At 44.7% G+C, this 71551-nt stretch overlaps 6 protein-coding genes and 1 pseudogene across 7 annotated transcripts in view; 4 read left to right on the plus strand and 3 right to left on the minus strand.

Annotated features, from left to right (window-relative positions):
• LOC147613482 (uncharacterized) overlaps positions 1-234 on the plus strand; it is a 1580-nt gene extending 1346 nt beyond the window's left edge. Inside the window, exon 1 of the mRNA XM_086781175.1 lies at positions 1-234. This exon is cut by the window's left edge and continues 1346 nt beyond it. The gene's annotated coding sequence lies outside the window, so the exon portion shown is untranslated.
• LOC147613483 (uncharacterized) overlaps positions 1-601 on the plus strand; it is a 1161-nt pseudogene extending 560 nt beyond the window's left edge. The window contains exons 3-4 of the transcript XR_015263151.1: positions 1-48; positions 105-601. The exon at positions 1-48 is cut by the window's left edge and continues 57 nt beyond it. The product of XR_015263151.1 is annotated as an uncharacterized LOC147613483 (transcript). The remainder of the gene's footprint in view (positions 49-104) is intronic.
• A 32-nt stretch (positions 602-633) lies between these two features.
• LOC147613484 (uncharacterized) lies at positions 634-2297 on the minus strand. Its single transcript, XM_086781140.1, is given in 3 exon segments — positions 634-1026; positions 1106-1978; positions 2058-2297. Coding segments are annotated over 3 exon segments (1506 nt in total).
• Positions 2298-11848: 9551 nt separating this feature from the next.
• LOC147613485 (uncharacterized) lies at positions 11849-13448 on the plus strand. Its single transcript, XM_086781250.1, has 3 exons — positions 11849-11890; positions 12671-12954; positions 13222-13448. Exons 2-3 carry the CDS (start codon positions 12691-12693, stop codon positions 13345-13347), a joined length of 390 nt encoding a protein of 129 aa, XP_086637376.1. The 5' UTR covers positions 11849-11890; positions 12671-12690; the 3' UTR covers positions 13348-13448.
• Positions 13449-21047: 7599 nt separating this feature from the next.
• On the minus strand, positions 21048-33216 carry LOC147613486 (uncharacterized). Its single transcript, XM_086781141.1, has 2 exons — positions 32203-33216; positions 21048-22708 (listed from the first exon to the last, which is right to left on the minus strand). Exons 1-2 carry the CDS (start codon positions 33214-33216, stop codon positions 21155-21157), a joined length of 2568 nt encoding a protein of 855 aa, XP_086637267.1. The 3' UTR covers positions 21048-21154.
• A 9710-nt stretch (positions 33217-42926) lies between these two features.
• Positions 42927-45989, minus strand: LOC147613487 (uncharacterized). Its single transcript, XM_086781143.1, has one exon. The coding sequence runs from the start codon at positions 45987-45989 to the stop codon at positions 42927-42929; it is 3063 nt and encodes a 1020-aa protein (XP_086637269.1).
• Positions 45990-57512: 11523 nt separating this feature from the next.
• On the plus strand, positions 57513-58947 carry LOC147613488 (uncharacterized). The gene has a single exon (XM_086781144.1). It carries the CDS (start codon positions 57619-57621, stop codon positions 58945-58947), a length of 1329 nt encoding a protein of 442 aa, XP_086637270.1. The 5' UTR covers positions 57513-57618.
• Positions 58948-71551: the final 12604 nt, after the last annotated feature.

A 71551-nucleotide genomic window follows, 5' to 3' on the forward strand; every position in this document is an offset into this window, starting at 1 on the left:
ATAAATCTATGGCGACAAGACGTTTTCTGTAATGACAAAGCTTGTGAGGTATTCTCTCTCTCTCTCTCTCTCTCTCTCTCTCTCATATTTTTTAATTTTGGCAGGACACTTTCAAACAAAAAGATGACTTTCTTCGAAGACGTGAGCATGATTTCTCGGGAAAAGATGCTGCCCTCTCGCATTATCTCAATCGACTTTCAAACGTCAAGATGTTGGTATACCATAATTCAATGAGTCAAGAGGGCACAGTAGCAAACTTCATTTTCAAGACACTCTCGCGTTTCCTTGGTGGTACACACATCCCTAGAAATGCAGACAAAATTATCTTGGTGGACAAGATCACAGCCTTGGACCGTTTTGGATTGTGCCCTGGGTACCAGGGATCGCGGAGAGCCTACTTCTACACATACACTACTGCAGCGCTTGCCTTAGGTATCGAAAGTCATGAGCAGCTAATAGAATATGGAAAGCATTTGTTGTTGAGATATAAGCAACCCATTGATAAGAAATCTGATCTTAGTCTGACGAATTAAATAAGCATGTATTTTTCAAAACTTGTAGTTGTCTATTACAAACCTTTTGTAGTGGTTTACAAAAATCATGTACTCTCTCTCCATGTCTCTGGAGAGACTCTTAGCATTGTAATACAGTCCTCTTTACCCAACGATAATTTTCATATAGCATATTCTGTCGCCATGTATTTTGTCCTTGTATAGCAGTTGACTTTCTAGATCCTTCAATACATTGGTCTTTTCTTTCTTTTTGCTTTTGAAGCTTTTGCAGTAGCTCAATTGTCCTTGATGCCTTTAATGTCTCTTTTTGGTGCAGTCATTGTAGAATTCATCTATAAAACCATTGGAAAACCTCTTTCAGATTGTTGGCTCGATTGCGTGACCCTCCATGTTGTGTGTGGCGAAAGTAAGCATTCCACGCCATGTAATGTGATTTTTCCAAACCTTGCGTATTCCACATACTCGGATTTCCGTGCTTGTTAATAAAGAATGGCAAGTGGTTATAGAGTATGTGCTGTTAGAACAAGAAATAAAAAGATGCGTTAGCATACGTGTGTACAAAACTGTGTGACGTATTATTTAGACTAACGTACCATGTAATGGGTGATATTTGTATCTGTCCATGCATCTGTGAATGATGTTTTAAACCCGTGCAAATTTTCCTTGAAATCTTTTTTGTCTTGGTTTGACCAAGTATTCTTTTCACACATCTGAAAAAGAGTATCAACAGAATGCCACACATCAGCTTTGGCTTTTCGTGAAGTTGGCTCGTGATCTTTGACAGCAAGATGAAGTTTCCTCCATTGGTTGTATTGAACTGTGCTAGTATGAGTTCTTGTGTACTGCTTCCCTGTCTTGGTGGGTTTGTATTGAATATCATTTGTTGGTTTAGAGATGAATCTTCGTGCTTTTACCCCTCCAATTGATGGCTTCATCGGAATATCCTTTTCTTTAGTGGATTTCTTTGTATCAGTTTGAATGTGGACATTGCCACCATGTAACCCCATATCCGATAAAACTTTCTCTAATGCACTGATTGCATCTCTTCTTTCTACAGTATTTAATATCTTCCAAGAATACCCAATATATAGATAAACAAGCTTTTCAATGACTCTACATAAGGCATGAAGAGTGCATATATGTACATTTGCAAGAGGAATTTTAAAGACAGGTCGGAAATTCTCATCTTTACTGTGGCGGTCAGGTGCTTTCTTCCAATTCTTTGATTTAAGCTCTTTTGAACTCCGCATGCAATAAAGACATGGGGACTTTGCCATAGCGCATTTGCTGCAATTAAAAAGGCACTTCAAAGTCTTCAGATCCCCTGCCATATGCCATTCTACTTTGAAGTTTCCGTGCTTCTCCACAAAGAGAGTTTGACCATTGTTCATTTGTTTGTCGATGATATCTGGAATTGGGGTGTGGTGAAATACCCAATATAGAGTTTCAAAGTTTTCCTGCTTTACCTGTCTCAAGAGGCATCTTTATTATACAATGTAACATGCACGGACATTTCAAAAATGATTAGAGAGCAATTTAAGGTACCTGAAAAGAGCCTAGCCACCAAATATTCATCTTGGATTGAACGCTGAAGTACCTGGTGTCATTTTTTGCACAATTATTTATTGCCCTGTTCATTAGAGTTATTGTGACTCTTTCTAGCTTCCTCTCCTTCAAGATTTCACACTCATCTAGCTTGATAACAAATTGCAGAACACCATTGCATTCCTTCAGAGTGATGTCATAGAATTCTACCATTCTCCTTTGCAATATCTCTAGGTCCATGAATATATTATTGGACTCGTTATAAACAATCTGGTCCTTCTCAGAACCAAACTCATCCAAAATATGGTAAGGTTCACCAAAATACTCAAGTTGTTCTTTATTATTAAGCTCGTCACGACGCTTCCACACTTGTGCATGTGTTGGCAAAAGCTTTTCCTTAATCCCATTGACACCAAGAACTGTGGAGACACTCTTCTGTATAGCTGTGTATCCTCTTCTGCTCACACCTAGGGAGTCCATGGTTTCTTGTATGTCTACTGAAGACATACTATTAGTTGCTATAAATTTCCCAATAATCTCCCCCGATGAACCTTAAACTTTCTATCTTTAATGAGATCCTTTGCCATTTTTGATGTGACCAATGGTTTCAGTTGTCTTGTTGGGTTCAAATTTGGATTTATATTCTCCTTATCAGGTTGAATCGCAGACCTAATCCAATAACAAATTTGCAACAATCAAATTTAAAACCAATTTGTAGTGTATACCTATTTGAACAACTAGTAACAATGCACAAATTGATGATCTGAATGACAAATTTTTATGGTACATCTGAATCCTAAACAAATGAATTTGTAGAGCAGACCTTATTAAATAACAATCCAACCAAGAACAAATAAGAAGTATTCTATGTGCTTCCTTCTTCATATGAAATTATTGCTTTTGTTGAAAAAAAGAATTAACAAGGAACAAGGCAACCATTTACCTGATAGCTTGTATTCTCTTCTTGAGGCCACCTGAACCTGGTCTCAAGGTTTCCACATTCTTCAACCTCCTCTTTTGAAGTCGGGAGCCGAAGCATGTGTCTTTTTTCCTGTATCCAAGTAATTGGTTTTGAAGACCTTTAATTTGTATGGACTGTTCCTCAAGTGTTCCTTGTTGGCCTTTCACTTGATTTGAAAGGCGAAGAATTTCTGCACATTGTAGTTACATGTATTATCTTTGTAGATTTGCCTCATTACAAAGAGAGTTGCAGTAACCTAGCAGCCCTTTTTTCCCATCACCTGTGAACCTCAACAAGCTGGTTGGATTTGAAAAACATGGGTGTGATGAGGTGATTGGGTCAATAGGGTAAATGTTACCATCACACCAGATATCTATATGTTTCAGGCCATCATTCCTAAGATTATCTTGTTGTGTGCTTGAGATATGTGCAGTACCTCTAGCATGCTTAGAGATTGGCTCATACTCAGAGTCCAAATCAATATGCAGGTGATACTTCTTCTTAGTGGGTGTTTGCACTTCAATTTCTGGTGTATTTTCCATACTAAAGCTTAAGGAACAATGTAATTTAAACAGTTGTTGTTTGTCTATATGGAGGAGGGAATGGGGGGAGAGAATGGTTGCGCCTGCATCTGTGAAGAGGGAGGAGAGAGGAAGAGAGGGAAGTTTTCCCTCCGTTATGGGTCCTTTTCATGAGATCTTCTCAAATTTCTAACTACTTGAGTAATCCTAAAAGAGTAAAAGACCACGATCCCCCACCATCCTATAAAATGACCTAGATAGGGACGTTCCTAGGCTTCTCTTTTCCTTTTTATATGCTATTACACATTTTCTTGAGAGAGAAAATATCCAAAAGTTTAATTTCTTAGAAGGCCCTCCAAAAGACCTCCAAAATGTCCTAATGAAACCCACGACTACATCACCTAACCAAGAGACCTCCACACGGTCTCCTCTACCCAGAAGAGATCAAGGTACTTCGAAGCTACCTCAATGAAACACCTATCATTGGGGACCCATCATCAAGGAGCAAAATCCAATGTCACCAAAGACCGCAAACAAGGCCCAACAAACATTACAAATCCGGGCGAATAACAAGCTCGCTAATGCATCAAGACCAACAGCAGCAGGCAGACAAGGGCAAGTGGCAAAGCTGAGTGGCAAAGCTGAATGGTGTCCCTTCATGTGGAGAATCAAGCAACAACCACAATGGTCAACTCAAGACTCATGAATGTAACCTCTGGCTCCAGTTCTTCTCATCTACCCATCAAGAAAAGGGTGTCTTTAATTCAGATCCACCAATGATTTGAGAGTTGGGCGTACCTATGAAGAGTCACTCCTGCGGAGACAACGTCTCAAAAATTCCAGTCATCAAAATGGCGCGTAATTCGGGCAAAAAAAATCGTGGAATGTGGAGCTGATTTGAATAGAGGTTTTCCAACCACTATTGAAGGCTCTCATCAAGTTTCAGGACTTTCGGAGCTCATTCGAGAGCTTCGCCCACGTGTTTACAAGGAAAAAGAAGGCGATTTAGGTCCGAACCAAGATCCGATGTGACAAAATAGTTTAAGGGATGTCCATGAAAATAAATTCAAATCATCTCATCAAATGGAGCATATCTCATTTGGGTTCACGGCAAATTCGAGTGAAGCTGCCAACAGCCACCGCAGCCTTTCGGCTGCTTACCTTCAGGGGAATGACACTAGAAGAGGGAGTACCGAATATGAAAAGTAACCTTATAGACCTCTAGTAAAAATATCCGGGATGCCTAGAATCCAACCTTGGTCTATTCAGAGCTCAATTGCTATGTTGTCCGACGTGACAAAAACAGGTGCTTGAGGGGCTGTTGCATAAAACAGTTTTGCACCTTTTTCACATTTTGCGTATCCCAGGCCTCATCACATGACCAACGGATCAAATGCATAATCTCAAGCATAGTCATAAGAATCCCCATGATTTGGAGCACAATTGGATCACCGACCTCCAACTCCGCTATTTCAGAGCGCTTTTCAAAGAGCGCGGATTCACGTAACGACTTCAATGCCCACACGAAGCATGTCGAAGTTGTTCAATGATCTACATTTTGGAAATATCTTTGAATTAACTCGTCGAATTGAAAAATCACAAATGAACAAACAAGTCAAGTCGTCACAGTTCACACTGTTGGTATAAGTGTCTAGAGTTGGGTATTTCAAACCAAAATGTGCTTGGATCTTAGTCCCTCACATTCTTCAAGTAATATCCTACACTAGACTACATGTTCTTAATGCTTTATCTTTTGAAACTTTGCACCATTTTTCATGATTTACGTATGGACTGGAAAGTTGGACTACTTAAGTGTGTCACTTGCACCGGATGGGAAAGCATAAGTGTCTGAGTCTACTATCTTATGGAGACAGAAGAGTCGGAGAGTCCTACACACACACACACACACACACACACACACACACACTATGACACTGGTGAGGAGAGTGAATAGCCTCGACTTCAAAATCCCTTCTCGGAATGTTAAGAGCTCCTCTAGCAAAAACACTACTCTTTGCGCTACATTCTTTCCGGGAAGTACCCATCATTACTCTTCTCTTGCACAACATGTCCATTTCCATTCCATTTGCAAGAACACATGCTAGGGTGTTCCATCATTAGACACTCTTCTGAGCTCAACCCATGCACGTTGCACACTCATTTCTTGAGGCTTCAACAATACAAGCCCCTTGACCATAACTATAGAGCTCATCAACCATTTAGCATGGTTAGAGCACTATACATTTACCTCGAGTACCCATGCCAATATCCAATCATCAAGCCCATCAAGACACGTGCACACTTCACAATCAATACCCCATCACTTCAGACACACACAAGACACACTTGCACTTCATGAGTCACCAGTTCTGCAAGGACATTACTAACATCACTCACCCATGAACAACACACATCCATCACTTTACTAACCACTCCACCATCATAGTAACATTCTACTAACCCATTGCCACCAGCAGCAGACAGGGGGGAACCATGCCATACTTCAAACACCCTCCCCGATACACTTTCACACACAGTTGTAAGGCAATCCTTGGCACACATATTTTTTACACACTACCACCATTAGACAAAGGGTAGAAATCACTTCACTTTCACACATAGCAAGAGCACTCTTGTGCAAGCAAGTAGAAACTCTCATCCTGTCATCTCCAGCTTTGTAACATACCGTCTCGGTATCTTACTACGCTTGACGGGATGCCCGTACAATTTGTAACCAAGACCCTTATAATTATAAATGGCAGTGTTTCTCTCTCAATTAAAGTGATTTATTGATAATTTTGAAGTTTCAAGCTTTCTAACGCATGTCTCTCCATTCCGATTGAGTTTTGGGGACGTTTTTAGTCTAAAAAAAACGCCTGTTTCGGGAATGAAAGTTTTAAAATGAGGAGTTAGGAAGTGATTTTTCTCATATTCAAAGTCTTATAATCGAAGAGGAGGGTCCCGTTAGCTTTCTAACACACCCATCCACACTCAAACTAGATACCCAGAGTGTCCTAGAGGCATTTAATTCTCTATTTTTCTAAGGTTCCGGGTACGTAATTTAATTAATTAGATACCTAAAGTTATGGATAAAAAGAAAAAAAGAGGTTAATTCCTCGCCCGAGAAATAGAAGTGGCCAGATTAGTTCAAAACTCAGTTAGACCAACCACTAACTACTCTGACTAAAGCAATGGCTAGAGAACTCAGTAGGTATGCATGGGTGAGTGAGGTGAGTTGCAGAAAAAGTAGAGGAGGAGAAGATTTACGAATTCATGCTCCCACCTCTCTCCTACTTTTGCACACACATTCTCTCTCTTCTCCTTGCTCCTATATAAGAGATGGCACCCCACACACAAAGCACAAGTGAATTGGGGTGCATCTAAGAGCCAAACTCTACCCCAGAACTTCCATAGTCTCTCTCTCCTCAGGTGAGCTCTTCTCCTTCTCCGTGTGTGTCACTACCTTCCTCTAGCACAATCTATGTGTAGACGGGAGCGGTAGGGGACATAGTTTTGCAATTTTATGATTCTTTCTTATTAATTCACCAATTAGGGTGAAGATTTTTGATGCAAATCAGATATCTAAGCTCCCCAATTGCATGTCTTAGTACGCTGATTTCTAAAATTAGTGAAATACCACTAATTTTGATAATTTTTTGCTCACAGTAATTATATGACATATGTTATAAAATTATTTTTTTAGCCTATAATTAGTAATTTGATGCTAATTACGTAATCCATGTTTAATTGGTAGATTAAGAGAAATCATCATTTTTGTGCTAAAAATCACCTATTTTAATATGGATAAATAGCAATTTGATTTAATAATTAGTGAGACTTATGTATACTGTTATGCAGACCTTATTTCAGCTTTGTAAATTTTTTGAGAATTTTTTGAGACTATTTCCTAATTTTTAGCTAATTTCTCGCCAGAAAAATGTTGTTTTTAGGCAATTTTTGCTGATTTTATATTTTTTAGACATGTCTTTGATAACAGAAATTTTTTGAAAAAATGATTAGAGCTGTACCTAATTGAGGCCCACCTTTGCGAATTTTTCTATAATTTTTATAGATTTGCAGAAATTATGAAAATTAAAACTCTACCGAAAAACCGCTAATTTCTGGCAGTTTACTACATTGTAGCGAACTCTAGTACTTGCTTATGTCTCTATTGTAAGGGAATTCATATTTAAGATTGCTTTATGAGTGCGCTAATCACTTAGCAACTCGCCAGCGTTCTTTCTGTTTATACTTTAAATTTCAGTTAAGATGCCAGGCGAGTCCCATCTCCAGCGATAACCCCAGCACCAGCAGCAGCACCAGCAACTGTAGCTATGGAGGTTAATGACTGTGAAATCCCCGAAGCAGAAGCGATGTCAGTAGCAGCAAATATTCTTCCAGCACCAGTAGTTGCACCAACGGCGGCAGGATTAAACCAGGTTATTTAAAGTTATTTCTAAGTTGTTTAAATTAGATTAAGCATACTTCCGGAACCATAGCAATCGAGTCAAGGAATTTCCTTAAATGAGAACATATCTTGAAATAGATCAAATGACTCGATCGACGAGACACGATGCATACATATGGTTGCAGCATGTAGAGATAGTGAAAGAATTGTTTCCACAATGATCGTTTGCATCAAAGTTTGTTTGGCAAGTCGTTTAAGTTACAAGTAAAAGAGTTGGAATTGACGTTCGTCCAGGAAGACATTGGGAATAAAGTTCCACCATCCCGGGGAACAAGCTTGGAAGCACCCGGGTTATTGCGAGTAAGCCGAGGTCTTTGCCGGCGATGTGAATGCCGAGGTCATTTTCGGCGACATTAGAGCCGAGGTCTCTTTCCGGCTGTAGTAATAAACCTCCCAGTTCATTTATTCAGGATGGATGAACTCGCCCAGATTTATGCGGGCTGGAGTAATGAAATTGTAGCAGAACAAGGAATTGTTCTTCAAACTTATTAAATTTTATGCTTTATAGGATTGTTTTCTGTAGAACTGTTTTCTCTTGTCTGCATATACTGTTTGAATGGGCTGATTTAACGAACATTGTAACGTAAATAATAAAGGAACCAGTGTTTACGTGTACAAGAGCATGGTAGTAATTAGATAAAGTGCCCTCTCTAAAGGAAAGTGGGAGAGCTGACGCCCAGACGGCGCTTCTCTACGGCTGGGTGGAACTGATTAGTCAAGTACCTTTTCAACAGTATCAATACGTGATCAATCATGTAGATATTCGGTCCGTATCTAAGGAGAAAAGTGTTATACTGGCCCTCTGAAAGCTATGGGGGAGCTGTATAGTGTCTATGAACCAAAGATACGTTTCTCGCAATCCTGTAGCCGTAAGGTACGGTTGAATCCTGAGAATGAATGTTAGAACTCCCTGACAAGCAGTTCAGAGCTTCTAGATCGGCGAGGATGTCCGCTTCCGGCGACGATGCGTTGGAACAGACAAGCTGTGTCACCCTCTTAATCTAGTCCGGGAGACCTCCGAAAATTAGAGTATCGGGGAAAAGGAGCCCTATAAACTTCCATTGCGAGAGTAGAGTCAGGGGCGATACCTCACACGTGGTATCAGAGCCGAAGGTTCTTCTTGGATTGACTGTTCTCTGTTCTATCTTCGATTGGTTGTATTTCTTCTTTCTTGTGACTCTAGACTGAGTAGAGGACTGAACCCGAAAGTTTGTCTAATTCAGGACAAATACGACAAATTTCGTGTCTTCAAGCTCATGTATGAGACTGCTTGCAATTCATATAACTTGGCGTACTGAACTCAAGTGTGTGAAACTCTTGACCGGATGATTGATCCCCTCTGGTATCGGATTAGAGCCAACGGTTGGGAATTTAGAGGACGTATATTCTATATCTACAAGGGCATAACAAGTAGCCTATCCCTAGACTTGCGATGGGTGAGATGGCACGAAGAGCTAAAGGTGGTCAGATGCTTTCAGTTCATTCCAACCGAGTACAGTACAATGGTGGCGGTAAGGGAGAAGCGGATGACCCAGAACCAATGGGTTTACCAAGAGGTACGAAAGATACTTCCTGCCGATCGAATAATCATCTACGATCATCCAAACAGCCTACTGGATAACCCTTGTTCACCACTGGGATTACCGGCATTACCAGGAGTGTATAGATTTCTCCAGGTTTTGGAAAATCCTCCTAGATATACTACGTTAGAGACTAGTCAATATCACGGATATGGCAGATAAATCCGTTAATTTGTGTAATGGTTGCACTTATTTTAGAGACAGCTATTTTTTGACTATGTGTGACATGCTTTTCAAAGAATGGATTGAGTAAGTGTGTGTGGCCAACACTGTATTATGCTGTGGAAATGGAACATTGTATTGATGGTTGAGACACAGAGCCTATATGTGTACTGAGCTGTGATTTCTATGATTGTGGTATTGATGATACTTGGGATGCAAGTTATTGAATTATGGACTGTAGTAATAGGGTTGTGATTGGACATTCAATCTTACGTATAAGTATTGACTGTATGACCCGGATTCCTCCTTACGACATGTTCCGGATCTTTGGATATATGTTCAAGGCGGCACGCGAATCCCCGGATATTCGATTCAGATCGACTATGGCCCTTATTGTAGACCTTCTTTTTGACCCCACACTACATGCTTTACGCTTAAGGCATCCACATTGGTGGCAAGCTGGCGGAAGGCTTGCAAACAGAGACTCACTTCAACACCTTGACGTCAGCCTCAAAAGGCTAAAGCTCCTCGAAAATTTGAAAGTCATAGGAATGTATGTGTTTTCAGGGACTAGTCAGGAAGGACAAGTTGTAACGATAAACGGTGAAAATGTTCCCTAGAACCGTTATGTTTACGATAAAGTTATTCAGATTGTCCCCGCATATCGTATTTTTGTAATGCCATGGGACAGGGAAGGACTCCCTACTCTTCTAGTTGATCTTCGTTATTTACATACCCATGATGGGAAACCTTATTTTGCTAGCTTCAAGACTCGTCAGAGGATTCCTGAAGCTACGACCTTTTTGTAAATTTAAACGCGACAGTTAGCTCGCTAGAATTGACGATATGAATAAAAGGATCTCTTTTTATCTTGTCGAAGTTTTGTCTTTTATATCTGCATGTTTTTTGTTCCAAGTTGGACTCTGAGTGTGAGAATCTGTGCATGTGACCAGATTGACCCGTATGATCGATTTCGGGCATTCAGATATATGTTTAAAGCTGCATGTGAGTCAGACAGTTATGTGTTCAGATACAATATGGCAACTGTTATTGATAAGCTATTCTTTCCTTCATTCTACTTGCGACGTCCCAGAGATACAAGTCAAGTAGCGAGACATAGGAAGAATGACCTCTTATGGAGATGCTATGGGGACCAGCATATATGGGTCACTAGTACCAATGTAATCAACGCAAGCTGACTCTGCTTCCTTGACGTTGAATTAAAAAGGATATGACTCCTAGAAAAGCTAAGGATCATTCGGTTGTTCTCATTCAGGGGAACTCACTTGCCAAACAGTATAATTGTTGATGGAGCACAGATACTCCAGGACCGATACGTCTACGACAAGGTCATCAGGACTATTCCAACTGACCAAGTCTATGTCATGGATCGGGAAAAGCATGGACTTCCTGCTATCACAAGAGATTATCGTGTTTTAGAAACAACAGTAGATCCCCCGTATTTTCGAACCTATAATACCTTCGAGCGTGTTCCCGAGGGAACCACTTTTTGCAACTAAGATATATTGGAAAGGTTTCACGTTTTGTCTTATATACTTGTCTTGACTATCTCAATCAAGTTTCGAATAAGTCTGAGTGAGCAAACGTTCAGTTATTAATTGTGTAAAACCAGGGAAATCGTGATGGACCTCTATACACGGAGGTGTAGGAGAAGAAGTTATTTCTCAAGCAAATGTAGCCTCCCTCGTTCAAAGGAGAGGGTCCTGAAGTGGAGAAGAACACTGCAGTGTGTGAAAATAATGGTATTTTAATGGCTACGGGACATTCAAATAATTCAAAAATACTGAAAAAGGTGGGAAAATGAGGGAAGAGTGGGGGCCAAGGCAAGGATAAGGTCAAAAAAGTCAACTCTGACACGAATAGAGCAAAAAAGGCAAGCAAGGGCAAAAATAGGGCTAGAGGGGCCAAATCGGGAGGAGTGGGGGTCAAACCAAGCCATAAAAAGCACCCTCTCCTCTCAAAATTGCACAAATCTCCTTCTCCCTCCTATTTTTAGCTGAGCACTCTCTCTCTACCCCAAGGGCCTATAAAAGCAGAGCCTCAGTGCCACTCTTTTGCACACTTATGGAGGGGCAAGATTGGAGTTTTGGAGCTCTCACATCATCATCTTCAAGCAGCAGGTAACCTCTGCTTCATCCTCTCCACGATTTCTCTCTCTCTACCTCTCTCTACACACATCTACGTGTAGGAGGGAGCAGTAGGAGCCTATGCTTCTTTCTTCAACATGATTGATTGATCTAATCTCGAGGTTAGGACATAAATACTGATACAAATCAGGGATTTATGGACCTCTACCCTCTTCTTCTATGCTGATTTTATCAGATTATGCTAATTTTTGATGGTTTTCTTGATCTTTATGCCATAAATGATTGATGATTGCAATTAATATGTTTCTTGTGCCTAAAATTAGTTAAATTATGTTTATTTTCAAGGAAAAATACTGGATTTTCTAATCTAATTGATTTATTCATTGATTTTAATATTTTCAGCTTAGTTTTTAATGGCATAATTAGCAAATGACCTCAATAAATTATGAGACTTTATGAGCATGATATTTCTTATGATTTTTAAGTCTGATAATTTTCTTGAAATTTTTCTAAATCATTTAATATTTATTATTGATTTTACGGCTCAAAAAATGGCAGTTTTCAGTCTATTTTATTTTTAGTAAATTATCAGTTCAGCCAAAAATTGAGGAAAAATAAGGAAAAACTGCACCTTAACTAGGGGCATGTGCCTGAATTTTTCATAATTTTTTGAGTAATTTTAGATATTTGGAAAATAGATCTTTGTCTAAAACTGTGCAATTCAGGTGTGCATGTTTCGCATGACGCAACTACCACATTCTAATGCTTTGGATTTCTTGTCACAACTAACTTGATTTGCAACATTCTTGCAAGGACTACCCTACTTTTTAAGGATGCCTCCGAGACGTATTACGAGGGCAAACAGAGGGGCACCAGTAGCTCCAGTTGCACCTGAAGCAGTACCTGAAGTAGTACCTGAAGCGGTGGCAATACCAATGAACAAAGAAGCACCTGTTCAAGTGGTAGCACCGGTAGTGGAAGCGGCACAAGCGGTGGGCGCGGCTCAAGTGGCACAAGCAATTCAAGCAGCACAAGCGGTGCAAGTAGTGCAAGTCGCAGTGCAAGCATCAGTAGCACCAATTCCCGGACTAAACCAGGTTTTTATGGTCATTTCAAGTTGTTTAATTAATTGCATTCCATAATACGATATCGATAGAAAAATAAGCATAGGGATCCTTAAAAGTGATACAAAGACTTAAAATGATTGACTGCGTCGATCAAGAAACACGTGGCATATGTTTGTGTACGTATAAGTTAAGACTGAATGATTAAGTTTGCTTGCAATTTCAAGTTGTGAATTAAAGTATTGAAAAGCGTGATTGTGGAAAGAGAATCCTTATTGATATTGAATTGTTACCATCCAGGCGGATGAGGATCTTAACTCGCCCAGGTCATATTCGGGTTGGAGAACAATTTTGTCACCCAGGACAAGGACTCGTCACCCAGGTTATATGTGGTTTGGACAAAAATGTAGAATTTGTGGATTCTAGAACCTTCGAGATTCTGATGCCAGGAATCCCTCTTCATGGGGAACCTCTTGAGCAATTTTGACTCACCCAGGCTACATTCGGGTTGGAGTATATTGATTGACTCGCCCAGGTCATATTCAGGCTGGACCATGTGAAATTTTGATGGACATACTGAATGGTTTGAGATATTTTGAATAGTTAAGTTGAATTGTTGAATACAATGCTTGACTCTGTGACTGAGGGCTGTCTTAAATAATACTGTTTTGGAATATAAAAGAACCCATTGTTTTACTTGTTCAAACATGTGGTGGTAATTAGTTCACAAAAAAAATACCGTACTGGAACCAATAGGAAAGAGGGTGATTGGTTGCCCTGACGGCACCTTTCTATGACAGGGTGGATCCAATTAGTCGGCCAATGTTTCACGATAGTTAGATAGGCGCATAGATTAGTGTCCTTCATCTTAGGGAATTGCATGATGGTTGTGCTCCTGAAACTATGGAGAAAAAAGCATAATAATCGTGATCCAAGGATGACTCCTCGCGAACTCGCATCCTTAAATGTGCGGTCAATCGCTAGAAGGAGCTTAGTTGTCTCCGAGAGCAATAGTTCTGAGAATGTGTCAACATGAAGTTGATACGGCGAGGATGTTCAATCCACGACGGTGCATGTGATTGTCTTGTTGTGATGTCCTCGAGTTCTTGTCCCGGCAATCCTCCGACAAGAACCTGGGAAAAAGGGACTTATTAGCTTCTGACTGCAAAGTAGAGCTAGGTTAGGATCCTCAACGGTCTTCATCTTCGTTTCTTGATTGGAGGTAAGGTGTCAGTCCGGTGATCTATCAATTCCCTAGTGACTACTACAACTTAGCCTCTTCCCTGGACTTGGCAGCTCGAGTGAACCGCAACCCTAGTCAAGAGAGGGTTCCTCACAAGGCGGTCTCATTTTCGACGTATATTTTGACGATAATGAACTTGCCTAATTTAGCCGTAAACGTCGTAATATGCGTCGAAATAAGCATCGCTATAAAACTGTCGAAAAAAGCGTCGAAATATGTGTCAAGATATTCGTTGGTGCATTTGCAGTTTTAGACACGTATTTCGACAGTTTTTTTGACGGCGGCAAGTATTAATTTTTTTCTGGCATAATGATGTATCCAACTCCAAGAATGTTGCTGGATGCACCATTATGCCAAATGTATAGAGTACCAATGGCAACTATACTTAAATTTGAAGAACGAGAGAAAAACACTGCAAAAGGCATAGTCACTTAACATTTTCGACATTGCACACTACTCAATATAAACAAGTGAACTTTATTGCAAAATGTAGAGTATACATAGCATTTGGAAAGTTACAAGCTCCATAAAAAAGTAATCCAACAAAACATGGATACCCTTGACTCGAGACGACAAGTATAGATTGCCAAAAAACGCTATACAAAAAATGGTATAGATCATTGCCAATCGCCTATTACAAGCTCAAGGACAAGAGAGCTAACAAGAAGGGAATATGCACATAGAGACAAGCTTGCGAATAAGAACACTGCTACTCATCCCCGGGGTTGGGCATTGGTCCCTGTAAAAACCATACAAGGCACACAAATTGGTATGCAACAACCAAGACATGCATGTAATGGTAAAACGCTCTTGCAAATCACATTATCAAGGATTAGTGCACTGACCATATTTACAACATTTCCCCAATTGAGATGTACTCCCTCTTGCTCAAGTTTCTCCAAGAGATAGTACGTCCCTTTTCTAAGAGCAATGTCATCTTCCTCACCTGTAGCCTGACGACCCACCACCTACCCCTACATATATTGACCATGAACTTACAAACATTGGACTAACAAATCATTGCTAACAAATCATCTCTACACTAGGTTACAAATAAACAACAAAAATAATAACACTTACAAAGTATCTATGAAAAGCATCCCATCCGCCACTTCCAAGGTGAGAGCTTCCTACACTCTTTATCCGCGCTCTTGCCACTTCCTCTTGTTGCTTGTACCGGGTTGGATTTGCCTCATGCTTTGCCGTCTCCTATTCCCAATCATGCTCGCTGATATACCAAGCCCCGGGCACCTTCACTGTCCTGCTCACATCTCCCCGCCAATGCTTCATCACATCCACCATGTGGTCTTTTATCCACACGCGGCGGGGGACAACTTCACTTCCTGGAGCTGGCTTATACTCATCATAGATTTGAGTATAAATGCTCTCTTTCTTTGAAGCATCCAACTTCTTCCACGTGATCATGAAATCATCGCGAACACTATGTGACATAGTTCGTAGATGAGGGTTTTCATCTGATCACCTACATTTTCGAGCACTACATTACCATTGACAATGGGGTAAACTTTCTCCCCGGTTGATACAGGGTTAGTGTTGAAGCATTGCGATGGCGGTTGTGGTGCCCGACGGTGCATTCAATGGGCCCGCACTCACACCGAAATAAGCTTGAGCCTGCGCTCTTTGGTCAGGCGTGGCTTGTGAAATAAAATGCATGAATTTGTCGGGTGACATAATCCTGTGGGTGCAACAGGGTGTGATGGAAGGTCTATAAGCAGGTGGACTATTGTCTACCATGGTCTACACCTGGGGGATTCACTACCATGAGTTTTGTATGGTATCACGTGAGTGTAAGGCAGGGGGGTATTGGAAGGGAGGGGATGCAATTTTTATAAGGTATGGTCCATATATCGGGGGATTTTTTCCGTATATAGGGAGTATTTTCCAATTTTTGGTGCACGCAGGTGAGGTCTTCTCATTTCTACTAGTGAATCCCCCGGGGGTCTACATACACACACATTGGACACATGCCCATGTCACATACATGAATAATCTACACACAAACACACCACACAACCAAAATCTAGCGTTTAAGGCACCTACCTTGTTTGATTGGAGGAGATGCAATGCGTAGAAGAGGTGGAGTGGATATGACGAAGACCAAGTGCCATGTTTAAGAAGAAAAACCATTTTAAAAAAGAGATCATTAAAAATCCAACCATTGGATTTGCAATTTTTACTAACCACCACATTCTACTAATGTCTCAATATCTACCCACTCTTTTGATCTACAAGATTGAGGATTTTAAGTGGTAGCTATTGTGGGTACAAAAAGTGGCGTATATTATAACTTTTTAAAGACCTTGAAATATTTAAAGAAAATAGACAAATATCTTAAAATTTTCTTGAAAAATCAAGTTAAGCTCCATATTATGTGAAGATCTAAGGTACACAGTGGGAATCTCAAATGAGTTTATATGTAAAAGATATTAGCATGTTATGGAATCAGTTCAAATTTGGGACAGGGTGTATACATTGACTTTGTACCTAAGAAAATGAGGACTTTTGACTATCTAATGCTTAATCAAATTATGCAACTATATTTCCAACTTTGAATATGATGTTCCAACAAAAGAACTTGAAACGAAATTCCTTCATTTACTAGGAGAGATTAGCCACTAAAGGTAAACAAATGCCTGTTTTTTTAAAGTTTACAGGGTGCCTGAGTGGACAAAACTGGGTACCCTGATCTTGCAACCACCCGTTCTATCATAAACAAAGTAAAACATATTTTTTTTGTCATTTCAAGTCTAATCATGTTAAATATAAATATATGAAACCCAAATAGCATATAAGACATATATAACTTATTTTATGCAAGCTAAAAGAAGGAAATTTTCTTACATTGCCAAAACTGCGCATGCTAGAAATTTTTATTTTTTATATGAGAGAAATTAATTATAGGATTGGGAATAACCTCAAAATTTTTTGTCAATATCAACATATAATAGATAATTCTCCAACAAGGACACCATTGGGGCATCCATAGTCTCATCTACATGGTTTTATGGTGAGAATATTATATTTTCGATAAATTATGCGTATGAAAATTTCAAAATAGGACTTGTTCTATAAGATTTATGCTAATTTGGACACCCAAAAAATATGTTGTTTCTTGGTATTAACCTATAGATTCACTTTGGACCATAACTTTTGACTAAAACATCATCAACTTTTTAAAAAGAGCTTTGAAAGACCAAAATTTGCCTCCCTGTCAGCATTTTTGAAATCATGATTTTTTATTCATAACTTATAGTAGGCATGGAAACTATGCTATAGAGCATGATTTTTCTTTTATGGACGCCAATTTTCACCAACCAATACATATAAATGTTTAAAACTCAACAAATCTAAGAATTCAAAGGTATTTTATGAAAATTTTGAAAAAACAGCTTAAAAATTTGGTGAAATTTTCAATTTAAAACTTATCGCGAATTTCTTAATCCAATCTTTATTTTGGCATAGAAAAAATTTCTTGGTATTTTTCAACTCCTAACCTAACTAGAATATGAGCATCACCTAGAAATCTTCTTATTAGCTACACAAAATAAATACCAAAAGTTGGTTGGTAAACAGGACACTTCAGTGTCCTAGGACACTTAAGCGTCCGATTACAAGACTAGTGTTAATGAAGATATAATAAACTTGAAAAACACCGATGACAAGATGAGCATATCTAGCCTCATTTTGGATACAAATAGCTCAAATGGGATTTTGCATAAAATGCTTTGCTGATTGTGAGGCCATAGAGGAGGTGCTTGAGATCCCTAAGGTGTATAACGGTAATGTAGTCTATGAGCTACCTCCAGTGTCCAATCCTCTCGATTCCAAAATGTCTGGAATAGAGCAATCATATGATGGCCATGTATGGATTAGGCCTGCAGAAACACATGTTAAATTCTCAGGTGTTGTTCGAAAATCTTCTTGCGGGGGTGCATTCGAGTGTGTCAACCCATTATGCGGTAGCCTAGCGACCACGGGCTCAACAAATCAAACTGCTTGGAAAGGTAAATAAGTTTTTGAATTATATCTTTGACTGCTGCTATTTATGATATGTTTTACAAGCCCGTGAATGGGCATGTAGGTAAACTTATTGGAAAGATGTCAAGTGTGGGCTTATCCACGTATGGCGATGGCACTTTGAAGTGTTTCTATTGCAAGTGTCTTGCTGTTCTACGTGCTCATTGTGAAGCCCAAGTGTATTATGTTCTGCCAAAGGATAGTAGATATAGACGACTCATAATACATCAAGTCCACCATGAGCATGAGGTCATGAGCATGAGGTGCAAAGGGGAACTTCTAGAACAACACCCGTGACATTATGAAATTTAGTCCGAGAAATGATAACATCGATGGGAAATGTTGGGCCTCGAAAAATACAAATGGAGTTGGTGAAGAAGCTTGCTTTGGTCAGTCTTCAACGCAACCACGTGACATCTACATACCAAATAGGGCCAGAAGAGCTATCAAGTTTACTTCAACAAATGTACCCCCTAATCCAAGGCCAAAGACAAATATAGAGATGAATTAAAATGTACTACAAGTGCACATTTTTCCTTTTTATAAAACACTAAGATTTTACTATTGGAATGTGTTAGTTTTAAGAGGATCATCAGGGAGTTAAAGAATGAAGGGAGAGGAAGAGGCGATGAGTCTCAAATAATTGACCTCAAACGCCAATTGGCATATGAGTTTATTCATGGTTCACGATTTCCTAGTCAATCAGTGTCCACTATAGAGCATTGTTATGTATTCAAGATGTCCATAAAAGGACCGGCCTCAGGACCTAGTAAACAGGATGAGGCGCAGTGGTGATGGAGATTTGCGTAGAGCATGGGTTTGCTTTGATCATGAAAGGAGAGTGCAAGATTGGACAACAATGGCAGCACACGTGTATGATCCAAGGTAAGTCAAACGGTTCATAGTTGTTACTTTTAGATTTTGGGAATTGGAATGTTTGTTTGAAGTTCTAATGGTGTAATACGTCCATTGTAGTGTACAAGATCTCATGACGATTGCCATGTGTGAGATGAAAGAGGAGGACACTGACGCCCAATGTTTATTTTGGCTTAATTTAAATGATGTCGTTCCACGACATGGTTTTGAGCTTCCGAATTTCTTTGGCTTCATGGCAGATGAAGCTGGTGCAAATTGGCGGGCAGTTCAAACAGTCTATAATAGGGGACCAGATAAAAGTATGGGAGATGGGGAAAGGAGTTGCTTGTTCCATTGGGAACAAAGCTTAGTCATGCATACAGATAAGTATGTTTTTGAGCACTTCAAAGACGAGCATAAACTCTTATGTCGGGCATGGCGATGTGCGCACTCCGAGGAGGAAGCACTAGAGAAATACTACTACATCAGGGCATGGTGGGCAAGTGGAAAGGTGGCAGATGCTAATATACCAGCCATGGATTGTTGGTTACGCTGGTGGCACATCAGCAGATACCCCCATTGGAGACGACAAATAGTTGGTGTAAGTATTTGTGAAAGTAGTATTTTTTATTTAATATTATAATATATGTTCTTTATTCACTCATTGATGGATGGATGAATATGCAGAGTTTGGATGACTATTGTTTTACACCTCAAACAAGCATGTCTGAGACAAAGCATGCAAGTTTGCTAGCAGGTGAGGGATTTAAGGGGGTGATCGGGCTATATGACGCCACTATATCAGACATTGGAAACAACCTTCTACAACAATAAAAGAGACAGGCATATCTAGAGGGTAAGTACATTGGAAATGGACCAGGGATTAAGGAGATGAGAGACAGAGCCGAGTCCCGAAGTTCGGCGACCCTGACTCCCGCAAACGCTAGCCGAGCTGTTGAAAATGCTGTACGTGCAACAAACATGCATGAAGTGCCTAGTTTTTTTGGAGATAATGAAACAATATCCAAAAAAAGACAATCAAAGAGGGTTGTAGTTAAGGAGGAGAATGCATCTCATCGACCAGAATTTGTGAACATGAATGTGCCTAGAAAGTGAAAGGTTGGTGTGCCTACTCCAAGCTTTGAAGGATTGAGGGTATAGGATAGCAGGACAAAGAAAATATGTGTGTGTGTGTGTGTGTGTGTGTGTGTGTGCGCACGCGTGTATGTGTGTGTGGATAGATAAAAGCTAGAGAGAGATGGATAGAGAAAAGCTGGAGAGAGAGAGAGAGAGAGAGAGAGAGAGAGAGAGCTCAAAGAGAGGGGGGGGAATGAGAGAGTGACGAAGGTAGATGGAGAGAGAGGAATGGAGAGAGAGAGAGTGATTAAGAGAGAGAGAGAGAGAGAGAGAGAGAGAGAGAGAGATAGTATAGCAAGAGAGAGGTGGATAGATAAAAGCTACAGAAAGAGAGAGAGAGAGAGAGATGGACAAAGAAAAGCTGGAGAGAGAGAGAGAGAGAGAGAGAGATTTAAAAGAGAGAGGGGGAAATGAGAGAGAGATGGAGTTATAGAGAGAGAGAGAGTTACAGAGAGAGAGAGAGAGATAGGTTGTCCCTGATTAAGAGAGAGGAATGGAGAGAAAGAGAGTGATTGAGAGCGAGATTGTATAGTTAGAGAGGGTGGATAGATAAAAGCTAGAGAGAGAGAGAGAAATAGAGAGAGAGAGAGAGAGATGGATAGAGAAAAGTTAGAGAGAGAGAGAGAGGGGAGGAAATGGGAAAGAGATGGAGTTAGAGAGAGAGAGAGAGAGAGAGAGAGAGAGAGGAACGGAGGGTGATTGAGAGGAGTGGAGAGAGTAACACACACACACACACACACACAAAGAGAGAGAGAGAGAGAGAGAGAGAGAGATAGATAGATAGATAGATAGATAGATAGTCTATTAACGTCCACAGAGACCAAATATGGCCTATGGGACCAAAGGGGTCGTACAAAAGAGTGTCTCCTCTCTCAAGGGAGAGGGTGATGGTTAGTGAGTTAGTGTAGGGACCCGGGGGTCATTAAAACTGGGGGTACATGGTGGCTGGAGAGGATAACCTTAGGAAAAGGGTGAAAAGAGCAAACTGACTAAACAAAGAAAGGGCCTAAGAAGGGGGGTCCGGTGGTGCGGTGGAGGGCTTGGGAGTGTTAAACTCCTGGATGATAGCTCTCCCACCGCGGTAGACCGCCCATTTACCTTGTGTGCGAGCTTCCTTGACTTTCTTGAGCTCCTCCCCCTTGTTTTTGAGTTGCGAAGGGGTGAGCTCTTCCGCGAGCCAAATCTTCGTGCCTTTGAGAAGGCGGGCTTGTTGTAATAGCTTGAGGCGATCATCCTTATTCTTGAAGACGAGGACGGTTTGACCGTCCGGGATGTGAGTATCGGGTGGGTTGATGTCGGTTGGTAGATGTGGTTGTTTGATGGTCTTGTTGAGGAGAGAGAGACATTCGTTGTAGGGGCCCTCGTAAGAGTCCCATTCGGGCGTCCCATTCGGGCGGGAGCCCCCCGAAGGGCATTCTTTTCTCGGAGTTGTCGTTCACGGAGCTCCGTGGTGACACACTTTTGTACCTTGATTGCAATGTCGGTTTCGTTGCCTCGTGTGATCTTGGCTTCGACGTGGTTGAGCTTGCTTTCCACTTCTGTGACTTTGCTAGTGGCGGTGGTGGTGATGACTTGGACTTGGGCCTCAAGCGCGCTAAGGCGGGGAGCGGTTCTCTTCCTCGAGTATAGTGACGGTGGCGATGAGCCGATCCCTCTTTTCTTGCTTGTTGGGAGCCGCCAACATGGTGACGTATGTGAGCTTCTCGAGAGGGGTCCGAGGACCCGTTGTTTTGTGTGGAGTGAGGGGAGTACCTTGTGTTTGCTTTTGGGGTAGAGCCGTTGAGGGCAGCCCCTTCGGGTCGGGTGGTGACGACGAACCGCCGTCAAGCTCCGTTGAAGAGTGGTCCTTTGCAGGCATCGTGATAGTCGATGTATACAATGTTCGGCGTAGGCGCGATGTGTAATGAGAGAATGTATGTGTGTGTGTGTTTGTGATGTGATGTGATGTGTGTGGATGTGTGTGGATGTGTGCAATGTGCTTGAGTGTATGTGTGTGTGTGTATGTGTGTGTGCGGATGTGTGCCATGTGCTTGAGTGTATGTGTGTGTGTGTATAGAACGGAAGCGAGGGTATGGTGATGGAGGTGTGTGAATGGGGACCGAGTGAGATGCAAGCGGACGTGGCTCTGCCGAGGAGGTGTGTGAGTGGGGATGGAGGTGTGTGAATGGAGGCGGAGTGAGATGCAAGTGGGCGTGGCTCTGCCCGAGGAGGGGCGAAGGATGGGGGAGATGGGTGAGCGGAGATGTGTGGGTGATGGCAGAATGGGTGTATGAGGGTGTGGGTGTGAAAAAAAGGGGGGTGGAGATGTGAGAGAAGGCGACGATGAAGGTGTGAGAGAGGGCGAAGATGATGAGGCTCTGCAGAGAACGCTCCCGAGGAGGTGAAGGGCGGACTGAATGAGGCAAAAGGTGGGGTTGATGAAACGTGGTGAAGCTCTGTAGACTGTGGCCTGAGCGCTCCCGAGGAGGTGGGCGGACTGAATGAGGCGAATGGCGAAGCACTATAGTCGGTACACTGTGAAGCTTAAGGCTCAGAGCAGGGAGCATCGAAAGTGGAGACTCGAGCGCAGGGTGTTGCAGCAGGCCTGCTGTTCATTGGCAAGGTGGTGGCGAAGGCTATGGAGAGCTAACCCCCCCGCTGGGTGCCACCATCGTGCCCAGGGGGAGACAGGGGAGCGATGGAGAGCTTCTGCGCTGAGAGAGAGAGAGAGAGAGAGAGAGAGAGAGAGAGAGGTTGAGTCCTAATACCAAAAGTGGGTGGCCAAGCTCGCTCCAATTTAGTTTGGAGGGACAATGGGAGATTGGTGGCGGGGGGTAGAGCAATTTCTAGCGAGTGCTTTTTTGGAATCGGCGAGCAGATTCCTAAAAGATTCCTCTCTCTCTCTCTCTCTCTCTCTCTCTCTTTCATGTCACCCCCCTCTCTCTCTATCTTGCTCATGATCACCTCCTCCTCCTTTCTCTCTCACTCCCACTCTCTTTGTCTCTCTCCTCTTGTTTTTCTCGTGATCTCTCTCATTCCTCTCTCTCTCTCTCTCTCTAGTTCTTCTTCCCTATTATTACATCTCATGTGATCGTCCCTTGTTATTTCATCTCCCGTAAATCTTCCTTCCTTTTTTAATGAGAGAGAGAGAGAGAGAGAGAGAGAGAGAAATTTTTGACTTAGAGAGAGAGGGGGGGGTTGTTTGTGTGTGTGTGTGTGTGTGTGTGTGAGAGAGAGAGAGAGAGAGAGAGGGAGAGAGAGGGAGAGGGAGATTTTTAGTTAGAGAGAGAGAGAGAGTTTTCTTGAGAGAGAGAGAGAGAGAGAGACAGAAATTTTTATTTATTTTTTAATGGTAAAATTTAAAATTTAAAAAAAAAACTTTTGAAAAAAAAATTTGAGAAATAGGGGGGGAAGAAAGAGAGAGAGAGAGGGAGGGGGCAGGGTTGTTTTTATGTGTCTATGTGTGTGTGTGTGTGTGAGAGAGAGAGAGAGAGAGAGAGAGAGAGGGGGGGGGGGTTGATTTTATGTGTGTATGTGTGTGTGTGTGTGTGTGTGAGAGAGAGAGAGAGAGAGAGAGAGAGAATTTTCAATTAGAGAGCGAAGTTTCAGAGAGAGAGAGAGAGATTTGTTTTTTTTTTTGCGTCAAAAAAATTTCCACAGAGAGAGAGAGAGAGAGAGAGAGAGAGAGAGAGAGAAAGAGATTGAGATTTTTTAGAGAGAGAGTGAGAGAGCTTTAGCTCTAGAGAGTTTAATGAGAGAGAGAGAGAGAGAGAGAGAGAGAGTTGTTTTTTTAATTTTTTGCGTGAGATTTTTTAGAGAGAGAGAGTGGGAGAGCTCTATCTCTAGAGAGTTTTTAATGAGATAGAGAGAGAGAGAGAGAGAGAGAGAGAGAGAGAGAGAGATTTACTTTTTGCATCAAATTTTTTTTTAGAGAGAGAGAGATTTCTAGAGAGAGAGAGAGAGAGAGAGAGAGAGAGAGAGATTTCAATTAGAGAGAGAAGTTTGAGAGAGAGAGAGAGAGAGAGAGAGAGAGATTTTTTAGAGAGAGAGAGTGAGAGAACTCTATCTCTAGAGAGTTTTTAGAGAGAGAGAGAGAGAGATTTGAATTAGAGAGAGAGAGAGGGGGGTTTGTTTTTATGTGTGTGTGTGTGTGTGTGTGAGAGAGAGAGAGAGAGAGAGAGAGAGAAAATTTTAGCATTGTAGGAGCAATCCCAAGAGACCAAAACGATATATCTGACGGGAGGATTTGAACACAACGTGTTCAAATGCCTCCAAGAACAAAATGAATCTACCACACTTGGGTGATAGAAAGGTTGGAGAGAGAGAGAGAGAGAGAGAGAGATTTGTTTATTTTCTTTGCGTCTAAAAAATTTCCACAGAGAGAGAAAGAAAGAGATTGAGATTTTTTAGAGAGAGAGAGTGAGAGAGCTCTATCTCTAGAGAGTTTAATGACACAGAGAGAGAGAGAGAGAGAGAGAGAGAGAGAGAGAGAGAGAGTTCTATTTTTTTAATCTTTTGCGTGAGATTTTTTAGAGAGAGAGAGAGAGGGAGAGCTCTATCTCTAGAGAGTTTTTAATGAGAGAGAGAGAGAGAGAGAGATTTGTTTTTTTAATTTTTTGCGTCAAATTGTTTTTAGAGAGAGAGATTTTTAGAGTGAGAGAGAGAGAGAGAGAGAGAGAGAGAGGGGATTTTTATGAGAGAGAGGCTCGCTGGAAATTGGAGAACAAAAGTGAATAACAATACAAATCCCACATCTAAGAGAGCTTAAGACAACTGATGTGGTCCAAGAAAACCTTCATTACGCATTACATATGTAAAGAAAAAAGGGAAGGTATGGATGAGATTGCAACATATTTAGCAAGGGAAGTAAATAAGTCTAAGAGAGCATAAAGCTACAGCTGCTTTGATGTCCCTTGATACAAAGGGAGACTCCAAAACTTGGACAACATGCAGACACATTTGATGACAATGATTTGTTATATTTGTAGCAAATATCACCGCCTTTCTCCGATCTTCGTGAGATATTTCATGGTATCCGAGACGTCTACTACATGCATACAAGGCAAATTGTGCATGATTCACACCGCACCACTGCAAAATATACATGTAAAAAAATTAGATAAGTACACCTTCAAATATGCAAAAGAACTGAAAATATATCTCGCCATAGCGCTATGGTCAATGAGGAGGCCAAGGTTTTTGAGATATCAAAAGTGAGAGCACATATACCGTCTCCGAACAAGATCATTTTGTGAAAGGGTGGCCTCCTCTTCTTCAGAAATGGTGGGGATCTCTAAATCCAAAAGGTATTTGGCAAGTTGAGAGACTGTGATGGTAGACATCGATTATATAGAGCAATAAGAGAATGATATTGAAATAGAGGGAGATCAATATATATAGAGGGAGATTTCTATTTATAGAACTTGTAATATGTGGTGCATGCATGCGAAGGATTTTCATGCAAATATTTAGAGAGAGAATGTGTATTGATTTGAGGAGAGAGAATCTTTCATTATTCCTTCAAGAGAGAGGTAGTAGGGAAGGATGGAATCTTTTGAGGATTTGCTCCTGCCGATTCCCAAAAAGCTAGAAATTACTCGCTATTCACAATAGTTGGTGGCCAAGCTCGCTTCAAGCTCGCTTGATGAAGCTCGCTCTAAATACTTACTCGATCTTGACCACATGGCAGTTCAGAGGATCCGTGTAAATCTTAGTCCCAAGTGATTTCTCACCCGAAAAGACAAGACGGATGTCAAATGGGTTTGAACTTAAGGTTTGCCTCTCCATTTCTTCAAAAGGATTCTTGCTTGAGAACCCATCACCATCTAGGTCAATAAGAGAATCCATGGATTGAGATTTCTCACTTCCCGATGTGATATGAATCTCACTGTCACTCGAGGAGGATTGCTCCTCTCGGATTGCACTTAGTTGTGGGCGTGGGAGAGTTCTGCTCTCTTATGATGAAATATTCGTGCTTGCAATGCTCATGGGCTCTATAGTCATGCCGGACCTAAGATGCATATGAGATTTGTGCCTGTTGGAATGCAATGTGTTTTGACTTAGGTCTTATGTTCCTTAATGTGTTGATGTCACCTTTCTCTTAGTATGCACTTGGTTGCTTTATGGGCTTGTGTGTTCCTTGGGTGGGTGCTTTCATTCGTTTTGAAAGTGCTTCAAGGTTTTAGTGCTTAGGCGTATTTGCACTTGCTTCCTTGTGCGTGGTGCTTTATGTTCCTTGGTTTGGCGTGACGACTCGTAGGTTCGTCCAAGAGCAATATGTGCAATGGAATTGTGCCTTCCAAGTCTCACCTTGTTCGTATGCCTTCATGCTTGGTTGCAAGAACACGTGCCTAGGTGATGAGGACTTTTGTTTGGTTTTGTGCTCTCGCTTGCGTTTATATTCCTTGTTCCTTTTACGCTTCTTGTCGACCTTTGAGGGTTTCTTTTAAGGCGCTTTTTGTTGATCTTTTGGTTCGTTTAAGAGCGGTGTTTATGTGGATGCAAGTGCATGTGTGTAAATGCCCGTTTGCAAGGTCGGTCTTGCCTGCTCTTTGGAGTTAGTTGAGCAACGTAAAGCTATTTTAAGCGTTGTCAATCTTGTTTTGGTTGTAACTTGAGCTCCAAGTGTCCGTTTGAGGAGCTCTTTACACCGTTTGAATCAGCAAAGTCTGTACTATCCAAATATGCTCAGATAGTGAGATTTCCACACTCTGTTTGGACCATCGACAGTCAAAAGACTGAAACTTATGTCAAAGCAGGGCCTAGGTGTGCACAACACTGCCCTATGCTCAAACTCTGGATTGCACCCTTGAGCAAGCTGCAAGAGCATACCATCAACAGTCACATGTCGATGGAGCATCCAAAGAGAAAATTTGGTCTTAAACAAGCTCTGTATCAAGTTTATCTGAGGCTCAGGTATGTCCCCACCCTTCCCGCACTTGTTTAAAACCTTTGAAATGTAGATTTTGCTCTAGAAATGCTCTTTTTTGTGCTTTTTATGTGTCTTCTGGTGTTTTTGGTATTTTTGTGCTAAAAATGTAATTGAATGCTCCTATTTGGGATAAATGCAAGTGCCCAAATCCTAGTCACTAGTGTACATGAGTGGTTGGCATGCAAATGCACAAATATGCCCAAAAGTGTCTAGTCATGCCTTTTTGTGAGCTTGGCTCTATGTATGCTTGAAGGGTCACTTGACCTTTAGGGCTAGATATGGCCAAGATATGTTTGTGTGTGACATCATCTATGATGTCACTGTGAGATTCTACTTCGTCAGTGATGTATGTGTGTGGAAGACAAGGCTACCACTAGCCTATAAATTGAGGTACTTTGCTATCAACATCAATCTATTGCAGCCGATGCCTCGACTCTCGCTCCTTGCATTTCAGTTTCCTTCATGCTCTCTCACTCGTGTCTCCGACTTCCACCCGTGGCACTCGCATATCTCCCCTTAAGGGAGAAATCATCCAATCTGTGGGTGTCATGTAGACTAGCATGTAGCATCCTCTCTCTATCCCCCTACTGTCTGGCCAACTTTGTCTTCAAGGAATTCAACCATGTTGAAATCCCCTCCAACAATCCAAGTATTTGCATGAGGTAGTGAGTCTCTGAGCCGTCTCCATAGCTCTCGTCTCTGATCTAGGCATGAGCATAGATGTTGAGAATACCAATGGTAGACTGTAGTATTCTCAAACTGTAGAATGACGAAGGCCACGCAGCTCTCCCACCAGTGTACCCTCACCATCGATGTCTCTAGGCTCCAAACTGTCCTGCTCGGCCCTCTAATTAGAGAACTACAACTGTCAATCCTCTCCTGAGATAACTCGTGCTCCTGTGTAAGGACAACGTCCAGGGCTGATCCATGGGAAATCAATTGGAGGCTGTCCCAAAGAAATCAATCGGAGGCTGTCCCTAAGAATCTGTGCTCTGCTCCTTCCTCTCTTGAACCCGTTAAGGCCTTACATTCCAAGAAATGATAGATAAACTGGATGTGTGGAAAGAGTGCCCAAGGCATCAACGTGAATATCCATGACAGTCGTGTCCACCCAAATAGCATATCGGATAGTGGACCAAATCTGACTCAACTGAAATACAAAAGCCAGATCCAGAGCTGTGCAAGCATTGCTCGATGTAAGGTCCGGCATCAAACCAAGTGCCATGCGATCCAAGGGTAGCACCACAACGAAGAGAAAAAGAAGGCATCTACCCTTTGCCCCTGGCTAGAACATGTGCTCACAAGTATGGATCTATGAACAGACGATGCCATGAAGAAGGGTAGACTAAGTCATACACTATTTCTGACGGGCTATCTCCAACTCAATCACCTCTGTCATACACTATTCCTGACAGGCTATCTCCAATTCAATCACCTCTGTCATCCATATCTGCTGCCCAGACGATTGTAATGAAGAAGAATACAATTGAATACCCAATCTGGAGTCAGCTCTCGATCCAAGGTACTGCCCCGAATCCCTCACCCATCTACAAAAAATGGGAACAAGCATAAGTCTGTGATACTCCCCCACAATGGCAGAAGGAATGAATACCCAAAAGTGGGGTGGGATGTCCCTATCCATCCGTCTGGGTCTACTTGTCGGCGTGACCTCCGCTCTAGGGAACGCCTCCTCGCCGAGGGCCAAAGGATCCTGTAAAGTCACTGTATGGGAAGTATAAGGACCACCTCTCCTAGAATGTGTAAATAGTCCATGGAGTGGTCCCTACGAAAGTATCCTGCCCCTCTCGAGAAGTGCCCACTGTGAACGTGTCATCCTTCCATAGTGATTCCCCTCCCTCATTCCTATTTGGTGTGACTACCTGAGCATATGATCCGTGGCTAAGTGTACCAGACCCATACCCTTGGCCCGAGGACCCCTGGCCCGGAGAAGATGAAGACTGCTGTAGAGGCTCATGATCCTGACTGTGCAATCTTCTGACAGGTGTCCTGAAATGCTCGCTCTGCTCAAGCCCCTGTGATGGCTTATGCCGCAGGGGGGTGGGTTGTAGGAGCTATTGTCCATAGAAGGCTGGAGGACAATAGGAACTGTGTCCATAGAAGGCTGGGGGACATTAGGAGTTGTGTCTAGGGAACTTATGTATCCTGAATCTCTCCCTCAGCTGTAGGTACAACCATCTGTGTATCCTCACTCTCTCGTCAGTGCAATGAAGTCCTGGCGAGTGGTCTCCATAAAAGTCTGTCTCCGCCTGCAGATCTCATGCGTCTCTGTGTCTGTCTCCATGTACGTCTCCATCAAACAGGGATGAACTGAGGCTCTCTATCCTCTACTGCAACCTCCAAGATCTCTCCGACTGGTTGTGTCTCCAATGTCTCTATCAATAGCGGCGGGATCTCTGAAGAAGGCTATGTATGTCACTAAGGGAGTCTCTGAAGAAGGTTGTGTAACTCCGGGCGGAGTCTCTGAGGCGAGGTGAGGCTCTGGAGGTCCCATGCATCTATGTGCCTGCTTCTTCCTATGTCTCCGCCGAACAGGGATGAACTAAGCCTCTCTGTCCTCTATTGCAACCTCAGGATCTCTGAGATATGTGTCCCTGGTAGTATCTCTGCAGAAGGTTGTCTGTATGGGTGGAATCTCTGAGGCGGGCTGAGGCTCTGAGATGTGAGCCCTCTGACCTTGCTCGATCATGAGTCATGAGTCATGTGTCCTCTGCTAGGACAATCTCAGATGAAATGGCCTCTTTTCCTGCAAAAGAGCCACTGATCTAGCGGGCCCTCATCCTCGACCCTCTGCTCAACCTCCGATCCATCAACTCTCTGATATCTAATAACTGTGGGCAGTGGCTATGAGAACGGAAATAGTGCAGTGACCTGTGCCCCGGCAGTACCAACCCCAACTAAAGCCTGAGTGTAGTGACTCCAGATGTGATCACCGTATCCGCATGGCTAGCTCTACCGCCCTGGTGGATGAACTAACCTCCGATGAGAAACCTGGGAAGAGAACCCAAAAAGAAATCATCATGGGTCCTGATACCGTCAGAACAAATCCTCTGCTCCACAGCCAAATATACATAATATGCTCCTGATAAACCACTGGACTGATAGAGAGTACCCACTTAGCCTGGTCTGCTGAATGTAAATCGGGAGTAAAATATCAACTGCCCAGAAGTCTGAAATTCGTGGATACCCCCAACTGCCCGAATCTGTTGACCCCTACCCGGAAGGAATCCAAAAAGTTGTGTCCTTTGCATGTTCTCCTCAATCGTAGTGATGAGGACATCAAGCTCTGGTGGAAAAGTAACTCTGACTTTGACTTCCTCTGAAGAAATGACGGACTAGGGAATGGAACAGGGGAACGCCCAGGAAAATGGGGAGCCCTGTTAGGGGTGACCCATTTTCCTGAGTAGGAAAAAGAGACCATCTTTCATTCACTTCCATCATGGTCTTGGGGAGGCAAATATTCCAGCCTTGAAAATGACAACCAAAAAATATGAGCTTGACACATCAACATTTTCAGAATGAAAGTGACAACCAAAAAATTATGAGCTTGACACATCAGGTTTCGTTGGAATCCATTCCATTCCAAAAAATAAGGAGGGCCTTTTCCATGGTCATGATTTGCTTTCTGTTGACTCTGGACCATGACGGGAGTGGCATTGTTGCCCTACATTGTCACGGAATACACCGAACAGAGAGTTCTATGAGGAGCTTGGCTGAATGCAAATTTAGTCACCCCAAACCTCCCTTTCTAGACCCAATCAATCGGCATAAGCATCCACCCGAGTGTTCATAAAACTTTCATATGCATATAAAACTTTCATATGCACATGTATTGCACCCCGGCAAGAAATTATCAATTCTGTTTGCATCAATACAGCCCGCACCCACCATGCATCTTTGAATGCAAATTTTGAAGAACTATCAACTGATTGCATCAATACAGTCCGCCCATATCATGCATCTTACCACCTGTGATATCCTCAAGAACCTTGTTTCTGGAGCCTCGAACCATCAAAGTTTCGAGCCATGAACCATCCTCCAGCTCAGAACAGCAGCAAAAGTCGCCCTGCTTCAAGGGGCTGAATCAATTCTAGATGTCAAGGAGACAAGAACACGACCATAATGGTCCCCAAAGTGGTAGCCTAGTGGTAAGGATTTGGGACGAGGTTGCAATCGATGCGCCAAGTTCGTAGGTGTGATATGTGTGAATTGCCCCGACGGTGTGGTCTAAAAGAAATAATAATAATAATAATAAAAGGGAACACGACATAACGTATATCAAAAATACTCGGATAAGTGGAAGAATAAATCCAAGGACGCTGGACCTCTGGAGGATAAGTACTCTTCAAAGGATCCTTCCTTGACATATTACATCAACCTCTAGTTCACGTGTTGTGAATTCAAGCATTGTATGGCATCCCACTTCTCTGATATGAATGTATCAATAAGTTCTGCACTTAACTTTTAGGAATGATTATAGCACTCTTGAAATTATCTTGTATGAACATGTAAACAGAAAAGAAATCACATCAATAGAAGACAAGTTCTGCACAACCCTGCTTTGGTCTGTGCACATCAAATGCCTATTTTTTCTTTAATTAACCAAAGAAAAGTAGAAAACAGATTGGAAACACTAAAACCAAATACACATCAATGAAAAGAAATCATGTAAAATAGTAACAGGCCTTGTACTTCTATTGCATATGCATGCATCTTTATTGAACTGTTGACGAATATGTGCACGATCAAAATCAAGGTCCTGGCTTAGCTACACAAATTTGAGTATCAAAATTATATCACAAGAGAAAATAAACACTAAACCTTGAACCTGAAGACATATATGCAAAATCAATTGGCAACAAATGCAAATAAGAGAACCATTCAACTCAAGTAAAATCCATTTTTCATAATTTTCCAAGTGAGACAAAAGGAGCTTTAGAAATCCATAACCATGTTTCTACTATCTCACACTCACAAGTGGATGGAGGCATGACCTTGCCTACTTGTGACGCAGATACTGTAGCAATGTTGTTTGATTACATTATCCCTCATTTTGGGTGGTTATGGGATTTCAAAATACCCTGAAATTTCTGGGTGAGCTGCAGGATACTACAACTCTCATAGCTGGCCCTCCACCACCCAACATATTTGCATTGTGAAAATGGGTTCGTATGATGCTTGCGAAGGTCATAGCATCATCAGAAGTAGCACAAACAAATACACCATCAAATCGTGCTCCTTGAGGTCCTGCAGGGTCATTCAACTGTATAGGGATGGTGTTTGACAACAAAGGAAGTGGATTCCCTGCATTCAAAAGGGCTTGAAACTGATTTAACAAGGGAGCAAGCAATCCGGCTACCGTAATGTTAGCTAATACAGGAGGCACCAACTCAATTACCACGAGGGGGGGATCGAGCATATGCTCTATAACAGGGTACCTCACCAACCACCTATTCCACTTTCGATCAAAGGTTGGTAGATCACTGTCCATAGTGCCTAGGGATGTGCAATCCATAAGTGGTTTCTTGGCAAGAAAGTAAATCAACGGTAAAAATTGAGAAAATCTGGGATTGTTGCAATGCAACAAATCACCCATGTGGGCCTTTTGGTCAAGCCAGGTGCCATATCCTGTGCCCTCCATCCTCTGCATACAAGGCTGGTGATAATGTTCTGCAACCTGGTTCATCAAGGTACTATAAAGCTTGAGCACATGAATTGTAGATGCTTGAACTTCGTCCTCGGCATCATCTCTCACTCCCCCTAAAGCGTTTTGAATGGACAAATGAATTTTATCCACACTTGTGATCTTCTTCAAAACAAAGTTGCCCTTCCGAAGCTCTGAATCCTCGAGCAACTGTTGAGCCTGCTCGTACAAAACGTCAGGTTCATAGCCTAGCTTCTTCATAAGGAAATCTCCCAAATATACCAACGCATAGTGAAATCCTCCTGTAACACTTGTATTTACGAGATGCTCCAAAATGTTGAGTGTCAATCGACCACTTGTTAGCCCTTCGATGTAATCTATCACGTCCTCTTCCGTGGTTACAGATGGTAATCCACTGCCTCCATGAGGTATGAGCCTCCACTCAGCCATCTACACAGCTCTTCTGCCAACAGAAGTTTACCTGCACAACCAGCACACTTTTCAAACAAACGTGCTAGTTGAACAAAATTAGAGTGCAACTAATGTGGTAGAGCTACCTTCAGTCAGGCTGCCACTTCGACTCAATTCGTATCGCCTGCACAACCAAACAAATGAGCACACTTTTCAGACGTAGTGGTTGAAGATATCCTCTAACACACGCACTCCACACACCCAAGAGCCTCTCTACTATTATGTTCCTTCTTCATACAATATGCTCAGCTCACCAGACAGTCCCTTGTCTCCAACTTTCAGCTATATCTTCGACAATTAGCTCTTAACATACCCCAGCATCTACAATCTCGTTGGTGTGACATTGCATCCTAAGTGTTGGTGATCATGCAGACATACCCCAACATCTATCTACAATCTCGTTTGTGGCACATTACACACTCGGTTGTTGGAATCAGTAGTCCAGCACTACAGTCGGGCTCACTAGCAGACTCAAATGTTGAGGCTACCCAGATTGACAAATGCAACTCAAAGGCAACATCTAGCTCCTATAAGAGGACTTTGAGATCCCTCGTATAAGAAGGTCTAGAGCTAGACTACTGATAAAAGGCATGCCAACCAGAAAAACCTAAGTACTCAACTTGGTGGACAGTGTGAGGAGTTCCAAGTATTATCGAGAATCAAGGGCCGCCAAACACATGCCAACAAACTCTTTGCACTAGAGGCAATATAAAGACTCCAAGAAGCATGATCACCACACACACAGCTTAGACACTTACAAAAGAAACATAAAAGCTCTCTAGATTTTGAAAGAGAAAAATTGGATTTTTCCAAATAGGAGCCAAAAGCACCCTTACCTCTTATTAGCGCCGTGATAGAGCACTCTGTTCTACTGTAGGAATCGATGTGGTAGGGCTACCTTCAGCCAAATTGCCAATTCAACTCAGAAACGAGCACACTTTTCAAACATGGTCCAAAAGTGCTAGTTGAACAAAATCAGAGTGCAACTAATGTGGTAGAGCTACCTTCAGCCAAGCTGCCACTTTGACTCAATTGGTATCACCTGCACAACCAAAGAAATGAGCACACATTTCAGACATGGTGGTTGAAAAAAATCAGAATGTAATTAATGGATTGAACAACACATGTCCACTCTTCAGTCTAGGTTCACGTGACATAATGCTTTGATGCAAGATCAATGATCCCCCTTGACAAGCAAAACTTACTCCAAAATTGATGTACCCTTAAGCGCATTGATTCTGGCATCTTAGTCCTCGGCTTTCCTTGCCTATGAAAAGTAGAGTTCTAAAACACAACTTATGATATTGAACGAATAGGAGTCTTCAATTTGAATAAGGCACCTCATTCTTTATATACAGCTTTGCACAACCACACACACATCAAAGCTCCTCACCATTACCCCTCTCCTTGCTTCTTCTACCCTCCCCACCCCAACCCCCCAACCCCAGCATTCTACATTTCACCCCCTCTCCCTCACCCACCTCGACCCTCACCTTGCTTGCAGCATGTTCCTTCATGATGTAGCAAAATATTTTGCCAGCAGCAAGATGTTTCGACCTTGCCTCTTTCATGGATGCTCCTGTGGGGAAAGAACTCCCTTTTCCCTCATATTTCCCTACATCATGAGCTTCAAGGAGCAAGGCATAGCATACCTTGGGGCCAGGGGGGTAGGGCCTGTCTCGTTGCACATCAGTGCCCGGGTCGCAAGCAGCCTTGGCTGGGCGAAGCTGAAAACTGCTCTCTGTCTCTCTCAATCGCAAAGGCAGTTCTCTCTCTCTCTCAATCGCACACTACTGCACATTTCGCGCCCGGCATTTTGCTTTCGATAGGGTTTTGAAAAATGGATAGTACCACTTAGACATTTTCCCACTATAATTCCCACATTGACAACATCATGAGCTTCTGCAATCGAGGCGGAGGATGCCTACCTAGGTGCAGTGGCTGCCGGCCCCGAAGGAGGGGACCGGCAGCCCCCTGCGCCCCACTGCCCCTAGCAAGGTATGCGGAACCTTGGCTGCAGAAGCTCATGATGTTGAACACTGTAGGGAAACATAAGGGAAACAGAAGTTTTAGGCTGGCTTCACATGCATCCGGCGCCCAAGGCTGTTGTCATAACCCTTGGGCGGTCAAAAATGAAACTATGTCCGGGTGCCCCTCTCACACACAGGCACTCGGACACATTTTCACGTTTTAGAACGCAGCACAGCGTGAGAGAAAACCGTGGCGGAAAAAATTTTGTAGTTCCCCACACACACACACATACACAAGTGCACGCACACACACGCACACACGTCTTTCTGCATTCACATCAGCTACAATTTGATCTACACACATTTGTTTGGTTTGGCACCCATTTTCCCAAGTGAGTGCTTCATGCAATTTCTGCTTGCTCATGAAGGTATGGAGCATTGTTTTTGTAACATCTATTATGCCTTGTTTGCTTTTGAAATTCCCTGCATAGTCTGGCTTGAGGAGCATGCAGAGAGATGCCTTTGCCTCTCATAATAATGGCACTTGCATGAAGAATGATGCCACCCACCACAAGACATTGCGTACATCGCTGAATTGACACCATAAGACATGCATAATAACATCACCGGCGCGCAGAATAACATCATGAACATGCAAAACTAGAATGACTATAATTCCCACTTTCCCACTATAATTCCCACATTGACAAGATCATGAGCTTCTGTGTAACATGCACCAACCACTGTTGTACTACTTGGTCGGCACACGCCCACTTGTGCGGAACTTGAGGAAACTGAGCACAAGAAACACCACTACAGATAGTGCTTATTATGCGTGCGGTGTATTCACTTCAAAACAATGAGGAGAGATGAGAGAAACGAGACTGAGATGGGCAACGGATACCGTGAGATACCCTTATGCTTATCTGTTGTTTTTACACTGTTTTGGGCAGAAATTACCCGGTTACGAACTGTTTTGGCCGTATCTGGCCACCCGGAGGTCAGAATGACGAACCGTCTGCGCAGGCACGCTGCAGGGGATGTTGGCGACGCGCAGAACAGCTTTCCGGAATTTGCGGCGGAAAATCCGGCGCGTTTTCCGGGCCGTACCTGCTGCTCCGACTGCTGCTGCTGTTGTACCGCGTGCTTGCTGTGTTGTTGTTGGGCTGAGTTGGAAAGGCTGAAGTTGCTTTTCCTCTCGCTGGATGCATGGAAAAAGAAGAGGGAATAAGGTTCTTTAAATACCCCTATAAGGAAATCAGCCGACTCCCATTTGTTTGTCCTCTTCTTTTAATGGTTTAAAAACCATTCACTTTTGACTTTAAATTGACCAAAAATGCCCCCTTCGCTACTGCGCCCGTCCGACCTCAGAATTGAGATCTGAAACTTGCGTCTAGCTCGTCCCGTTCCGTAGCTCACTCGGAGACTCTCCGTAGCAGCATACGACAACTGCGGGATTTTGCTAAAAATGCATGCGGGCAACTGCGGGTACTGCGGGTAACTGTTGTACATGCGGTGTCACCATGCTCCAATAGGTGGTGCAACCTTCTGACAAGTCTGGCATCTCTGCACATACTCGTACACATCCCTCCTCATGCGTGGCCAATGGAACTGGCGCTCTAGCTTCTCCAAAGTACTGTTGATGCCCCGATGACCCCCAACAAGAGAATCGTGAGCATCGTGCAATGCGGCTGCTCTAAATGAAGATGTAAGACATAGGCGACCTTTGTAAAGTAGCCAACCATCTTGAATGCTGTAATGGCCGGGCTCACCAGCCAATGCAAGGCTGTAAGGTGTACCGAACTCCGCAGAATCACGATACTCCTCCATGTTGTCCAACTCCACTCCATTAAGCTCAATGACTGTGATGGGTTGAACTGTCTGCGATGTGCCGGACTTCCGGCTGAGAGCATCTGCTACAGGATTGTGTTTGCCTGGTAGATACTCGTGTGAAGAATGGCAGCGGAAGTGAAAACGCTAAGGAGAAGAGAGAGAGGAGCGAGAGAAAGTACTCAATACTTAATCAAGATGAAAACGCTGATACAAAAGGAGAGACCTCGCGTGGGTGTTGCCCGTGAGTGAGGACTCTTGACCACGACTGAAGTGAGTGAAATGACAAGAGGGCGTGGCCTTTTATACCCACCCAAAGTGTTAGTCCAACACTTTGGGAAATAATAAAATTGGCCCACGACTGGAATTTAAGAAATAAATTCCCTCCAGCATGAGAAAAATAGCGAACTGACTCAATAAAATTGGGTGGCCATCCCACAACCAAGGGCCATAATATGACACACTCTGGGACTGACTCTGACCTTTAACACCCCCTCTCAGATCCAGGATGTGGAATCAATCCTAGGCATCTGGAGTGAGCCTGCACCAAACTCTGCTGAAGAGCCTTCGTGAAGAGATCCGCCAAGTTTTCCTCCGTCTTGCAGTAGACCAAAGCAATAGTGCCATCCAAGAGCTTCTCCCGAACAAAGTGATACTGTATCTCAATGTGCTTGGTCCGAGCATGAAACACTGGGTTCCGCGCAATGGCCAAGCAGCTCTGGTTATCGCAATGAATCACTGAACTATCCCGCTGTGGAAAACCAAGTTCCCCTAGCAACCGACGAAGCCAAACAATCTCACAAGTGCCTGAACAGGCTGCCCTGTACTCAGCTTTGGTGGACGACAAAGCAACTGTGGGCTGCTTCTTACTGCTCCAAGAAATCGCTCCTGATCCAAGCGAAAAGCAGTAACCTGTCGTAGATCTTCTAGAATCAAGGTCCCCTGCCCAATCTGAATCCGTCCATCCTCTCAAGGTCACATCATCACCGGCTTGCCCAGCTGCATACCAAATGCCACGCTCCGGGGTTGCCTTCAAGTACCGCAAAATCCGCAGTGCGGCCTGCCAATGAGTTTTCTTAGGCTGACTCATGAAACCTGCAAGGAGTCCTACCGCGAAGCAAATGTCCAACCTGGTGTTCAGCAACCAGATTAGGGATCCAACCAGCTTCCGGTACAAAGAAGCATTCACCAACTCTGACTCATCATGAGCTGAAAGCTTCACATTCGGATCCATTGGAGTTGAAATGGGCCTACAATCCTGCATATCAAAAGCTGTGAGCAGCTCCTGAACATAGCGCTTTTGGGAGATGAAGGTCCCCCTCTGATTCTGCCAAATCTCCAATCCTAGAAAGAAGTGGAGCAGACCCATGTCTGTCATTTCAAACTCCTGCTGTAATGACTCCTTAGTCCTCTGTATGTGATCCACATTCCCACCTGTAATGATGAGGTCATCCACATAGAGCACAATGACCGTCGCAAGGCCATGCTCTCGGTGAATGTACAAGTTCGGGTCTGCAGCTGACCTGTGAAATCCTTTGCGTTGAAAGAACGTATCGATCTTCTCATTCCAAGCTCTAGGAGCCTACTTAAGACCATACAGAGCTTTCTTCAACCTGTAAACCATACCCTTTGACTTTGCATTCTGGAACCCTGGAGGCTGCTCAACATAGACCTCTTCTTTAAGATCACCATTCAAGAAAGCAGACTTTACATCCATCTGATATACCGGCCACCGTTTCTTGCTAGCAACAGCAAGAGTAGTCCTGATTGTCGCCATCCGAGCTGTAGGAGCAAAAGTATCATCGTAGTCGACTCCAGGATGCTGAGCATAACCCTTGGCTACAAGTCTAGCCTTATGCTTGTCCAATGAACCATCACTCCGATACTTGGTCTTGAAGACCCACTTTACCCCAATAACCTTCCGTTTTGCTGGACGGGGAACCAGATCCCAGGTGCCATTCCGCTCAATGGCTTCAATCTCCTGTTCCATGGCCTTCTTCCAAACATCCTGTTTCAAGGCCTGTCCTACATCAGTAGGCTCTCTGTCCTGTATAGCTCGGGTCATCAACCCATAGTTGACATGCAAGTATTCACCAACTGCACCTCTGTCCCGAAGTCGATGGGAACGTCTAGGGCCATCTGTCACCTCCCAATCTGAAGGAATGCCCTCAATACCTGATTCTTGTACTGTTTGACGAGCCCAAAGGGGAGGAGGCCGAGCCGGCATATCCTCCGCTAATCCATCACCATCATCTGGAAGTGTATCAACATCCTCAGCATCTTCCTCAAAGATCTCAGCTGGCTCCTGTACGGGCTCCGGCTCCGGCCTAGGTGGAGTAGGCGCTGCCGGTCTACGATGCTGAGCTGGCAACCAACTGTCAATCCGATCTCCGAGAACCAGAGGATCCGCAGCCGGGGTAGGCTGTATCAGAACCCCCTCTGGAACACTAGTCTCATCAAACATGATGTCTCTGCTGAAGACGATCTCCTCTGTAGTAGGATCAAACAACCTGTAGCCTGTAGACTCTGAGTTGTATCCCACAAAGATCCGTCGCTTGGATTTCGCATCCATCTTCCCCCTCTGAGCCTTTGGCACATGTGCAAAAGCATCGCAACCAAAAGTGCGGAAATAAGAAACATCCGGTTTCTTACCAAATAAGGCCTCATAGGGAGTCTTCCCGGGTACTGCTGCCGTAGGAGACCGATTGAGAATGTGTACTGAAGTAGAAACCGCCTCAACCCAAAGCTTCGGTGGAAGATTCTTGTGCTCCAGCATTGTCCTCGCCATCTCCACAACAGTCCTGTTCTTCCTCTCCACAACACCATTCTCCGATGGTGTGCCTGTATTTGCAAATTCCCTCTGAATGCCCTGTTCTGCGCACAACCTGGCCATAGCTCCGGAAGTGAATTCCCCACCTTTATCAGCTCTGACTGTCTTTACTACGTGTCCAGACTGCTTTTGAACAGCAGTCAACCATCCTCTGAAACTAGGAAAAGCCTCACCTTTGTGTTTCAAGAAGAAAACCCATGTTAACCTGCTGAAATCATCCACAATGAGCATAAAATACTCACTGCCACCAAGAGAAGCCTCCTGCATAGGTCCACACAAATCCATGTGTACCAGCTCCAACGGCTGGGTCGCCCTTCTGGATGCCTTTTTCGGAAAAGGCTCCCGATGCTGCTTACCCTTGATACAAGAACTGCAAATGTTCTGTTGCACCCCAACATCTGGTAGGCCTGTCACCATCCGTGCCGCCTGTCGCAGATACTGAAAGTTGAGATGCCCAAACCGAGCATGCCATAAGTTACTGATGGTTGACTGAGGTAAGTAGAGAGATAATGCACGGGCTTCATGTAGCTTGTACACACCATGCTCCACATCGCCTTCACAGACCAACTCCCTGGAATTCTGGTCCCGTATCCAAAAATGATCCTCGGAAAATTCGACTAGGAGCCCAAGTGCACATAGCTCCCTAACCGAAAGCAAATGAAATCCGAGATCCGGAACATAAAGAATCTGGGAAGTAAAAGTCCCACCTTTCCCATCCGGGATGAGACTGAGATCGCCGACTGCATGAACTGGAACTGTAGACTTGTCGCCAATGCACACCTTACCAGATGTCGCTCGGAGGTTTGTTAGACCCTCTTTTGATGGAGACATGTGCTTAGTAGCACCACTATCCACAATCCAATCTCTGGCTGGGGAAGCTGAAAGAACCGCCTCATCGCTGGAGGATGCCTCATTCTCGAGGAGGTCGAGATGTACCCATGCTCCAAGACGAGCAACTGTACCTGTCTCCGTAGCTTCTTGCTTCGCCTTGCCCTTGTTCGGACAATTCCTACTGATATGGCCTGGTGTGCCGCAATCATAGCACGACACGTCCTTCTTGGAAGCCTGTTGCTTCTCACCATCCTTAGGCTGCTGTTTGGACTGGGCCTTGCCTTTGCCCTTCTTCTTCTGATTCTGAGGCTGATTCTGATTCCGGGCAGCCTTTCCTGTCAAAGCTTTAGGACCACCTTTGCCATCGGAGTCCTGCCGAAATCTGTCCTCCTGATCTAACACCATAGGGACCAGCTCCTCCCAAGTTAGATCCGTCATCCTACCCGAAGTGATCAAAGAAGAATAAAAAGCACTGTAGGTATCAGGTAGATGAGACAACAATGTAATTGCCATGTCCTCTGTGGCGATCTGCTTCCCTGCGGCAAGCACATCCTGCTGCATCTGCTGAAGCTTGTTGATATGGTCCTTCATCGAAGGTGACTGAGCTGGTGAGAGCGTCCGCATCTGGACCTCAATTGACATCCGCTTCATCGGAGTCATCCGGGCGAAGAGGGTACCCAAGCGCAGCCATATGTCCCTGGCGCCTTGGAGAGTCTTTATATGTTCAATGACTGAGGGCTTGCAACTGAGAAAGATGAAGGACCGAATCCTTGCATTCAGCCGATCCCACTGATCAGCCTCCTTCTCCTTATGTGTTCGCAGTAGCCCAGAAGATACAAAGAGTAAACCCCCACTCGTAGAAGAACCGCCACCCTCCTTGGATGGGCGTGGATAGGGTCCTGCAACCATCGGCAGTAGATCATGGGTCTCCAGCACTGACTCCATCAGCACCTTCCATGTGCCGTAGTTGCCTTGTCCTTCTAGCTGTCGATCGGCTGGAAGCTGAGGAAGAACCGGAATCTTCCTCTCCAGCCACTCCTCCATGTATGAATCGTCGTGTACATCATCATCAGATACTACAGCCTTTCCTCTGCTCTTGGGCGTTATGACGTCCTGCTCAGCCATTGCTGCAACACCAACAGTCAATCAAGAACAAACAAATCACCGTACCTCGAGAACACAACCAAATGCTGTGGATAGAGGGCTGAAAATGCAGATTTTCAGCGATGAAATTTCAGAAAAGCAACTGTCTCTTGTATGCCGATGACCAACTCCTTCTCCGGGCCCGAAACACCCTTGTTTCGCCCGCCTTAGCTTTCTCCTCGACAAGCTGAGAATCAGTCAAACCTTCCACCAAGACACCGCTTCTACCTCGTGCAAGAAACGCAGATGATGCAGCCCCCTCTTGCTGAAAAAACGCAGATTTGAAGGAGTCTTCCGTGCAGAGCCGAAAGGTTGATCAGGCCTCCCTTCCTGCTGAAAACGCAGTCCAAAGCTAATGCGCTCCTCCCTTTGCAAAAACGCTGCAGCATATGCTTCCTTGCTGTAGAAAATGGTGGACTTCCAAGCGCTTCCCCTTCAGCAAAAAACGCAGGTCTTTTGCAGAAAAACGCTGATGAAGATGGTGAGAAATCTGAGCAGTCTCCGCGTGTGAAGCCGAGGAACTAGAGCCTTTGCTCTGATACCATGTGAAGAATGGCAGCGGAAGTGAAAACGCTAAGGAGAAGAGAGAGAGGAGCGAGAGAAAGTACTCAATACTTAATCAAGATGAAAACGCTGATACAAAAGGAGAGACCTCGCGTGGGTGTTGCCCGTGAGTGAGGACTCTTGACCACGACTGAAGTGAGTGAAATGACAAGAGGGCGTGGCCTTTTATACCCACCCAAAGTGTTAGTCCAACACTTTGGGAAATAATAAAATTGGCCCACGACTGGAATTTAAGAAATAAATTCCCTCCAGCATGAGAAAAATAGCGAACTGACTCAATAAAATTGGGTGGCCATCCCACAACCAAGGGCCATAATATGACACTCTGGGACTGACTCTGACCTTTAACAACTCGATCATGCCGCCAAACTGCTGGAACACTTGACTCCAACGAGCTTGTCTGTCGCTCCAATTGGTGCTTGGCATAGTCTGCAACCACTTCAGTGCCTGGTGATCGGTCTTGACCACAAATTCCCGCCCATAAAGGAAATGCATGCAATGCTTAAGGGCTGAAATTACAGCTAGCAACTCCTTGTCATAGACTGAGTAGTTTCGCTGTGCACTGTCGAGTTTCTTGCTGTAGTACGCCACTGGTCTTTCTGCTGCTGTAGAACAGCTCCAATGGCTATGTTGCTGGCATCGGTCACCACCTCAAAAGGCTCATCCCAAGAAGCAAGCTTAAGGACTGGAGCTTCCGTTGCCAATTTCTTGAGAGCATGGAATGCCTCAAGTGCTGTGCCGGTGACTGTAACTCTTTGGCGCTTTGTCTTGCACCCTTTTAGAAGATCTGTCAAAGGAGCAGAAACCTTAGAAAAATTCTCCATGTGTCTGCTGTAGGCTTGGCAAAGGCCCACAAAAGATCTAATATGCTGAGCTGTTTGTGGGATTTCCCACTCTTGCATGGCTTGAATCTTTGCGGGATCCAACCGAATGCCATCACCACTGATGATGAACCCGAGATATGCAATCTCCTGCACTCCAAACTCGCTCTTCTTCGCGTTGGCGTAGAATTGGTTGGCCTCCAATGTCTTGAAGACCTTCTCCACATCCAACAAGTGCTGCTCATAAGTCGAGGAGAAGACTAGGATGTCATCGAGGAAGATAAACACACACTTGCCAATCAGAGGGGCAAATGCTCGATGCATCGTCTTGTTAAATGTGCCTGGAGCTCCTGTGAGTCCGAATGGGATGACAACGAACTCAAAATGTCCACGTTCGGTCCGGAAAGCTGTCTTCGGGATGTCTGCTTCAAAGATCCGAACCTGGTGGTATCCACTCTTCAAATCAATCTTTGTAAAAAACTTGGCTCCATCCAATCTCTCCAAGATGTACTCTATGCGAGGCATGGGAAACTTGTTCTTAATTATGAGCTTGTTCAAGGCTCGGTAATCCACACAAAGACGTGCGGTCTTGTCCTTCTTCATGACGAATAGGACTGGGACTGCAAATGGTGAAGATGATGGTCGGATAAATCCGGCGCTGAGAAGGTCTGCTAACTGCGCCTCTAGTTCTCCTTCCAATGCTTTGGACAAGCGATAAGGGAACTGGCTGGGTGGTTCTGCACCAGGTACCAACTCAATGTGATGGTCCTCTGGTCTGGAAGGTGGAAGCTGTGGAGGTAAGCCGTCGCGCAACATGAGATGCTTGTACTGGGCGACGAGGCCCTCCATCCGTGGTTCCCTTGCTGGCACCACTGCTGAATCCGTACTGGATCCAACGGAAGAAACTTCATGTTCTGTGGATTGCGGCGAGTGGATACGAACATACAATAATGCACAGTCCGCACCCTTCCTGATTACCCTGCGGGCTTGTAGATGTGAGATCAAGGGAATCCCTGGTAGGCGTCGGTCACATACAATCGTGATCGGTGAAGCAACTCCTTCTGTGATGAGTAACATTGCCTCCTTGGTAAAGATAACTAGTGTGTGAGACTCCATCCATGGATTACCCAAGAGCATATCACAGCCGGTGAGAGGGGCAACCAAGAAGTCCCGCTCAAATGAGGCTTGCTGTATGGTAAACTGTACCTTCTCCGCCTTTTGAGTGATCTGCGTGCGGATGCCGGGTGTAAAACCATGAACATCCATGTCAACTGGGCTGAATGTGCACTGCAAAATGTGAGCCAATGCTGGAGAAATCAAATCCTCCGTACTGCCAGTGTCAAACAACACCGAAAATTGTCGGCCCTGGGAAGTGCCACAGGCGCAGAGCAATCCGGTAGGTCGCGGAGCGCCCTTCTGCTTATCTTCCATCAACACGCGTGGAACGTGAAGAGTGGGGACATGATGAATGACTGCATTTGTTGCTGGAGCGGGGGCTGGAACTGCTGGAGTAGCTGTTGTGACTGTGGATGTAGAAGGGGTAGCTGCAGTCGTGGCAGCTTTGGCTTTCCACTTCGTACAATCCTGTTTCCTATACCCTTTGGTGTGGCAATAGAAACATCTTTGCTCTCCCATGTATGCTTTCCGCTCCTCCTCAGAGAGAAACCCTCCGAGTACGCCCGCCTTTTGCTTCTCATCGGGCGTCTGCTTGACTTTCGTCTTCTTACCCTTGTCAGTCTGGGCCTTGTCTGCTTGGTTCTTGTTACCTCCGTGAGAGGTGGCAGAACCTGTCGTCTGCCTTGGCTTTCCGCCATTGAGCTCAAGCTCCTTGTTCTGTGCCAGTGCCAATGCTTCCTCATATGTTTTGGGGTTGAGGTTGCGAATGGCATACTTGATGGAACTATCCAGTCCACGTGTGAATGCGCGAAGCTTCTCCTTCTCGGGAGTCCCGATCAGCTGTGCTAATGTGAGAAGTTTGCTGGAATAAGTTACCACTGGCCTGCCTGACTGCGTCCAAGCAGCGAACTCGTCCTCCAATGTGGTAAGAAACTGAGGAGGTAAGAATCTCTGCTTGAAATCTGAGACAAAAGTGTCCCAGTCGAAGTGCGACATCTTGGTCGAGGGATCTGTATGCAGTTCGGACCAATGCTGCCACCAGGTCACCGCCTCGCCTGTGAGATGAGGGACTGCTAGGTGAACCTTATCTTGCGGGTCCCTGATTTTGCCCAATGGGAAGTGGGTCTCAAACTGGTGGATGAACTGGGTGACTGCGCTATGGTCGCATTTGCCATCATATTTGACAAAGTTAGGCGCACTGCGAACCAAAGGCTGTTGGTTTGTGCTGGAAGAAGCACCTGCTGCTGGGCGAAGAACACCCATCAATTCTTGGAACTCCTTTGTGCGAAGCTTGCGCTCCGCACGTTGTGATCTTGCAAACTGTTGCAAGAGCAACTGCAGGCCATCTGTGTCTGGATTAGAGACATGATCTGTCTCCTCTCTGGTGTCGGCGGAAGCCTCATCCTCGGCGTCGTCCGATTCTCCCTCGTCTTCATGAATGCTAGATAGTCTGGTTGGTGGACGGGCTGAAGATTCTGCTCCCGACCCATGTACTGGTGTGGACGCGCTCAAGGCCGCGACCTTGTCCTGCACCAGATCAACCGAAGTGGATATGTTATCCACACGAGTAGTAAGCTGCTCCATGTTTGCCGAAAGGACGGCAATGCTTGAGGCCAGAAGCTCTCGAATGTCCTCCAATGTAGTCATGATGACCTGCGTTGCGCGCTGCTTGCTGGAGAAAGCTGATGTTGGTGAAAAAAAATCACCCTGGTTCTTGCTTGAGTTAGTGACAAAAATCACTCTACTGCTTGTCGACTGAAGGCTTGTGTTAGTGAGAAATCACTCTGCTCTGATACCAATGTAACATGCACCAACCACTGTTGTACTACTTGGTCGGCACACGCCCACTTGTGCGGAACTTGAGGAAACTGAGCACAAGAAACACCACTACAGATAGTGCTTATCGTGCGTGCGATGTATTCACTTCAAAACAATGAGGAGAGATGAGAGAAATGAGACTGAGATGGGCAACGGATACCGTGAGCCTTGAGGTACCCTTATGCTTATCTGCTGTTTTTACACTGTTTTGGGCAGAAATTACCCGGTTACGAACTGTTTTGGCCGTATCTGGCCACCCGGAGGTCAGAATGACGAACCGTCTGCGCAGGCACGCTGCTGGAGATGTTGGCGACGCGCAGAACAGCTTTCTGGAATTTGCGGCGGAAAATCCGGCGCGTTTTCCGGGCCGCACCTGCTGCTCCGACTGCTGCTGTTGTACCGCGTGCTTGCTGTGTTGCTGTTGGGCTGAGTTGGAAAGGCTGAAGTTGCTTTTCCTCTTGCTGGATGCATGGAAAAAGAAGAGGGAATAAGGTTCTTTAAATACCCCTATAAGGAAATCAGCCGACTCCCATTTGTTTGTCCTCTTCTTTTAATGGTTTTAAAAACCATTCACTTTTGACTTTAAATTGACCAAAAATGCCCCCTTCGCTACTGCGCCCGTCCGACCTCAGAATTGAGATCTGAAACTTGCGTCTAGCTCGTCCCGTTCCGTAGCTCACTCGGAGACTCTCCGTAGCGGCATACGACAACTGCGGGATTTTGCTAAAAATGCATGCGGGCAACTGCGGGTACTGCGGGTAACTGCTGTACATGCGGTGTCACCGTGCTCCAATAGGTGGTGCACGTGACATTCTGCAATCGAGGTGGAGAATACCTAACTAGGTGCGGTGGCTGCCAGGCCGAAGAAGGGGGCCAGCAGCCCCCCACCGCCCCTAGCTAGGTATGCGGAGCCTCGGCTGCAGAAGCTCTTAATGTTGAACACTATAGGGAAACATAAGGAAACAGAAGTTTTAGGCTGGTTTCACATGCATCCGGTGCCCAAGGCTGATGTGGCAACCCTTGGGCAGCCAAAAATGAAACTATGTCCGGGTGCAGGCACCCTAACACATTTTAACGGTTCAGAATGCAGCACAGTGTGAGAGAAAAGTGTGACCGTAAAGAATTCTGCAGTTCCACACGCACACACGTCGTCCTGCATTTGATCTATACACATCAGCTAAAATTTGATCTACACACATTTGTTTGCTTTGGCACCCATTTGCCCAAGTGAGTGCTTCATGCAATTTCTTGCTCACGATAGGGTTTTGAAAATCGGACAGTCTCAAAGCTAGGCCATCAGAGAAGCAGCAAGCACAATGCAGTAGCTCATAAACAGAAGGAACAAAATGGTGTACACATCGCATGATGGAAGAAAGTACCATTTGGAAAATAAATTCCAAGAAGCATAGTATGACGTGGAGGATTATGAGCATATTGGGGATGATTGGATTAGAAAGAGAAAAGCTAAAGCCGACAGTGAGCTCTAGGAGGAAGCAGTGCGGTAGCGTCAACAACAAAGGCGCAAGCAGCAGTGCAGGAGCAGTGCATCCTCATAGCAAGCAAGACAACAACACGCACAAGATGAAGTGAGCAACTTAGAGAAGTTATGGCAAAGACGAGATTAAAACAATCAAAGAAGAGGAGCTTTAAGATCTTGGCTATGGCATTGCAAACTGCTATCAGTACAGAATCAACAGAGAGTGAGGATGAAGATGATCACGCAGGCTGTGGGTCCGCAGTTAATTTGGGTCAGAGCCGCGCCAATGCGCACATCTTGGATTTGACGTGCTGGGCAGATTCCATGTGTTGCAGCGCTGTTTGCAGGCTTGCAGGGAGCACACGAAGTTATATATATATGTATATACATACATACATACATACATACATACATACATACATATATATATATATATATATATATATATATATATATATATATATATGTATGTATGTATGTATGTATGTATGTATGTATGTATGTATGTATGTATGTATGTATGTATGTATGTATGTATGTATTAATATTAAGTAGCTCATAAACAGAAGGAACAAAATGGTGTACACATCGCATGATGGAAGACAGTAACATTTGGAAAATAAATTCCAAGAAGCATAGTATGACGTGGAGGATTATGAGCATATTGGGGATGATTGGATTAGAAAGAGAAAAGGTAAAGCCGACAGTGAGCTCTAAGAGGAAGCAGTGCGGTGGCGTCAACAACAAAGGCGCAAGCAGCAGTGCAGGAGCAGTGCATCCTCATAGCAAGCAAGACAGCAACACGCACAAGTTGAAGTGAGCAACTTAGAGAAGTTATGGCAAAGACAAGATTAAAACAATCAAAGAAGAGGAGCTTTAAGATCTTGGCTATGGCGTTGCAAACTGCTATCAGTACAGAATCAACAGAGAGTGAGGATGAAGATGATCACACAGGCTGTGGGTCCGCAGTTAATTCGGGTCAGGGCCGTGCCAATGCGCGCATCTTGGATTTGACGTGCTGGGCAGATTCCATGTGTTGCAGCGCTGTCTGCAGGCTTGCAGGGAGCACACGAAGTCACACTACACTCTCATGAAATGTCCACAATTTATGAATGACTATGATGTTTGATAAGATGATAATGTAGTGGCTAGGAGTGCAATGCAATTTTTCAGACTCTTTTGAATTCTGAATAATTTAGGTTTATCAAATTTTATATATACATGCATACATTTTTTAATATAAAAAATTATGGTCGTACTTTACGTAGTTTTATTTAGAGACTGTACCATACCGTGTACCATACTTGTACCGTATCGTACATACCGTACATATGGACCTACCTTGTGTGTTTGTGAATCAAACTACTAAGCGAACAAGGAGTGCACTTTGTGAATGAGGTCATTGAATTTCTATTACAAGAATTCATTGTCATCCATAGGCGCTTTGCACCTTATCATCCTCAAGAAAATGGCCAGGCCGAGAGCACCAACAAGACGTTGTGTACTGCACTGACGAAGGTGGTCGAGGGCAACAAAATGGATTGGGAACAAAAATCACACTCTATTCTATGGGCTTACCGATAACTGCCTACAAAACATCAATTGGGACAAAGCCATTTGAGTTGGTCTTTGGACTCAACGCAATCATTCCAATTGAGTTTCTTGTGCCTACCCTGTGAGTTGCAAAACAACTTGATTGACGGGACACGAACTCTCTCACGGGATAGGAGAGCTAGAGAAGCTAGATGAGACTTGACTCTTGGCAGTCATTGGTATTTATGGTGAGAAGCGACGACACAAACATTGACACGATGGGCAGGTGATCACAAATGGATGCATATACTTTCAACCCTCGACGCCTGCGCTTCAGTGATGAGGAGGAATATGACATAATCCCCATCAGGTGGTCAACCTGTGGCACTACTTGCCAGAAGCGGAGAGCCTATGCCTATTAGGTGAGACTGTTTCCATTAACGACATGAGCTCTTCAAATGAGACAAACCTCCTCTATGATCAAGATGATTCAAGATACCTTCATGATGAAATAGTTGATTCTAAAGAGAACGACATTATACATGAATCTGAACTAGGAAAAAATTGTCTTTGTTGAGAGAAAGAGAACCTATCAAATTGGGAGTAACAACGAAAGATCTCGAGAAATTGAGAAAACGACAATGGGACGAGCGTAAAAAGAAACAAGCAAGGTCAAAGGGAAGACGAAAACAACCTGTGCTAAAAAATGAAACGAAGTATCTGCATCATGTTGGGACAATAGATTGTATCAAAGCACATAAAAAATGGAAAACAACGCTGAACTCCATAAATGAGAGACAGTCTTAAGTGGACTATAAATCAAAATCATTCACGGTGAGGAAAAAAGAGGTCAATTCAATCCATAGCTGATTTGTTAACCTCAAGGGAAAAGCGGACGCAAACAAACAGAAAACCCTGAGTGAACCGAAAATGTTGAAAACCGAGTCTAAGGCTGTATTTCAAGACTGTAAGCAAATGCTTTACCAGTCCTTGAAATAGTGGAGTGAATCAGACAGCATTAGCGACGAGGAGGATGATGCGATAAGTGTCCCCTCAAACTTTAATAAGTACACCATTGAAGATCAAAAGATTGTACTTCAAAAGCCACAACGTACGAAGCCCACAGTAGCTGGAGAATCATATGACGGGCCAAAGGATGCCAAACAAGTGGACCTGGCAAACCCAAGAGAGGAGGAGCCTCACCCTGTATACATCGCCACGGACTTGTCACAGGAAGAGGAACAACTCCTCATAGCCACTTTGAAAGAGTACATATCTGTCTTTGCGTGGAGCTACAAAGATCGACCCGATTATTTGTCGAGACACCATACCTATGAAGATGATGCAAAGCCGCGTAAGCAAAGACCGTAGACCTACAATGATACATTCAAGAAGAAAATCAAGGAATAAATTGGCAAACTACTGGACCCTAATTTTATTTATTAGATAGAGCACACCGAATGGGTATCCCCAATTGTGGTGGTCCCTAAGAAGAATGGAAAACTCAAGTCTGCGTCAATCTCAAGTAGATAAACGCAGCCACAGTTAGGGATAACTACCCACTGCCAATCACAGACCATGTCTTAGAAAGGGTAACGGGCAAACAAGCGTATAGCTTCCTTGATGGCTTTTCTGGATACAATCAAGTGTGGATAGCACCATAGGATCAGCACAAGATAGCATTCGCCACGGAATGGAGTATTTTTGCCTATCGTGTCATGCCTTTTGGCCTGACTAATACACCCGCCACATTCCAGCAACTCATGTCCGATCTATTCAAAGCATATCTAAGAGAATTATTAGAAATATTTATGGACAATCTGTGCGTGCATTCCAATGAGAGAACTGAACACATTGATCACCTCAGAAAGATCTTTGAGCATTGTCAGATTTACAGGATCTATGAAAACCCCAAGAAGTGTAAATTCATGGTGCGCCAAGGAAAAATTATAGGGCATATAGTGTCCAAGAATGGCATTTTGACAGATATGGACAAGATTCGCGTAATTGTTGATCTTCCATGACCAAAAAACCCAAAGGGAGTATAAATATTCATGGGCCATTGCGGCTATTACCGGAGTTTCATTTACATGTACACTGCGATTGCACGACCCTTATATGCTTTATTAGTTGTCTTTGAATGGACCACAAAATGTGATGAGGATTTTGAAAAGATTAATCAATGCGTCTATCCTAAAATCCCCCTCACGTCCATATCGATGCATCAAACTTTGCAATAGGGTGCTTATTAGCTCAACCACAAAATGGATTTCCCTATCTCATATGCAAGCCGACAACTCAACACAACGGTAAAGAATTACACAACCACGGAGAGAGAGGGGTTAACGATGGTCTATGCCATCAAGAATTTTCGCCACTACCTTTTGGCAAACCATTTTGTTTTTTTTTGTCGACCATCGGGCTCTTCTTTACTTAGTTAACAAGCAATGCTTCACGAGATGTATTGTGAGATGCTTTGTGATTTTGTTGGAGTTTGATTTCACGATGGCTGTGAAGAAAGAGCCGACTCACCAGAGGGAGGGTAGACCACATGAGTAGAATCTCCACCGGTGAAGACCTAATTGCAGTAGATCAGGAACTTCCGGATGCGACTCTTTTCAAAATAGAGTCAATACCAAGGTGGAGTGAACTCATCGCATAATTCTTATCCACAGCTTCTTTGAAGAACCCATGTGATAGCTTGCAATCTCGCACCAATTTCTTGTTGGAAGCTTACCATCGTTTTCAGTTAATATCAGGATGTCTATATCATTTGGGGGGCGATGGTGTTTTACGTTTAGTAGAAAACCCAGAAGAGTATGTCACACTATTGCAAGAAGTGCATGTGAGCTTCACTGGCCAACACTTGTCCAACACTTGTCTATGAATGAAAGGATTCGGAGAGTATTGTGCAATGGCCATTGGTGGCCCAACTTGCATTATCATGTGGTCATTCTTGTTTCAAGTGTTTGCCCTAAATGTAGATCCTGTCCATTGTACTCACATGCTACGCTCTACCAAGCCACATCATTTCCTAGCCGGAGTGATAACATAGTCTCTTACATTTCCACCGGCAAAATGGACAAGTCAATCCATTGTAGAAGGAAAATTGAAATTAATTCTAAACAATACACAATTGTGGGGCAAAAACATCAAATTAACAAAGAACAAGGGGAGGTTGAAAGCATAAAAATACAAGCATAATGCAAACTCACAAGGAATGTATCCACATTCCTCGGACAACAACCAAATATGCAACCGTAAAGCAAGGCGGCTCGAGGAAACTACGTCTCCTCGACAGTGCTGCCTAAAAATGTAGTCAAAGCAGACCCAACATCACCGTGAAACACGTTTCAGTCCCCCTGAAACAGGAAACGGGCGAAACGTTTCATTGCCCAGCTCTGATACGCCATATGTGAAACGGCAAAAAAAATATTTGACCGTTGAATTTTTTTAACGGTTCTCTCTCTCTGTGTCGGGTAGCGAACGTTTTTTTTCAATGCTTTGTTCGCGTAGCTCCACGCTTTGGCCCAAGAGCCCCTCAGCCCCCCACGGTCCACCAGCATAGCAGGGCTACATGCTGCCAGGTGCTCTCTCTCTCTCTCTCTCTCTCTCTCTCTCTCAACAAAACGGGGCTGTATTACTATGTACTAAACAGATCCCACAGGTCACTGTAAGAGCCTGACACTATGGGATAGTACAAAACTAGAGTGAGCACAGTAAGTATAAGCACAGGTACAGTGGCTGGCCAGAGCATGCTAAGGTGGCTGATAGGAGATATGATGAATGAACCATGTAGGTGGCAAATAGTACCACTCAATGCCACTGTCGATGATCCTGAAAAAGGTGGAAGTGCGCCCCCATAGACTGAGAAACCGGAATCGCCGCCGCTCAACTGCTCTGGAAGATCCTGAAGAAGCCTCCCATAAGCTGCGAAGGGAGTGAACAATCTCTGACCAAATCATAACCAGTGTATCCACGATCGATGGAGGCTTGTTACTCAAAACCCGTAAGCAACGAGCCTTCCAAATGCACCATGATGTGATGATGGGCCATGGCAATGGTGGAGAACCGCTGGTCACGAGAGGGAGGTAATTCCTCCAATGTAGACGTCGGGAGCCGAGAGTGCCTCGACGGTAGCCTGTAATCGCTAGCATGAAAATCGGGTCAGCATCCTCCCCCTCAAAAATCAGATGAGGCCCGAGGCCAATGGAGAGCCAACTCACTGCTCCCCAAGTGACAAAACCTGCCTGCAGTCCAACTCTAGACATAAGAAGGCATGACGCTCTCCATACCATGTGCGCTTGAGGGCACGTCCATAAACAATGCTTGGGTGACTCAGGTACATCCCAATGACATCTAAAGCAAGTGGGGTCATGACACGTGCGCATAGCCCAAGTACCAACTGGCAATCCAGCATGAGCAACCATCCATAAGAAGTACGTCACCCTGAAAGAGATGATAGAATCCCAAAGATGTCTCCAGAAGTCGGAAAGGAAATCAGGAGTCAAGCCCGCATGTAACCAAGCCCGGAGCCGTGTCAGCTGGGTGTCCTGCTGCTGAAGCTGAATATGTCTACCTACCGGAAGAAGGTCACTGTAGAATCTCTCTCTCTCTCTCTTTTTTTTTTTGAGGAAATGAGGTGGGCTGGTTCCCATTACATTAATACACAAAAAACTGTACAAAACGGCCTTGGGCCCACATACAAAGATCAACCTGGAGTAAAAACCTCCAAAATATACAATGGCTAGGAGGAAAAGCTCCAGAGACAGAACAACTAATCATAACAACAGGGGGTATACAAAAGGCTGCAGAGAAGTGGTAGGGGAAACAAGGCCTTGAGGCCAGGCTTCAAAACCGAGAAGACAAGTCTTCCCAACTGCAATCTCCAGATACACACTGTCACGCTGTCATCATCATACTGTGTCTAATCTGAATCCACAGCCCAGGGCAAAGAATACCCTGGTCCAATACCCTGTACCATCACTGTCATCCAATCTGCTAATATCTGCTCTTGTATCCCTAAAGCGGGTGCAGCATGTCGAGGAGACAGCAGGAAAAGGCCAAAAGAGTTACATTTATCACAATCAATGATAAATGTAACAACGAGAAGCCAAGCAGAAAGTGAATCGCTCCAAATCAATCTCCCAATGCCCAACTCAAAATCAGCCAGAAGCTCACTGGCTGAGCTGCCAACCAAACCCTCCAACCTCTCCTCAACCTGGAAATAAAGGGCATCGATATCATAACTGGGTCCCAAGTGGCACTCCCCAAGTACTCTGAATCAAAAGTAAATCTGTGAAAGGGCCCAGCACTGCTGCCAAGGAAATGTGGACCCTTCCGTCTGGAGTCCTGCAAGAGGATAATGTCGCAAAGGAGCTGTCCTGCCCTGATCCTCTGAAGAGGAGATCTCCATGGTCCATCTATGAAGAAATGCTCTGGTAAAACATGGAGAGGAGGAGAAACAGACTGAATCTGAGCCCTGTCCTCCTGGATCTGTGCGCAAGAAGAAGGCTCAACAGGGGACTCATCAACAGCAGAAGGGAAAGCTGAGCCAGAAGAGACCGAAAGGTCAGGCTCAGTGGGCTGAGGCACTGACAATCGATCCTCTGGAGGTCTAGGAAGCTCTGAAGGTGGTGCCGCCAGGGGGGCCTTCCTTCTGTAAACCAGTACAGGAGGCTGCTGCTCTGCTGCTGAGGCTGACGTTTCCGAGTGCCCTGGCTAGCAGAAACTCTATCCGGTGCCGTAGGAACTCTCTCCTGCTGGCTCTGCTGCAACTGAGGACTGCGGCGACTGGCACGTCTAGAAGAAGCCTTAGGACAATCTCTCGCGAGGTGTCCCAAAGCCTGGCAAGAGAAGCACTGATTATTCCTGCCGAAAACAAGCAACCTCTGGTCCCTGATCACACCCTCCCACTCATAAGAGATGACTGCTGGAAACACCTGAGCAGGAGGAGAAGCCACCCTGATGGAGGGAACATGAGAACCCAAATCTGCGGAGCTCGGAAAAGGGATTCCAAAAATGGAACCAAAACTCTGAAGCACAGAAGCAACCCTGAGCTGGGCTGGAAGCTCCGGAAATGATAGCTTCACTGGAAACCTAGGGATCTGATGACGCTCATCAAAGGTGGAAACCTCAAAATCCGGATACCACGGGACACCAAATAATATCCGGTTCTGAATGGGGAGAGGACACCTAGTTGCGAGAGAGTGCGCACCTGCTGCGGAGAGGAAAACCATAATAAACAAGCCTCTACCCAACGAAATAATACTCTGAAGCTGCTCTGAATGAGGGTTGAGGGCCGACTGAACCCGGTCTCTGATGGAGCATCGACGTGCTGAATGTCCAACTAGTCGACCAATCACGCCTCTGGAGGCTAAAATGTCAGTGTGCTCAGCAATGTCCCTGCGGGTGTCGGAGTCGAAGGTGAACGGAGCGGGAGCGGGGGAGGCAGCCATGAAAAGAGCGGGGGAAAGGGAGAAAAAAGGAAGGAGGGGGGGGGGGGGAGAGGGTGCGAGGGTAAAGGCGGGCGGCCAGAGGGAGCGGTCCGGGCAGAGGGGGTGAGGGGGTGAGGGGGCAAAAAAAGGGGGCAAGGGGTGGGGCAGGGGTAAAAGGCGCAGAGGGGCGGGACAGGTAGGGGGGGGGAGAAGGGGAAGAAAGAGGAGGAGGGCGGAGGCGGGCTGAGGGGGAAGTGGTGACTGGCGGGCTGAGGGGGAAAGGGGCGGGGTGAAGGGCTAGAAGCGAGGGGGGGAGGGGTGGGCTGGGGAAAGAGGGGGTGAAGGGGTGCAGGACAGGCGGAAGAGGGGGCGAAGGAGGGCGAAGGAGGGCAAGGGGCGGGCGCCACAGGGAGGCGGGGGCAGACGGGGAAGCGCAGGAGGGCAAGGGGCGGGCGCAGCAGGGAGGCGGGGTAGACGGGGGAAGAGCAGAGGGAAGGGGAGCGAAGGGGAACCGGCGGGGGAGAAGGCGGGAGAGCGAAGGCGGGGGTGCAGGGAGCAGAACAGGCACGACGCAAAGCAGGCAGAGGGGGGAGAAGGTCGCGCACAAAAGGCCACTCTCTCTCTCTCTCTCTCTCTCTCTCTCTCTCTCTCTCTCGCGCGCGCGTCAAAGCAGGCAGAGGGGGAGAAGGTCGCGCACAGCAGGTCGCGCACCTCCTGGCTCTCTCTCCTCTCTCTCTCTCTCTCACACCAGCTTGAGATTGAGATTGGCCGATATAGAGGTATACCAGCTGAGGCCAGGATATGCCGAGTATGCCATGGGGAGCCAGAGACAGAGCTGCATTATATATGCCATTGTACTGCATACTATGAGATACGTGGTCGTTTCCACTGTTTATTCAGAGAGGGTTTTGGACCACTTTCCAGAGTCATGGGGTACCAGGACCAGAGGTGTTTGGGATTGTTCTTGCTTGAGCTGCGGAGACATAGAGATAGCCTGCTTAGGCGCACAGAGAGCCAGACTCAGAGGCACATTACAGACTTCTTTAGTCCGGCCATCACTGCACCAGATGGACCACAGCAGCAGCAGGACATGGATACCGCCCACACCAGGGGTACACTGATTGATCGTGCGATTGAGCTTGGGTGGTCCAGACGCCCACGACCACGGAGGAGGGCATCCCAGCATAGACGGAGGTTGCAGCGGCAGATTCGGATTATTCTTGCGAGGCATGCGAGACACCCAGTCAGGGTGCTGACCACAGAGGATATTGAGGAGATCCGCCAGTGTCCGATGCGGCACATATTATGAGATGGAGGTACCTCCATAGTGTACCTTCCAGTTCCAGTTTCATTTTCTAGGTGCCAGTAGTATCATCTTTATTTTTCATTTTCTGGGTTTTTTTATCCAGACATTGTATCAGATCCACCATGATGTAACTTTTGGTCTCATAGGTCATTATGGCCTTTTGAAGACGTTAATATAACATTTCATTTCATTTCATTTCTCTCTCTCTCTCTCTCTCTCTCTCTCTCTCTTTTTTTTTTTTTTATAAGAAGAGGTGGGCTGGTTCCCATTTCATTAATGCTTAAAGAAATACAAAACGGCCTTGGGCCCACATACAAAGATCAACCTGGAGTAAAAACCTCCAAAGGATATACAAAAGTAACAAGGAGGAAAAGCTCCAGAGATACAGAAACATAACTAAAACATAAACAGGGGGTATACAAAAGGCTGCAGCAGCAGTGGTGAAGGAAACAAGGTCGAATGGCCAGGCTTCAAAACCGAGAAGACAAAGTCCTCCCAACTGCAATCTCCAGATACACTCTGTCACTCTGTAATAACCAATCTGTATCTAATCTGTATCAAATACAGGATGGTACAAACATAAAACTGTAGATAGTGAACATCCTGTATCCAAAGCAACCTGTATCCAGTACGCATCCGGTGGAGGTAGCAGACTCCTATGTATATCTTGGGGTCACCTTTGCCAGTACATCCGGGCGATTCTCTATGGCAGGGGCAGCCAAAGACAGACTCACACGAGGATATGCGGCATTGGCCATGTTAGAGAGACAGTGCCACCAGGCACATTTTCAGGAGCCCCGTACGAAGGGGTGGCTATTTGACACTCTAGTCACGCCCGCCCTGATGTATGCAGCAGCAGTGTGGGCACCTGGACTCTCACGATCATCATGGGTACAGCTTGAGAGACCACAGATCATGATGATGTCACGGATGATCCGCAGTAAACCTTCGGTGCCACAGGACATCGTACGGGCCGAGTTTGTTGCGCCTCCGATGGTAGTGGAGGCTCTCTTCCAGACCGTATGCTTCATCCAGAGGGTGAGAGAGCTTGGACCTGACAGACTATCACATAGAGCCCTAGAGGCGTCTAGACTACTCGCAGAGGCAGGGGAGGAGAGCTCTTGGTATGCACAGACGACACTTTGGTTCAGAGAACATGGACTGGACATAGGGCACTTGCCACCCTTTCAGTATGACCCCGACTCACCTTACATCCACCTTTCACACAGTGAGCGGAACAAAGTCTTGAGACAGGATATATGGCAGCTCTACACCCGTGAGACATGGTTTGCGCCTAGAAAGCCTCTTCTACCAAAGATGTTGTACTACATAGACCAGTTCATGAGCACCTCAGAGGACGGGTTCATACAGAGGCCCAGATACATGGATGCATATATGTCACACAGTGCTAGAGTGGCGATTGGCCAGCTCAGAGTGTCATCCCATCGGCTTGAGATAGAGACCGGGCGAGCATCACGCGTCTCCAGAGCACAGAGGATGTGCAGACTATGCAGTGAGGAGATAGAGAGCGAGGAGCACTTCACATGCAGATGCAGAGCCTACAGCACTATTAGAGACAGACACCCCTCTTTGTTTAGTGGTGACACCTCACTCCGCCAGCTCATGGAGTCAGCAGATCAGCGCCACCTGGGGCAGTTCTTACTTGAGATACTGAGACACAGGGAGTCCCTCCTCCAGACACCCACCACACAGAGAGGTGGGAGACAGTCACAGCTCACTGACTTCTTCTCGAGATCCACTCCACCACCAGCTCCACCGTCTTGGAGAGGGGTCACACTACAGCAGGCAGAGGACGTCCGATCACGACGACGGCCCAGAGTGGTCGGACACCGGACACCGAGATTACACCATAGAGAGATTACAGAGATCCGGACCCACCATCAGCACTACATACAGGAGAGGGTCGCCCGCATCTACTCGGATCCAGCTGCAGTTCTACGAGGGCTTCACACCCCAGACCCACCCATGGCGGCCATCATGTTCCCCCCACCCTATGGTTCTGGGTGGAACTAGATAGATATGCATCTCATGCTTGTATACACCCCATCGCATATAGATCTAGATTTGCATTTTCAGCCCCTAGAGATAGTGCTACACCCCCACCAAGCCAAAGCATCTGGAGCCATTTGATTTGATTGATTAGTCCTACTCACGGAACTTAGGTGTGTGGGCATGTACCCCCTCTGGGGAGTGCCACTACCCTCCACCCTAGTGAAGTGATTAGAATTAATCCACCAGTATAGGGCTCTATCATGAGACATCCATGACAGTTTTGATTTGGTTGGTTCTGGTTTTGATTCTGTTTGCTCCTGTACAATATCATAGTTCTTTTAGTTGGTTTTGTAGGACGCCGAGGTTTTTTACTCTCTTTAGGAGAGGTTTTTTCCCGGCGTCACCCCCCCCCCCATGTGCCATTGGGCACAAACCCGAAGTGGATTGTACACCCTATTGTATCCGATTGGTCCCATAGGTCGATTTGGCCTCCCGCGGACGTTTAATATAACTTTCTTTCTTTCTTTCTTTCTCTCTCTGTATGCTAGCTTCTGCGCACATTCTTGACATGGTATCAGAGCAGCTACTCTGATCCTCGGCCACGCACGCAAGGAGAAGAGGGCAGCGTTTTCTTTATGCTTCTTGTAGCAAGAGAAGAGCAGCAAACAGGCCAAGCTTGGGCGTTTCTTGAAGAGCAGCAAGGCAAGGCCATAGCCGGCTGCGAAGTGGAGGCAAAGTGCGAAGCTTTCTCTTGGCGTTTTCTTGCGGGCAAGAGGGCTGTGGAAGAAGAGAAAAGCATGGAATGTGGGCTGCGTTTTGCAAGAAAGAGGGCTGAACGGCCAGGCTGCATTTTTTTTGCAAAGCGAGAGGGCTGTGGAAGAAGCAAGAGGGCTGCGCAAGAAGGGCTTCGTTTTGGCGAAGAGGAGGCATTTTTTTCTCTGCAGATCTGCACACGTTTTTTTCCTTCATCCACAAATTTTATTAAAAGATTCCTTTTTTTCTTGACCTTACTAATTTGACCTCTCGACCTTGGCTTTGTTCCCACGAAACAAGGACGAGAAATGTGCTTGGTTGAAGGCTAGGAAAGGTATCGAGTCGAGCGTCTTGCTTCCCTACGTACACTATCTCATATCTTTCGGGATTGTGGCAAAAGACCTCTTGACCCACGCACACTCCCACACATTCCAAAATTACAAAGTCCCGATGTCATGACCCCATCGGATCTCCCTGAGATGCGCACCTGCAAAACAACCAAGAAACAATAACACAGGAGAGAGGTTTGGGCGCAGGCACACTCACCACCCAGCCATGACAGCCGCGAGCAAGGCTCACACACTCTGGCTGTCCCCACCGAGCCCGGGCTAGAGATCCTGGTAGAAGACTGCTAGCCAACTCTGCAGGCCAAGCCTGATCACCCTGGCGTCCCATACCGTCGGTGATTGCCTGCGATGCTAGCTCCACGCTCTAGACCTCGTTTGGCCGGTGTGCTACTCTATGGCCCTGGCACTCCCTTTTATAGGCTCTGGAAAAAGCGCCTGCCGATAAAAGCAAAGCCTGCCAAGAATAGCACACAAGCAAAAAAAGCAATCTTGCTGACCCATGATCCCACGGATAGCACTCTAGCTCTAGCCCGTCATCTGCCTGCCTATCCCTAGTGTGCACATGACATACTCCCCTTCCTCAAAGAGCTCACTCCAGAGCTCATAAAAACTCAGAAGAAGTAGTCTACTTGTAGCACTAGAAACCACCCACTATCGGTCAAAACCAATAGTCTCGAGGACAAGCCTACTGATCTCTTGCTCAAAACAATACATGAGCCTGCAATCCTAGGCAAAAAACAACTCTGTCAAATGATCCATCTGGGAAACTCCACACTAACAATGCTACCAGTACCCCAGGCAAGCAACAATGCTACCAATACCCAAGGTAAGCAACAACTATCCTAAAGTTGTCCCTAGCAAAAACATCTGCCATTTGACTACCATGCTTTAATATGGATGTCCTCTTCTCTGGGGAAAAACCCATAATCTACTACTGAAGTCCGATCCAAGGGGAGGCATCAGAAGATCAAATCTGCTTTCCAAATTAGGAAAGATCAAATCTTCTTTCCAAACTAGCAAAGATCATCAAACATGTACTTCCCAACTCGGAAGTGAAATCAAATCAAACTTCCCAAACTTAAGAAAGTTGAAAATCTACTTTTGATACCCGAAAAGCTAACACTTACTCTCCTAACTCGGAAAGCCTAAAACAATCCAAACTTCCTGAACTCGAAAAGTTTAAAAATGTGCTTTTCACGCTCGAAAAGCTAGCTCTGACTCTCCTGACTTGGAAAGTCCAAACAATCACACCTTGGATCTTGGGAGATTCTGTCCCAACAGACCTATCTGCGACGTAAGCTAGCATATGTCGCTGTCTGTAACAAGAGTAAAACTTTTATCCCTCAAAATGATGGATAATCTTGTATCTGCAGGCACAAAATCCGAAAGAAATCTGGATAATGGCATAACCTGCAGCATGTGATGCATTATGGTGTCCCATACCACCATAATACACCGCATACTCCATGCTATGATGACTACAAACAGTAGTCTGTGGATCTGTTGCAAACTATCATAAATAACAAATGCCACTATGGCTGATGAATCGCCACAAACTGAAACAACTTCTCAAAAGAAATGACTCCCCTCGAGAGGATGGACCATAACTCAATCCCAGGATTAGACAAAATCTGTGATCACAAAGAAAGTTTCGTTGACCAGCGTCCCAGTCGAAGCATCTGTCTAAACCCATCAATTCTTGGAAACTAACTTGTTTCCTCTAATGAAAGCTCCCTCGAGTCGACCACTCGAGTTCGTGAATAACCATTCACTTGTCCTTGAAACAAGACTAAGCATGTACTCTTGGAATAGCTCCGGAGAGAAGGATCGTCCAACTGTTGTTGCAAACCATCACACAACATCGCGTCATGCAACCTGTGGCTGAACACAACATGTAACCCTAACCTCCCAATCTGGACAAGCCAGATTATCCATCCCCGCAATGAGGGTTTTCTATCCCTGTACCTAACGTTTTTGTTAGATCTCGCCTATGAAGTTTCTGACCAATAACTGTAATGGTTATCAAGGTTTCTAGCTATGTTTCTTGGTAGATTTCATGGTGCACATGTCATGGCGTAATACCATGACATAGACTCATGTATGTGTGTGTGTGTGTCAAGTTCTTGGAAGAATTACTCATGTGTGTACCTCGGAACAAACACATGTACGTCCACGACAAGATACACCTCTGTGCTTTTACAGTTAATCCCGATCTAGCATGTTTCTTGCATGTGAGCACAGACACATACCTCATAACATGCTGGTTCAAACGCGAGATATAACCAAGCTTGTGCATCCAAAGTGCTGAAGTACATATGAGTCCCGTTGACTACTTAGAGGGAAAGGAATATGAGGAGACTCTGATAGCCCTCGCTGCTGTCCTGGAATGGGGGCTGCTGGCATGCTAGTGCATATGCACTAAAGAGAAAAAAAACATCAATTTTTGCTTTTTTTTAAGCGCTCTCTCTAAAAGTAGCTTTTTTTTCTCTCTCTCTAAACTTAGCGTTTTTAAACTTACTAGAGCGAGAAAATCGCGCGACTGTCTAGAGAGAGTATGAAAAAAAACAAAATTTCAGATTTTGAGTTTTCTAATCTTTGTTTTTCTTGGTGGAAGTCTAAAAAAAACAGTAGGTGCTTTTTTTTGTCTGCACACAAATTCAGCCAGCCAAGGGGTGGTGTTTCTGCTGAAAACACGCTGTTTTCAGCCCTCTGTTGCCCCCAAATCTGCCCCTCCTTTCTTTCCTTCTCTCCATCCCTATTTTCCCACATGGGAGGTCCTTTGGCCACCTTTCTCTGGGCTGGAAACAACCCCTTTTCTGGCTGGAAACAGCCCTTTTCCTTTAGTCTCAACACACATACATGAACATGTGCATCCATACAAGGAACAAGGAAAGATCTCACCCAACATCTTCCCTCTCGCAATCTCAAAGTCGCTCTGATACCATATGTCATGACCCCACCGGATCTCCATGAGATGCGCACCTGCAAAACAACCAAGAAACAAAAACCCAGGAGAGAGGTCTGGGTGCAGACACACTCACCACCCAACCATGACAGTTGTGAGCAAGGCTCACACTCTGGCTATCCCCACCGAGTCCGGGCTAGAGATCCTAGTGGAAGACTGCTAGCCAACTCTGCAGGCCAAGCCTGATCACCCTGGCATCCCATACCGCCGGTGATCGCCTGCAATGCTAGCTCGACGCTCTAGACCTCGTCTGGCCGGTGTGCTACTCTATGGCCCTGGCACTCCCTTTTATAGGCTCTGGAAAAAGCACCTGCCAATAAAAGCAAGGCCCGCCAAGAATAGCACACAAGCAAGAAAAGCAATCTTGCTGACCCATGTTCCCACGAACAGAACTCTAGCTCTATCCCATCATCTATTTGCCTATCCCTAGTGTGCACATGACACTCGATTTCCCTCAGTTGCACGAACAAACAAGACAAGCTTGATGGAACAAACTTTTCTCACTGGAGATTGACAATGATGCTTTGGTTTCGAAAAAAAGGGCTTATGGGACATTGTGACTGGCAATGAGGCTAGATCCGTATGGACTCCTACCAGAGGTAATAGATGGACTCGGCTTCTAGAAGAAACATATCTCAAGTCCATTGTCGATTGGGACATTCAGAACCTAAAAGCCTTATCCACAATTGTTCAGGCGGTATCCAAGGAAGTCTCCCCGGCCATTCAAACCCAAACAACCGTACAAGCAGCATGGTCCAAGTTTGTGGATTACTTCGATCAAGATTCTACCATGCGTGTGGTCACGTTGCTCGGGCAGTTATTCAATTCGGTTTTTCCAACCGGCAATTCCATGCAATCATTTCTGATGAAGACAGCTTGTCCATGATCAATGTCCATGATCAACTCCTGGCTATGAATAGTGCACTAACCAGTACTCAGTTAGTTGCCATGGTCCTTACTAAGTTACCAGAAGACTATGATGTCATCTCCAAAGCGTTACGGCTTCAGGTCACCAAGAACAAACAGGAATTTGATGACCTTAGCTCGTTTCACATTGAAAAAGAAGCAATCTTAGTCTCCCAACTTCCAAGGTAAATTGCACATCCCAGGTTCCGGCAAGAATCCAGATACCGCACTTCCCACACGGGTAACAAAGAAAGGGAAGAGTCGTTGTTTTAAATGTGGTAAGCGAGGTTATTTGTCTCGTGATTGTATGTCGCAGAAATCGTACAAAAGCTCCTCAAAGACCAAAGGCAAGGACAAAGGCAAGCAGGCCAATCAAGAGGACAATAGCAGGAGAACAATAGTAGTGACAGTGATTCCGCCAAGGACTCAGAGGACTCTCACCAAGCCAACGTGGCACGAGCCTGTGACGCGGAGGTGACGGAAGCGTGACAAGGGATTTACATTCACTCAATCCACGAGTAACATAGACTCCATTTCCACATAATGATACATAAGCTGAAAATTGCATATTCATTTCAAAGACATTCACATACTCAACAAGAGTCCTCGCTCAAAGCATAGAATGACAAAGCACTAGGACCAGAAGATAGGCTGGCCCCCCCTCAAAATGGCATTTCATTACCAAAAAGGAGTATGATTTATATCCAGTATTACCAGCGGGTTGTCAAGACCCAGTCTGGTACACAACCACCACTTCTTGTCAATGCATATGAAAACAAGAATGCACAAACAGTTTCCCATTGGCACACTTATCCCTTCAACACCACCAGAGCATCATGGGATCCCATCCCCACAAGATAACGAATGTATCAAGCATAGACTAAGTGCTCAACCAATCAAGTATCCCTCATTTCCAAAGCCCCAAGCTATGGTACAAGTGAGTCTTCAAACCTGTATCCAGCCCTCTGAATAACTTCGCTCCATGCATGTCCATTTCCACATGTTCGAAACATGCATAATGCAACTTGTAAATGCCCACAATTAGGGTTTACAAACCCTAAATCAAGAAAGTGGGTATCCTGCCGTGCTCTACTCTTCGAGGGGAAGAGAATGACATGAAAATATTCCGAACAGCAGTAGAAAATCAGTTTTCAGCCACTGAAAATTAGGGTTTCGGAGGCCTTTAGGGTTAGAAAAGTAAGAGTATAGCATATGTGCTTATAGCTCTGCCCGAGGGCCATCTTTTGGCATCAAAATACTCCGAACAGCAATACGTTTCAGCACTCAAAAGAGAGTAAGTGCAGAATTTTTCTCCCAGAAATCCTAGAAAGAGACTAGGGTTCGTAGATAGAGAGTATATCCAGTAAATTTGATCACTATAGAGGAATAATCTGCAAGAGAAAGTGATTCCCCGCCATAGCCAAGCTTAAAAAACAAGCAAAGAGCTCTTCTCCTTCTTCAAAAAGACTAAGTGTGTTCTTAGTTCTCTCTCTCACACACACACACAACTAATGGGCGAATTCTAGAGAGAGGAGAGAGAAGAGAGAAAATTTCCAAGTGTTAGAAAAAATGTCAACTTTCCCATACATGTGTATTTTCTCTCACTAAGAAGATAAAACCCAATTAGAGTGTATTCCTACACTCTGGGGGTGAGATATCAGCTCCCGAAGTCTTGGGCGCTTGGGGGGTGGACATTAGATGTCCGGCCTCAAATTTTGGGCGCCCGGCCAAAATTTGCAAAAGTGCACAAACACTATCGTGTAATAGTTTAGACCCATAGGAACCCATACTTACCACCTGCAAGCACCCAGAAGATCCACATTAGGGTAAAACAGGTTATGCAGCATGCTTGTCCATTAGGGCGTCCCCTTCATGTGGACATCAAAGGCTTTCAAACCAAGCATTGTCGAGGCAATCAAAACAAGTCACACAAATGAAAAGTAAAGTCACATGCATTTTATGCTATGCATATGCCTACCTATCAAGAAGACGTCCTATCTACTAGTGATACTGAAGGATACGTACTGCCATGAACTTGAGCTCCCCATGATCCATCCAATGTCCATGTCAACAGTACACCTTTGCACGCCACGCACACATGACGAAATGGTGACCCACCCACGGCCATGTACGTGCATAGGATTTTAATCGAGTCCGAGAAGATAGGGATTTGTGACATTCCCCCCGGCTTCTATTCAGTTGTCTGCAACTAAAAAGCTTCGAGGTAACTCTTCAAGAGATCGGGATAATCCTTGAAGTAGTCCTCGGGCATCCATTTCGAATCAAGCGCGAATTAGGTCTTGAACTTTAGCAAGTACTGTCGAGTAGTCTTGCCTCCACGACTTTTGCGCTCTTTGTGAGCCACAATCTGTTTTGGTTGCAATATCTCCTCATTTTCTTCCACTTCAGGTGGATCTTCAATCACTGGTTCTGTAGGAGGTATTCCTTCATATGGCTTCAACAAGCTCACATGAAACGCATTATGCATTTTCCAATGGTCAGGTAAAGCAAGTCTACACGCCACATCATTGATCATCTTGATCACTTTGAAGGGACCATAATACATGTTTGAGAGTTTAGGATACCTGCCTTCTTGTCCAGGTCTCTTTCTAAGACGTGCTTTTTCAAATTTCAATAATACCCAATCACCTTTTTTGACTTGCATATCTCTTCTATGCTTATCTGCAACTTTCTTATGTTTTTGTTGATACCTCTCTATGGCTGTCCGCACTTGCGCATAAGCTGTTTTGAGATCTCTTACATACTCATCTACTGCAAATATATCATCCTTTGTGCGTAGGATCGGTGGTAGAACAGTTTTTCCATAAATGAATTCAAAAGGTGCTTTTTGTGTAGACGAATGCACCGTATTATTGTAAGCAAATTCAACCATGTGAAGAATGGCAGCGGAAGTGAAAACGCTAAGGAGAAGAGAGAGAGGAGAGAGAGAGAAAGTACTCAATACTTAATCAAGAATGATGGCGATCACACAAAAGGGAAGAGACCTCGCATGGGTGTTGCCCATGAGTGAGGACTCTTAGCCACGACTGAAGTGAATGAAATGACCTCAAGGAGTGGCCTTTTATATGCACCCAAAGTGTTGGTCCAACACTTCGGGAAAATAATAAAATGGCTCACTACTGAATTTATTAAATAATAAATTCCCTCAACGTGACAAAAATACCGGACTGACTCAAGAATAATGGGTAGCCATCCCACAACCAAGGGCCATAATAATGACACACTCTGGGACTGACTCTAACCTTTAACACCCCCTCTCAGATCCAGGATGTGGAATCAATCCAAGGGATCTGGAGTGTGAGCCTGCACCAAACTCTGCTGAAGAGCCTTCGTGAAGAGATCTGCCATGTTGTTCTCCGTCTTGCAGTAGACCAAAGCAATAGTGCCATCCAAGAGCTTCTCCCGAACAAAGTGATACTGAATCTCAATGTGCTTGGTCCGAGCATGAAACACCGGGTTCCGTGCAATGGCCAAGCAGCTCTGGTTATCGCTGTGAATCACTGAATTGTCCTGCTGTGGAAAACCAAGTTCCCCTAGCAACCGACGAAGGCAAACAATCTCACAAGTGCCTGAACAGGCTGCCCTGTACTCAGCTTCGGTGGACAACAAAGCAACTGCTAGCTGCTTCTTACTGCTCCAAGAAATCGCTCCTGATCTGAGCGAAAAACAGTATCTTGTCGTAGATCTTCTAGAATCAGCGTCCCCTGCCCAATCCGAATCCGTCCATCCTCTCAAAGTCACATCATCACTGGCTTGCCCGACTGCATACCAAATGCCACGCTCCGGGGTTGCCTTCAAGTACCGCAAAATCCGCAGTGCGGTCTGCCAATGAGTTTTCTTAGGCTGACTCATGAAACCTGCAAGGAGTCCTACCGCAAAGCAAATGTCCAACCTGGTGTTCAGCAACCAGATCAGGGATTCTATTGGCTGCTTTTAAAGCACTTTGTTTTATTGAAAACCTATAAAAAAGGATGGGCTTTGCCCTTGTTGTAAGGATCAGATGGAGATCGGATCTCAAAGCTAAGGCAAGTCTCGAGTTTGAGTCTTGTAGCAACGAGATCAAGGATCCAGATCGGAGAACGAAGACAAGTCTCGAGTGAGAGTCTTGTAGCAACGTGGTTGCGGGTTCTTTGAAGGAATAAAGAAATACCTACGGGGGCGCCGACAGAGGCAATTCGGGGCCCGTGTGTCTCTTGTGTAGGAGCGTGGCTCCCCTTCTTCTAAACTCTTATCTCCCTCTCTTTACTGTTTATCTTGAAGTACTTAAGTCTGTGTTCGGTTCTGGTGTCCGGAGAACCCGGATTGTTAACATTGTCATCCAACGCAGGGTGTGCCTAACTTTAGGGATAAGGCTTTTATTTTTACTTTCAAGAATACCAATAATTGTATTAGGGCTCTACAATCCCCATAGTCGAATCATGTAGCAATTCAACAATAAATAAAGATATCTATTTTTGCATACATAACTTTTATGAGAGAGAAGAATTCTTTTAAAGCTGAAAATTTTTCTTATCTGGATCCAAGTTGAAATCCATTGTCTCATAAAGGTTGTTTGCGGATGTTAGTATCGAATGGTCTACCTCTTGAGATTTGTTTTCATATGTTGTTTGGTTCAGAATGGAAGCTCTAGCTAGGCTATCTTCCTCGTACTTGTGCTTGTAAGAAATTCCCATGAATAATACTTATTTAAGGGGGGGGGACCAGCCCATCTTCTGGTCCCCAATACGGTGTCGATATTCTCTCTGTCTATTCTCTCACAGTCTCTTCTCTTTCGATCTAGCATCATAATTTCTCTTATCTACCTAATTTATGCTAAAAATGTCATGAATATTTAATAGTAGCACGCGACCGTTTGTGACACTTTTCCAGTCTTTGTTAGGTTGAAGGTCTATCCGATGAAACATATTGCAGTTCGACAATAGAAAGCTCAAGCCAAATGCTGACCTTTCCTTCTCTCATAGCCAGCTACAAATATTGTAGTAGAAAAATGTGATGCTCCCCTATGTGTGTTGTGTTCGTAATAGCAGTGGAGGTATCAGTGTGAGACTAATGGTTACCGTACCTACACCTCTGAGGACACGCAGGTCAGAGTATCGCGGGCAATCGGGCATGTGTGGACAGTAAAGCCACTATATATGTCCAGTAGTGAGGAGCTCATCCTCATTCCATTTATGACTAGGTGGTGAATGAGAGCTCCCCTCCCTCGTGCCATAGAGCGTGGTAGTGTCGTAGTACCTCTTCCTCATCATGGTGAATGAGATCTTCTAAATCTAATGATAAAGAAAACTGAAAGATTACGGAAGGGTGCGACCCCAAGTGGATATGAGCAAGTTACGCTCCGGAGTTTTGTTAGAATACATATCATATCCTATAGCCTATGGTCCATAAGTCCAAAGGTTAATAGGTATGGTTAAAACACCAGTCCATTCACCTCATTCTAATCACACCTAATTACCCCAACTACCTATGCACTTTCCACCAATCACACCTAGAAACCATCATCTACCTACAATACCACCATCCACAAACCACCTCTCAATAAGCCTATATAAAGGCACCATCTCATGTAGCTATTTATCTAAGTAATGAATCATTCTAGTTGATTATATTGGTGTCCACTCTTGTGTTCATTAAGTGTTATTAAGTGTGATCTAATTATTAATATAAATCATGCCTAACCTACATGTTTATCAACATGGTATCAGAGCATGGTTCATTTCATCTCCCATTACTTTTATTATCATTAATCTCCATCATTAGTGAGTTACACTATCACTAATTAACAAGATTAGGTACTAAGCACTTTTGCTCTATTTTCTCACCTAAAACCCTTAGATCATGGAGGGCTTCAATCGTGGGATCTAGGCCACCATTTGGGGACCTCTTGTGCTCCAGATCTTCATCTCTTCAAGGCGCAAACGTTCATCACAATAAGCACGCCAATTGATTGCTGGATCAGAACAGTCAGCAGCCCCCATCAAGCGGGAGCCAAGCATGCTTGCCATAGCCATCACCAAGGAGCAAGCACCACACGGGTAGGAGCACAAGCAAGCTTGCCACAACAACAGCCAGAACAAGCATGCTTGCCATCACCAAGCAAGCTTGCCACAACAGCCAGAACAAGCAAGCTTGTCATCAAGCACCACATCAGCATCAAGAACAAGCAAGCTTGCAGAAAAGGCAAAATCGGGCTGGCGCCAACTGCAGGATTCAATTGGAGATTCACCAAGCACATTAGCCACAATTGATGTGGGGCATTGAAGGAGCATACAAATCCCTTCAGCCTCCGCGAGCTGTCCAGCATCGAGTCAATCACAGTGCTTTAAGCACAATTTTGAAAGCAATATTTGGCTGCAGCGCAGCATAATAATTCATTTGTGTGGAAGCAGCAAATCATGAAATCAACGGTAATTGCATCAAGTTGGCTGCCTGCATAGCGAGCTAGTCTTACAATCTTCAATTGTAATACTATAAACCGCATCAGCTTGCTACAGTCGACGGCATACAAAGGCCACCATCTGTCGCAGCTCTGGGCTGCCACCGCACACACTCTATCGGCCGTCACCAACAGAAGAGCACTCTAACTCAAGCAGCGCTACCGTTTTGCAGAACAAGTGTACCGCCTTGCTGATTATCTCGGGTCACAGTGGTCCCATAGACAAGATAACGAGAATTATGCCTCGGTCTAAGGCGTAGATTGTGTAGCAACAAGGTGTGAACTCAAACCTCTCGGGGGCTTTTACTTTTTCTCTCAAGAGGGTATTTTCACCCGCGAGCATCCTGACAGCAACTTTGTCGATCATAAGCGAGTGTTCCTACTATTAAACTTGTAATCTTCAAAGGAGATTTCTAGAGCTAAAGGTGTTAGGAGCTATACTCTCTTTCGGTGCAATCTGCAGTCAAGAGGTGTGTCCCTGTTGAAAATTTTATTTTCCCTATTTCAATTGAGGGGCTCACACACTGCTGGCTAGACTCAAGGGTAGAGTCTATTTGCATTGTATGTAAAATCTAGCAAAGCAGTTCACCCGCCTAAGCACATGTTCACACCAAGGAGGGTTTTCACACACAGAAGCACATCTTTGTCTGTATAATCCTGTGAAGAATAGTCGCGGAAGCACAATACGCACACACACACAGAAAGAGAGAGAGAGAGAGAGAGATGTAGGCGAAGCCCTTTGAGTTCTCTGATTAACGAAGCTGGCGTTTACACAATACGTGCACTTCAGATGGATGGGTTACAATAAAGTGAGATACTCCTTTTTATATGCCCATAGGTAAAATGGCCGACCCAATAAAGATTAACTCAATAATCTATAAGCCAATGTTCCCACTAAGTACCACTGCGAGATGCCCAACTTTAACACCCTCTCTGCAGCTCACAGTGAACAGAACATGAAGAAGCAAGTCGAAGTAGATGCAACCATGGACCCTCCAGCATCGCGAATACCGGAATCACCTCGGAGAGAGCATCACAAGAACTTAATCTTCAAAACCTATAGACAACCATGAAAAGCATAAAATTTTGCACTCGCACCACCAACTCCCTGGACGCAGAATTATGTGTCGAAGACGACTCCTTTCACATTATCCCTTGTCATGTAATCATGAGCAATCAGCTGACGTCTCAGCCAGT

The sequence above is a fragment of the Cibotium barometz genome, chromosome 43, assembly GCF_041138505.1.
Source record: "Cibotium barometz isolate CiBa-2024 chromosome 43, ASM4113850v1, whole genome shotgun sequence".
Lineage (NCBI taxonomy): Eukaryota > Viridiplantae > Streptophyta > Polypodiopsida > Cyatheales > Cibotiaceae > Cibotium > Cibotium barometz.

Excerpts from the sequence above, each read along its gene's own strand:
- LOC147613486 (XM_086781141.1), bottom strand. The coding sequence starts at position 33,216 with ATGGCTGAGTGGAGGCTCATACCTCATGGAGGCAGTGGATTACCATCT. Across the intron at positions 22,709-32,202 it reads GCTCACCCAGAAATTTCAGG|TGTACCGACTATAGTGCTTC; the intron begins GTATTTTGAAAT and ends TAAGCTTCACAG.
- LOC147613488 (XM_086781144.1), top strand. The coding sequence starts at position 57,619 with ATGGCAGGGGCAGCCAAAGACAGACTCACACGAGGATATGCGGCATTG.
- LOC147613487 (XM_086781143.1), bottom strand. The coding sequence starts at position 45,989 with ATGACTACATTGGAGGACATTCGAGAGCTTCTGGCCTCAAGCATTGCC.
- LOC147613485 (XM_086781250.1), top strand. The coding sequence starts at position 12,691 with ATGCCTCCGAGACGTATTACGAGGGCAAACAGAGGGGCACCAGTAGCT. Across the intron at positions 12,955-13,221 it reads CAATTCCCGGACTAAACCAG|GCGGATGAGGATCTTAACTC; the intron begins GTTTTTATGGTC and ends GTTACCATCCAG.